Source organism: Cygnus olor, chromosome Z, assembly GCF_009769625.2.
Source record: "Cygnus olor isolate bCygOlo1 chromosome Z, bCygOlo1.pri.v2, whole genome shotgun sequence".
NCBI classification, from domain to species: domain Eukaryota; kingdom Metazoa; phylum Chordata; class Aves; order Anseriformes; family Anatidae; genus Cygnus; species Cygnus olor.
The window spans coordinates 76499802-76571890 of NC_049198.1; the positions used below are offsets into that span (position 1 = coordinate 76499802).

General features: G+C 39.6%; 2 long non-coding RNA genes across 2 annotated transcripts; both read right to left on the reverse strand.

The window, feature by feature from the left end:
• Positions 1-6057: 6057 nt before the first annotated feature.
• Positions 6058-13989, reverse strand: LOC121061879. Its single transcript, XR_005815312.1, has 4 exons — positions 12979-13989; positions 11365-11503; positions 8097-8177; positions 6058-7050 (listed from the first exon to the last, which is right to left on the reverse strand). It is a non-coding gene; the product is annotated as an uncharacterized LOC121061879 (long non-coding RNA).
• A 3355-nt stretch (positions 13990-17344) lies between these two features.
• On the reverse strand, positions 17345-25311 carry LOC121061852. Its single transcript, XR_005815303.1, has 3 exons — positions 25146-25311; positions 21573-21632; positions 17345-17625 (listed from the first exon to the last, which is right to left on the reverse strand). It is a non-coding gene; the product is annotated as an uncharacterized LOC121061852 (long non-coding RNA).
• Positions 25312-72089: the final 46778 nt, after the last annotated feature.

The window sequence follows — 72089 nt, forward strand, 5'->3', positions numbered from 1 at the left end:
TGATGGGGTTGTATAATTTAAAATTCATTCAGGTGCCATTTAGACTGGAGGGAAAAAATCGGTTTTTATTTATAATTAGAAATTTATGAGCTGGCTATAAACCCGACGCTTAAACTAGAGCATTTATGGAAACACTTTTCCTATGGTGTTTGCTCCCAAACCAGTTGGAACTGATGGTCACCTCTCCATCACCTGCCAGAGGTGGCCAGCTCTTTGCCTTAAAATCCCTGTTGGCAGCAAGCACCAGGACAGTCTGAGAGGGAGAAGATTGCCACGCTATAATCAGGCACACTGAAACCTGGAAGTAGCAAACCCTTAAAGCAGTAAGGTAGCATAAGGAAGACTGGCAGGAAGATACAGTGGAAATGATGCAGAAAACAAGAAAATCATGTTGTAAGAGAAATAATAATCGAAAGAGGCAGGAGGCATGGTGCAGCATCCTGGCAGGTCTAGATCTGTGTTGGCAGGAAGGTGTCAGCAGGCAAAACTGATGGAGGGATATCGCAAGAGTAGGGGCAGTGAAGGTGGTTATTGCCAATCAGCCCATGTAAAGTTTCCTTCCAGCATGTAGCTAAATTACAAACGTTCCTGGGGTTATAATGAAACAAAAACAAAACTCCGCAAGTTTGAGTTCCCAAATAACTCAAAACAATAAGGAAAACAAAAATGACAAAAACAAGATGTCAGAGCAGAGATTAAAGACTTTACATTTATCGCCTTTAAAACCAGAGTACACCCATGCGAGACACTTGGTCACGGGGTAGAAATATCTCCAAGTTAATAATGAAAAGGGGGAATATTTACCATCTCTGTTATCAGCTGAGCCTTGGAGCTGGCAGCGAGAAAAAAGCCTGGAGTTAAAGGCTTGTTGTTAGCTTGAGAAGCATGTTTCTGTCTGAAAACCTAGCCATTACTGTTGACCATGCTCTCCTTTTATGAAGTGATGCTTTTTGCAGCCCTGTAGCCCAGGAAATGCAGCACAGCTATTGCTAGCAACATAATAATAAATTACTGCACTTATGGTGTGTTCCTGTTTTGCCCATAACAAATATTATGAACACTGATAGTAGGGTAAAAGATATTTACTTACTTGAATTCTTTTTTTTTTTTTTTTTTTTTTTTTTTGATCTGAACATAGTAGTGATTACTGCATGAGAAAGTGGAAGTTCTTAAACTACGCTCAAGTAATAATTTGCATCACTTCAGTCGAACATCAGAGATTAGGGAGAAGCAGCAGCAATTGAGCCAAGAAGTTGAATACATGTACTCAGCATCTCATCTGGACTTAGAAATCACATAGATAAGACAGTAGAGGCAATGCTGCGGGGAATTGGCCCTAGTGGTGCTATGAAATGCGTAGGGGAACTGATTCTGGAAAGCAGGTCCTGAGCTGGGACAAATCAGCCCCAGACATGCCAGGATGCGCTTAGGGGAGCTTGGTCCCATCACAGCACTGCGGGTCCCACCTGGCAGCTTCGATGTGCTTCTGCTTCCACGTCCCTGTATGAAGCCGACGCTTGTCTGCAAACCCTGCAAGTCCCCAGAGAGGGTGGGACGTCTGGGCAGCCGAGCCGTGGGCAGCCCAGCTGTAATCACGCGTTCGCTGCGGATTTGCTGATTTGATCAATGCACTCTTTCTGCTCCGCTACCTGCTTTCCTAATCCAATTTCCTCAGCCCCAACCTGCTTGTTCCCAGTACAGAGAATGCATTTGTTTCAACGTGAAAAAACTGTCGTTCCTAAATCTGGAGCTGATTACACCGAGGCAGATCGTACGGGGCGTTTCAGGCAGCACCCATTTGCAAACCAGAGCAGTGATTCACGTCCTCGCGGATGGGGATGCCTGCTGCCCCTCTGCACACATCAGCACCCTGCTCCCAGGACCATCACCAGCAGGAGACCAGACCCTGGGCAGGGCTTACACCCTGTTGACACCACAGATTTTGACAGCAGATTTCCACGCTCTGCTTCCCAGCGGGTACTGCCACGCTGTTTTGGGTGGGGGGCTCCTGCCTGGGATTTCTGGCTCCTAAAGCCCCATCAGAGGATGTGCATAGACATCTTCCTCCTGCCTCAGAAAGGGAAGGAATCAGCAGGCAGGATTTCTGTGGATCTCAGTCTTATAGTCTAGCACAGAAAAATATCTAAACTGTTATGGATGGTGAGGGATATTGTATTGATAATGCGATGTAACCTATCAGGCAGGAGTGCAGGAAACCTGGTAAAATGGTCAGCACTAGAGACTGTGCAGCATAAACTACTCACTTAAAAAATTTCAATCCAGAAATGGCCAGGTGGGCTGTGGTGGGGTCATTGCATACGTTCAGCTTTGCAACGTTGCTGCTTCATTTGGATTCACTTGTGTGGTCCTTCACATTAAGTCCCCTCTTCCAATGAGGTGCTATCAGTGCAAGACAAGCACACGGCAGAAGTGTATGCAAGTCAGAAAGATTCATGGAAAGCTCTCTATCTGCTCACATCCTCCCCTTTATTTGTTATGTGATATTGCTGTTCATCTTCTGGTGCTGTACAGCTCTTCCTGCCTCACGGTGACTGATGTCCACCTTCCCGCGGAGTGATGCTGGCTGTCACACTCAGCCTGCTGTGTCCCTGCCTCTCCGAATTTCTTCTAACATCTCTGCTCTGCCACAACACCCTCTAATAAGCAAGTCACGTAGTGGGAAATGACTCAGTAGGAGAATGCACTCAGATGAAAGATAGACCTGAGTGAGGATCTCTGATGGATTGAGAAGGACTCCATTTCACACAGCACTGCTTGAGTTGCTCTCCTGCAGAGACAAGTAATTCATCCTGAACAGATGATCACTGCTCTCCTGTGAGATCTGAGAATCAAGGGAAAAACTAGATACCAGCTTTCCAGATACTTTAATCTACGTATGATGTTAATTTTCATAGTCTAGTGAAAATCTGAAGCTGACAGAGAAAAAAAATATTGAGCTTTAGGTCACAGTAGCAGCATTAAAATGACTTCAGAATGCAGATTTTGATTTTTGGTGGAGGCACGAAAAAATTAACATGACTTAAAAGATACAGAGAGCAGAAATGAAATGAATTTAGCAAATACACACTGAATGAGATACAGAACTAAAAGAAGACCTTGCAATGAATATTGGCATCACATCATGCCTAACTCATGTCCTAACTCATGTCCACTCTTCCTAGTTTGACGGCTCTCGCATTCCTGAATTGGCAGTGGCCAAACTTCAAAAGGATGCCATGCACAGGCTGTCACAGGCTGGTGGTTAAGGCTGCTACTGGCTACCCCAGGGCAGTCACCAGCTGAATGCATTTGCATGGATCTGTGTTGCCTATTCAGTCCTTAGACACAATTAGTATGAATTATTATTCATACTGCCTAAGAATACGCATTCAGTTTGTCTTTTTGCCCAGCCCCTTTATGGTTTTGCCCTGCTGGGCTAGATGCTATATTTTTTTAGGCGCTGTGAAACCTATGTGGAGCTGCAGAGTGTGCCCTTTTCACTTTGGCACAAAAGCGTAGGTTCCTTTAAAAATGCTATCTTTAGGACTTACAGTGTCCAACATATCCCAGCATCAATCACGTTAAAAATCTTTGTTCCTTTGCCTGTAGGTGTTGTCCTCTGTAGCTAGCACGAAATTCTTCTGTCAGTTCTCTCATTTATTTCAGCAAACTCTTTCTCTCTCTTCTGAACAGTTTTGTCATTTTGGCCTTATCTTTGGCTAGAGGTTAAGAAAACTCTTCTATCTGATGTTGATCGGTCAGCAGGGAATGCTTACAGTCTTGGCTAGCCAGCCTCTGCTCTACCTCCCAGGAAACAAAACAAGTAATTCTCCAAGCCAGCTTCCCACAGCCCGGAGGGCCTGGGATTTACAGCCTGTTTGAACTCTCCCAGATGGTAACGCACCAGGCTGCTGCAACACCACGCTTGGTGGCTAGTCCAAAGACACTTCCTCGCGCTGATTTATTTGTTCTCTCAGCTTCAACAAGATACTCGTCTGTGTTTCTCTCTGCTCTCTGGCATTTTCCCTCCACATCCAAAGACTAGACAAATCATGCCCTGTACCATTCTTGTCCACCTATCAAAACACATAAATCTGAAAAACAAAAAAATTCCTATGTGATCAAGTGGATCAGATCTATTTGATATTTCACACCTCTGAGTATAACCAGATCCAGTAAGAGCTTTCTCACAGCTCCCTGTGCTATTTTTTCTCTTGTGTTCTAGGTTGAAAGGAATAAGGAACAGGAAAGCAAGTGCAGAAAGCTTGTTCAAGGGACGTGGACCACCAGGTATGCCCCATAGACCAGCAGCTCTGTGAAAAATAAGGTGACTTCAACAGTTAAATGCATATATGTCTATGCCTGGGAACTCTGCAGTCTTTGCTTTTGTGGGTTTTATTCAAATACGATGTACGTAGTAGTCATAATAACTTTGGAGCAAAACCATTTGTGTCTTAATTATATGAAACATGCTGTTCAGAAAGAAGACAGCTTGTAGAGTTTGGAAAGCACTTCAGATATGCTTTGAGCTCATAGGATCAGTCTGGCATTAAAAACAAAGGAGGCAGTGTATGTGTGTGTATTTATATAAAAATAAATTATCATACAGCCCTTTCCTGCACAGTTCCTGATAATTCCCTCAGTTTTAATGTATTAGCAAAATAAAATGAGGAAGTGACTATCAAAGGGTGAAAGGATAAATGGCAATCCTTTCAACTCTATGAGGAGTCAGGAAACCCCACCATCTGCACAGTGTAGCTCTGCTTTGACAATCTCCTGGGAGGCTCTTGAAGACACTGTTAGGTTGATACCAGCCTTATCATATGGAACCAGGACAACAGTTTGGAAGGAACAGAAGCAAAGCCAGAATATACATTCATGAAGGAGGAAAATGGAATGAAATGAAGTAAAAACCTTAAAAAAAAATAAAAACTTTCAAAGAAGCCTTTTCAATTAAAACATAAAAATTAAAAATGTTCAATTACTCAAGGGCAAAAAGGGAGGCAGAAACATTGAACAGAATTTTTCCAGATGAATCATGCAAGATTTACAGTTATTAAAGGTTTTTGTTGTTGTCATTTATGAATGTTTCTAAAGGGAGTACTTTAATTTATATGCTTGTTAGAAATCTTTTTCCTTTTTCTTTTTCTTTTTTTTTTTTTTTCCAATATATGACCTAGTAACAATTCATCTATTTCCTATGCCAATCTACATAAACACTTATCCTTTCTTCTCTTTCATTCCTTCTGGTCCTTCGTTACCTAATTTAGACTAATTTAGATGCCTCTGCCTCTGAAACTCCACCTGTAAACACCAAAAGACTTGAAAGTAAACAACATTTTCAAATATAATTTTTCCCTCTAAAAGCCTCAGAAGATTTGTTAATCTACCACAGAATGAAATCTTCCTCATCTCTTTGCAGGAAATATCATGTTTTTTTTTTCAAGCAGAAATTAAGAAAGAGACAAAAAGTTGCTTTCCTTCACCAGGTCTGTGACTGAACTAGTGATGGAACCCAAAGCTTGTTACAACAAAATCTCTCACCTTCACATTTCCCTGATCTCTCCAGGACAAAGTCTTCCTCTGGCTTTTACTCAAAATGAAGAACTCTTGGTTCTTCTAATGAAAGCTCATATTGAATTCTTCTAATGAATCTCATGTTGTGACAGTATGGCAGAGGAAGAAGTGGTTGCCACCAGGTCACCACCCCATGTATCACATCGAGTGTCACCATGTGGGACAGCTAGCTGTTGTGGAGAATGTGCATGCACATGTACAATACCAGAAACCTGCTTCTTCCCTTGAGATTCTCAGATTCCTTTGATTGCTTGTTTTAATGTAAATTTCTGATGAAGTTTTCATGTAACAGGTGGTTATTAATTGATGTACTATATGTCATTTCTCTGCTACTTTTAAAACTTATTTTTGGTATTGCAATACAGTTTGTTTGTTTGCTCTTGCCATATGATCTGCCTAAAGCTATTTCTTCTTTATTGCTGTACATAAAGCCTTAAAAAGTTATTTTCTCAGCCAAAGAGCTCATTTAAAATCAATTGCACTTTTGCGTGAGAAAAAAATGCAGGGTATTGTCCCCGTGAACTTTGAGTATCTTTCAAATCTTAAGATTAAGAGCATTCCCCAGCACCTATAAATCTAGCTGCTATTCTGTTTTATTAAAAACTGCACTTTTCAAATTAAATTGCTACAGTGGGTAAGCTGTAGGATATTTTAGTTCCTGTATACCCGTGCATAGTCTTGACTCTGTAAATCTCACCTCCTATTTTCTTTCTTCAATAAGCTGGCAAGACATTTGTGAAGAATTTAAACTACATGTCCAACAGGAAATACTGGGATTTCCCAATTGGACCAAGCTCAGGACAATCAAGTCTGGCACTTAATCTCTGATAAATATTTTATCTTAGATAAATATTCTGCCCTCTATGAATTAAGTTTTTAGACTTGTGACATTTTATCACAGCATTCCAAGTGAAAAAGTGGTGATTTCCTCTTAACCACATTAAAGGACCCCATTGTTCTTCTGTTTTAAGACAGCAAAAAAAATATTGATCTGCTGTGGCCAAAATGTATTTTACTTACTTTTATTATCTGTATCTATACCCACATCTATATTTGTATCAATATGTCTATGCTACTTGCTTATTCTGTAACACTGTAAGTTAAGTTATTGCAACTGCAACACCCAAAGTAAATAAATGCATGTTTGAATGCCTAATCACGGTGATTTCAATCCTGTGCAATCAGTGACTGTACTTATAAACAAAATCCCATGATAAATTTAATTTCTTTTCAAGATACGGATTATCGTACCTTCTGTAAATGTTTTTCAAATAGAATCAGTGAACATATTTAAGGATTTTGATAGCTAAGTCTAAATCAGAAGCCTCAAAAACACACACTTCTTACTCCCCTCCTACTTCCTATACAAGCAGAGAGACTTGTAGTGAAGTCCAGGTGATGCACAGTTTAGATGCTGAAGGTCCTCTTGGTCAGAATGATGTGAGTCAGTTCTCACCACCTTGAATTTTGCCCCTGGATTTTGTATTACAGTTTTCAGTGTTTGGAATAAAAGTATTAATTAACAGATCAATTTATTAGATTAATATCTGCAGATTAAGATCTGCAGAAAAAAAAGTTATCAGACAATCTACAAAACACCATTGGACACAAGCACACACACACACAAATCCCTCAATATACGAACCCAGTTAAAATATCCCCCAAAGTTCTTTGAAATTAATCTACCACATATTGGTGGATATTGTCTGCGTATTACAGAAACGCTTCTGTTACCTTGGCTGGCTGCCTTACCAGGTATGCCTGTGGGCACCTCATAAAGAACATCATGCATTGTGGAGCTCTCTCCTTTGTATTTAGGGAGGCTGAGACTTTGGGGTGGTTCAATATCCTAGCTACAGCTCAGATAAATTCTGAAATGCTACACAGCAACTCTTCGTATTTTCTGTTCAAACAGCAAAAGAATTTCTTTCCAAGGATCACTTAAAATTTGTGATAATATTTCCAGAAACTCAACAGACTTTACAATTATGTTAGACATTGTGAAATAAAAGCATAATGAGAAGTAGAACGCTTCTGTGCGTGTTATTTCTATTGCATACCTTATGTGTCTGGAATAAACTGGGCATGTAAATCTTAGAAAGGCATTTGATTTTTCATCATAATGCACTGACAGCAGAGATGCTGTTTAAATCTTTAACTTAATGGGGGAATAAAAATATTCTTTTTGGCTTACTGTCTCTGTAACAGCCAGGAACAGGGTGAATAGTTTGTGGATGAATAGAGCCAGTGCCGTATGTTTTGCTTTAATCACAATGTCTTAATGGCAGAACCACTTACCTACAAGTTGATAGAGAACCAAGCAAAGGACAGGAGAAATGTGTGTGGCAGTGTTTTTTGCTTCTAGGCTGTGTTTAGGCCTTCTAGGCTGTTTTCCTACCTGCTAGTGTCTGCTTCTTTCCTTCCTTCAGACCTCTAATATTTTTCATCCTCTTTGGTGATGGGGGTGGAGAGCCAGCATACCAACTGCATAACACTGGTGAAATCCAGTCCTAACCTACCTCTGGCTTGTGATAGAGGAATCTCAGCACTTCAGGTCTTTGCTGATTTCCTTGTCATATAGGTTGTTCAGACTCAGAATACTTGGAAAAAAAGAAGAAAAAAAATCATGTGAGTATATCATTTATATTCAGTTCAGCATGAATCTGATGTGATAAACGGATCACAGAAGCCTACATCAAAATGTTCCTGCAGCCAGACACAGGAGAAATACACCCACCTCTGAGAAAATTTCTCTGAAATTGAAAGATGTTTTAATAACACAAATTTTTTTTTCTGGCATTCTGCATTGCATTAAGGAGGTGTTATTTCAAGATGTATTACATATTCAACCTGCTGTATCAAGTGTCCTGGCCAAAAAATAAAAGATTCAGAGCTCAGGGATATCTGTAGCACTGACACAAGTGTGAGAAGAAAGGTGCGGATGTGGAGCCAATGCAGTCACAAGCAGTAGTTATAACAGAGGAGGAAAAGAAGAGGTATAGTCCTTCTCAGCCTGCTTCCAAATCTGTGTCTGGACAGGATAGACTTAATATTTACTGCACGTCATTCACCCGTGCATCCAAAAGTAGGAAAGAAATAACATGTAAAAATTTTGTCATGCATCTAACAGACCAGAATGATCTTGTGCATATCATTCCAGCTAAATTTCATTCCAGTAGCACCTCATCTTGCAAACTGTAAATAGATATTTACTCACTGCCAGACTGGTACAAAACAAAGTTTGAGAAAAGCTACCCATAATTTGCATTTAATGGAGCAGACTGCAGCCACCTTTACCTTGCATTTAACCTTTACGAAGGTTAAATACCACATAGTTCATAACGTGGTCTAATGTAACAAATCTTCTCGCTTTTATTTAAATGAGCAGGTGCTTGTTCATATTCACGGAGTTGTGTTCACAGACCATCAGTAGAAGGGCAACACGGGGCCATACACCGAGATCCTCTTCCAACTTTTTCTGCCACCACTGCTGACAGAGCAACGTCTCACTGATGTGGTTTAACCCGCAGGCAGCTCAGCACCACACAGAGGGCTGGGGGGAACACCATTAGTGGGATGGGGGAGATAATCGGGAAAAAAATATAATAGAACTTGTGGATTGAGATTGACATTTTAACAGGAAAGAAAAGGGAAAGAAAAAGAGAGAGAGAGAGTAGTTCCAAAATACTGGAGGTGCCCACTGTCCTAGGCACTTGACCATACTATCCCATACATGCTGCCACTCATAACTATCATGCTAGGGGACAAATCTCTGTGTGGCATTCCTAAATAGTTTAACCTGAAACACATTCAGGAGACATACCAACAGGAATCCACCAGTTTGAGCATCCCAAGGATTTTCAGAATTCTCAAGTGTTATTGCAACTGGTCTGGAGAAGAGGAAGGGAAAGGGAAAGGTGAAAGAGAAGGGGAAGAAGAAGGGGAAGGTGTCCTCCAGAGATTAGCTTCTGAAGTATGAAGATGAGAGCAATGCTCAGTACAAATACCAGATGAAGCTCCCAGCTGGTGTAACATAAGAAACAGTTATGTACATAACATACAAACTGAGTAAACCAAAAGCAACCCTAAGCCAGCCATCAGATGTGATAAACAGTGGGAGAGGGGTTACATAAAACAACCTCGTGAGCAAATAAATAAACTTGGACAGTAAATAAATCAACTCTGTAATCAGCAGCTATTAAATGAATACAGTACTTATAAAAAATTATTAAAAAAATGTTGTAACACAGATCTTTTCTTTTTCTTCTTTTCCTTTTCCTTTTCCTTTTCCTTTTCCTTTTCCTTTTCCTTTTCACTTTTTCTTCTTGTTCTTTCTCTTGTTCTTTCTATTGTTCCCTTTCCCTTTTCCCTTTCCCTTTCCCTTTCCCTTTCCCTTTCCCTTTCCCTTTCCCTTTCCCTTTCCCTTTCCCTTTCCCTTTCCCTTTCCCTTTCCCTTTCCCTTTCCCTTTCCTTTTTTCTTTTCATTTTCCTTTTTTTTCCTTTTTTTTGAAACCTTCTGCACAACAACAATCAATTAATCATTTATTATTTATGTTCTTTTGGGCATTTTTGGCAGGAATAATTATATAGCTTTCTGTGGTTTCAGGAGAAAATCTTCACTGTAAACAAAATATTCAGCGTGGGAATAGATGGTTTTACCTCACTATAGGGAAAATGTTGCTTCTCATTTAGACCTCCCAGCTCAAATACTTAATCTTCTATTTCTAGAAAAAAAAAAAAATACAGCTATTCAAACTATGGGAGTGGCTGAATTTTTTTAATAGTTTTTTTTTTTTTTTTTAATTGAACCTGGCAAAGGATTTGACAATACAGATATTGGTGGGCAGGTAATATTGTGTCTATAGGGCTCACTAAAATGCTAGTAAATTTGAAGGGTATCAAGGCTCTTTGTCCAGGTAAATCATTAGATGCCTACTGAGACAAAATTCTGCCTGTTCTGTGCTGCTGGGCAGAGTATTTTCTCCTATAGGTCCAGGTCATCAATAAAATGAAAAATAAGAAAAATTTAAGGCTAAAAGAAAAAAAAAAAAGACATTGCCGTCTGTGCTGTGTTCTCTCTTGTCTAACATTGCATGGTCTTGAAAATAGAGTCAATATTCTGAGCTATTTTACTCTGAGATGCTTTTCTTTTCCCAATACAACCATTAGTGAAGCAGCTAGGACCACAAACACACCATGAGATTATCCAGATCATCCTCTTGGAAATGCAAGAAGATTGTTTTTTTTTCCTTCTAAGCATTCAGTTTCTCATAATTATATATCATTCCAGGAAATTAGAATTTCAGCATTTAAACCAACCCATTGCCGAAAGTGCATTTGTACTGTTGGGCCTATGTCATAAGAACTATAATTTTCCTGGTACTTTCACTCAGTTTTAACCCCTCCAGAAAACCAGTCATTTCCAATAAATTGATTTTATGCTGCAAGGAGGCCAGCTGCTTCACAGCCCTGTGGCCCCTGAACTCCTGCCGTGTCCCTTATGTGGCGAGATATCACAACATTGCAACAGACCACAGCAGGAGCAATAAGCATGTTGCCCACTCTTTGCAAGGAAGAAAGTAGGAGAAATCAGCAACGTCCATCTTACAGGGAGCAGAAACACAGCCGGAGATGCTCTAGCCATGCAGGGAAGACTCTGGAAATGCCACCAGCATTTAGCACCAGCTCTGCAAACAGCTGGGCTCCTCCAAGCGTTTTAACCCGCTTGAGCTAAACAGAACCATCTTTATCAGCAGTCTGGCTGCGTCTGGTCACAAAAACACTTACAGCAATTGCGGCGTTCGAGTCAACACAGGCTTCCTAAAACTGTTTTATGCTTTGGATTTAAAGCAGGCTGCGACGCCGAGGTTCAGTTTCTTCCTTAGGGCACAGTGGCATCTAGTGGTCCCACGCGGAGCGGATGGGGCTGATAAAAGGTATATAAAAACACAGATTTTCTGTGACCATATAACTTCACATGAAACTGATTTCACACAGCTGTGCAGAGATTATGAAAAAATTTTCAACGCCACTCAAGGCTTTGACCCAGTGAGGTATTTTTCAATGGGAATTAGATAAATATATATATTTCTGAAGCTGGCCTTGGGGAATTGAAGTGTACATGTAATTGAAAATAGACACTGAGATACAACAGACTGTCTATTCAAGGTTATAAGTATAAAAATTACATAGTTTTGTTTTTGTTTTTTACAATTAATTCCTGCAATCTTTGCATGGTTTTGTGAATATATTTATATTGCATTAAATGCTTTCTCCACTAGAGGTGTAGGTAGATGCTGCAGAAGAGAAGAGAAATTTGACTATTTATGCTGTTCAGTGACTTCAATTCCATTAAAATCATGCTAGGATGGGACTATTAGAGCTACACAGTTAACTGAGTTTTGGGTTTGGTTAATGCTGTCAATTTCTGTGTTTGGAGTACCTAGTAGTCATATATTTGAGAAATCCAATTATTAAACCAACCATTTATTATGATATCTTCAACTCGTTAGAATTTCAAACACCAAAATTCTTCCCATTTTTTTTTCAGTGATTTTTGCCAACATTTGTCATGATGATGAGTGGTAAAGAGCACTTTTATTATTGAAGCTTAGTAAGAGAGAGGACCAACGAATTATTTTGAGATTTTTACTGCAGGGATTTTATGCCAGTGAAATGGTCTGTGACTAAATGTCTCTAACCCTCTGAGAAGGGATTATACTCCAAAGTTATCTGTTTCATCTTAATGAGAGGATAAAATATATCTTTCCACACCTGTTTTTAAGCAGCTCGCATTACAGACCAATCCATCTGAAAAGCAAAATAGCTCAGTTTGATTTCCAAGTCAATGGTAGGTCTGTTCCCTAGTTAATACCTGGTTCCTTTTCACTATTGAATTTCAGATGCAAGGTAATGTCCATGAGCTTCTTTCTGGTTTTGACAGCCTGCTTGTTAGTGCACGGCAGAAAAATAAAAATGATTGGGGGGGGTGGGTCACAAAGCATACCTGGTAGCTTTAAAACAAATGTTATTGGTGACCAATAAGGGATCTATTTTCTCCTCAAAATGTGTTTGTAACTCCCATTAATGATAATGGGAGTTAAGTGAGCACAGCCATGGGAGAAAAGACATCCATGTGTGAAGCAGGAGAGGTTCTACCTTCTAACATTAAAAAAAAAAAAAAGGAGGAAAAAAAAAATCACAAGAAAGTAATATTGATACTTTCATGGCTCATGGAAGCAGTACCATGGGTCTCATCAGTTTCAGTCACTTTTTCACTCTCAGTGTATTTATATTATATTGTTATTATTACTATGTATACTCTATACATTATGCTACTAGAGAGGAGGAAAATAAACAAACAACAACCAAAAAAAAAAAAAACCAAGCAAATATACTCACTGTTGCAGGAAATACAATAAATACAGCATATCAGATTTGGAACCCAGCCTTGCAGAACTCTATGATGATTTTAGCTGTCAGATTAAGACATTTAAAATACACTTACTCAGGCAAAATAAAAGCTGGAGAAAAAAAGTTGTTATAGTGGTGGAGAAGAAATTATTTTACTTTAAACCCTCTTTCTTCCTCAAAACTACATATCTTGAATGTAGGTAAGGTGCATAACAGTAAACAGCTATATTCGTAAGAGATATTGCTGAAACAGTGCATTTTCCATGAGTTACAGTTACAGTCATAAAGTCCTGCCATTGATCTATTGCCAGAAACAAAAAGTGCCTAATGCCCCCTAGCTTCCTAATTTAGCTGGAGAATTATTCGACGTCGTTTCTGCAAAAGTTCCATTGTGCAATGGTCCATTCTTATGTGTGTGTGTGTCTGAAATAAAGAGTCTTTTCTTTAAGGTTTGCCAGTATAACAGAGAAGTCCTGAATCAACTCAGAAATGAAAAATGTTCATATATGACATCTTTTAAAAAATACGTATTGTACATTGTTACAATAACCTACAGGGAATGAGTCAGAGAGCAGAACTACTCTTTATTAGACCACATCACTAAAATAGCTACTCCAAAACTCCTTCCCAGGCTCTGACTCTGCTCAGGTGGGACAGGCAATTGCAGCAACTCCAGCAATATTAGTGTTGGATTTTAATCTAGTTTCTATAGTCAAGGAAGACACAACTGCATTAAGCATAGGTAAAGATGAATCCTTACATATTTCATTCATGATAAAGGTAGTTTTGCCATACCTTGTATACCACTGCTAAGAAAGTTAAATATTTAAAAGTGACAAAGAATGTCTTATCTAACACATAGATGTAGTTATGCAGTAGATAATTATTAGAACAATGCTCACCTTCAGCTAGATTTTTCCCTTTTTAAGGTTTTAAGTGAAGTGAAAGGAGTGCATGTAGGTATAGACACTTCTAGTTAATAAAAAAAAAAACAGCCTGGTTTTAAATTAAATTAGATATAACAAAAATGAAATCAATAAAACCCACTTCAGCAGAGAGATTTAGAAGAAGAGCAGGAAAACGCTAACCAAGTTTATTATAGGTTCCGCACAGTATTTTATTCTGACAGTCTATATTTGAGCAAGAAACTAAGATTCTTCTGAAAACATAATATATATTATTACATCCTAGTCTTATTACAGTATGCACAAGTGAAAGACTCAAGAAATCAGTCTTTAAATCCACTGGGAAAACTTCCATGAAAGTGGTTATTCAGCTTCAAACAAGACAGCTGAGTAGCACTCAAAACTTCATTCATGAGGCAGTTGTCCAGGTTTGCAAAGCTATGCCCAAACTCATGCAGATAGAGCAGGGCCTGAGCAGAGGACATTGTGTCACCATCAGACAACTTTCATAAATACCTAGAAATACTATACACAGCTAAGAAATAATACAAGGTAACAGATTTTTATGAAGAATTACATGGTAAACAAAAGAAACAAGCTCTTTCCTCTTCATCATATGGCTGAGACTATTTTCCAGTCTTCCAACCTTTAACCAGGTTGTTCGCTGCTCACAGAAAAATACATTCCTCATTTTACAACCTACTGATGTGGCACAGTTATGTGAAGACCTAATTAAAATAAACATTGCTCTCCAAGATCCTCGTCAGATCTAGCTGAAATGGATAAAGATGGTGTGTAACATTCAGAAATGTGATGAAATGAGAGCTAGGGCAAAGTGATTTTTGGATCACTGCAGGGCCATACACTGGAGAGACTGTTTCCCACTCTTGAAGGAGACCTCTCTGTGTTCACATAAAGCTTCTGTATGCTGCTGTATATTTGCACAGGGTTAAGAGGTGTTTTACATATGTGCATGCATTTTAACAGATTTGACATTTGTGTCTTCACAGCTTGTGGCTGAAACAAGTTGGGATTTTTGTTTGTTTTTGTTTTTATTTTGGCTTTCGTGTTTACCCCAGGTGGACTGTATGTGCCTTCTTATACAAAAATAAGCAAACACACATACAATAAACACTGTCTGCTCCAGTTCAGGAATGTCATTGTTCATTATCCTTTTTGCTCTCCTGGTGTTTATGCTACCTGATGGCAAGTCAACTACAGTCATCAAATCAATCTTCATGATCTGGTAGGACTCAGGTCACTAACTAACCTGATAACTTACAATATGTGGAAACTTCATAGAATAGTGTCACAAAATCATGGAATGGTTTGAGTTGGGCAAAGATAACCTTTCACTAGATCAGGTTGCTTGAAGCCTCATCCAAACTTTCTTTGAACACTTCCAGTGACGAGCCATCCACAATTTCTCTGGGCAACTTGTTAGAGTGTTTAGCCACCCTCATTGTGAAAAGTTTCATTTTTATATCCAATCTAAATCTACCCTCTTTCCATTTAAAACTGTTGCCCCTTGTCCTGTCACTGAAGACTCTGGTAAAAAAGTCTTTCTCCATCGCTCTTATAACAATACCCTTTTATATACTGAAAAGTCGCAACAAGGTCTCCTTTGAAACTTCTCCTCTCTGGGCCTATCTCAACCCTCTCAACCTGTCTTCATAGGAGAGGTGCTCCAGACCCTTCACCATCTTTGTGGCCCTCCTTTGGACTTGTTCTAACAGGTCCCTGTCCTCCTTGTGCTGGGGGCCTCAGAGCTGAGCGCAGGGCTCCAGGTGGGGTCTCACAAGAGCAGAGCAGAGGGGGACAATCCCCTCCCTCACCCTGCTGCCCACGCTGCTGTTGGTGCAGCCCAGGGTACGGGTGGCTTTCTGGGCTGCAAGCACACATTGCCGGCTCATGTTCAATTTTTCAGCTAGCAGTACACCCAAGTCCTCCTCCTCAGGGTTGCTCTCAGTCCACCCAACTCCACACCTGTACTCATATTTGGGGTTGCACCAACCCAGATGCAGGACCTTGCACTTGGTCTACTTGAACCACATGTTGTTCACACAGTGTATTTGTTTTACATGGCAAGGTTTTGGTAGTGGGGGGTTGCACAGGTGGCCTCTGTGAGCAGAGTGTATACACACACACATACACCCCAAACACACACACACCCCAAACACACACTGCTGAACTGACAGTAAGAGAGATTATTAACTGGGTTCAGAAAGGCTATATCTTTACATATAAAATTGGACTATATTGCAACTCCCGTTCTCCTAACCAACCAGAGACATCAACTGTTCAAATATTTTATACCTTCTGCCTGGCTTTTTCTCCCATGCAGATGGTAACTAGTGCACATCCAGATCTTCTCCCAGAGTTGGGCTGCATAACCAGCAGGATGGCTTGAGTGATGGCTCTCTCTCCCTCTTTCACAGTAACAAACTTGTATCTGGTTACCTGTAAGGTAGTTTCAAATCTGTGGTAATAAAGATTGCTCAAAAATATTGGAGCAGATTCTTCCACAAGCTTTCCTGTTAACCTTTTGCTCTTTTTTTTCTTCTTAAGATTTCTTCAAAGATGCTTTTTGTCAGTAGGCAGGCATATGTATTCTAAATAAACTCATATTAAAGTATGTCAAATGCAAACATATTTCTAGACACAATTAATAGGAAAAATAGAGAGGAAAAAATCATTATTCTCATTGCATCATAGATTTTCTCTCATCCAATAACCTGGACCATCTTGAGCTTTTACAGAGTTTGTTGTTAATCTCTAACCTTCAAATAAAACTGGTAATGAAAAATATCCAGTTGATAAGAGAAAGTTACCCAAACATGTTCCTAAATCATTTGCACCATTGATGTGTTTTTCTCCTAAGCGTAGCAGGGACTCATGTCCAAAGAAGTGCAAGGAAGCTGGTGAAGGCTCTAGAGAACAAGTTTTATGAAGAGTGGCCGAGGGAGCGGGGGTTGTATAGTGTGGAGAAAAGAAGGCTTGGGAGACCTTATCGTGTTCTACAATTACCTTAAAGGAGGTTATAGCAAGGTGGGGATCGCTCTCTTCTCCCAAGCACCAAGTGATAAGACAAGAGGAAATGGACCTAAGTTGTGCCACGGGAGGTTTAGGTTGGATATTAGGAAAAATGTCTTCACTGAAAGGGTTGTGAAGTATTGGAACAGGCTGCCCAGGGAAGTGTTCGAGTCACCATCCCTGGAGGTCTTCAAAAAAATGTGTAGATGTAGAGCTTAAGTGACACAGTTTAGTGGTGGACTTGGCAGTGTTAGGTTAAAGGTTGGACTTGATGATCTTGGAGGTCTTTTCCAACCTAATTGATTCTATGCATCTGTGAATCCCTGCTTTCCCAAAACTTACCTCTTCCATTTTTAAGAAGTTGAGAGGAAACAAACAGAAAATATAAATGTATTATGTGCTCATGAGTGATCCAACTTGGCAGGAGAAAAAAAAAAAAAAAAGGAAAAAAACAACTCACATGGGAAAACAGTCTACACTCCACAGTACCCCTCTATGATGCAATATACGGCTGAATGTTTTAAATAGTGTCTAGATAATTTGTAATTACTCACTGCAATAGCTGAATAATTTCAGGTGAAATTCAGGTTCCTGAGTAAGTTATTGCTTTCCAGGTCTTTCCAGAACCGGTCTTAGCTGTCCTTCTGTGACCATGAGTTCCTTTGCACTCCACAACAATAATCGGTCGTGACAGGCACTTTCATCAAAGAAATTAGATTAGACTGTACCTGAGATGAGGCTTGCACGCAGCAACAAGTGTGCTTTTCCAGCAGCTGGCAAGTACTACAATGAAATCTGAAGAACTGATAGTTCTTTTTCCTCTGTTCTTTTTACACTACTTTCCAAACTCCTCACCTGGCAAAACACATTGTTGTTCTCTTTGGATAGGAACTAACTTTCAGGGTAGATCTTTTGCCTAATTTAAGTTTATGCTATGCTAGGATACAAAATGCAGCAATTCCTGTATTCCACTGGAAAATATACCAAATTTGTAAAAATTTATCAGAAAGGAGAAAAAAATATGTTACATGATCGTCAGTACTCCATACACCAGTAATGTACTGGGAATTCATGAAGAAAGAAGACTTATGTACTTACGAGCAGAAGACAAATATTTCCATTGCTGATAATCTATATATACTGATAGCCAAATTCTTAATTACATTACAATTTATTATAATTTTCCTCACCAGTAAATGACCGTAATTTTAAAAATTGCTAGTATTATTGACTATCATTACAAATAAAACAGAAAGCAAAGTAAGAGTTATAGTTTCCTGAGAAAAGAACTGAAGAGGTACATACAGTCCATTATCTTTCTGGATATTTTATTAATGATATTGATTATTAATATCTGGGTACCACCTTAAAATAATATAGCTCACTAATCTGAAAGCAACACTAACAACATGACTACCTCCATTCTGCCACAACAAGCAGAGTTTCCAAGAGGAGCAGTACTTGAAGAAGAACAGGACTTTATGTGGGAAAAGCCAAAGCAGATGCATTGGCTCCCTGTTTTTCCGAAGACCCCAGCCACCCTTTTACTGCAGGCAAGGTACAGTGCTATGGGAAGTCAGATCAGTCCTCACAGAGACAAGGCACTGCAGTTTGATTTTGAAGAATCCAGACGTGGTTGAGCTAAATTATTTCAGCTATGTGGAATAAAAATCTGCCATGCTATGGCACCATGGGATTTACACTGAGATACTCAGTTCCACATAAAACCTGCCTTTCACTGGAGGCTTCAGCATTCATGTCACTACTTCCTTGCTGAAACATGTTAAAATAGAAGTGTTCATTCATCTACCTCAGTTAATGTTAACAGATGGATAAGCTCTTGAAAACCTCAAGATTTCTCAACTATGTGCTCTGGAATGTAATGTAATCTGCTGTTAAACTTTAAATCTACATTTTTTTCCTACATTCGTTGTTGTTCGTTGAATTCAAACCTCCTCTTTGTTTGATTGACAACAGAAAGGTAGAAAAGGATGTGACCCTCCTCTCTTTTAGTGTCTTTCATGTAACTGATCACAGATAAATGCTTTTCTTCCTTCAGCCTTCTCTTTTCTAGACTCACTGCTCTGATTTTTCCAATATTTTATTGAGAGGAAAAGGAAGTCAACCGATTAAGCTAGCTGAACAAATATATTTTGTTTCCTTACACAATACGTTGCATTTTTACAGGAGCACAGTTGTTTAAATACTTGGTGTGTAAATTAAAAATAAAGTATGACTTTCCTTTGAAAGGTGAAATTGAGAAGTACATTTGCTGCCTTTCAGAGCAACAGAGTTTCAGTTTTAGAGTTTCAGTTGAAGTAATTAATGTCTTGCATATTTTATACTGAGATTTTGAAAAGGTACTTTAAATATCAGTTGTGCCTCCTGGCTACGGAGACAAAAGAAAGAAATTATAATTATGCAAAATTATATTTTAAACTCTCAAAATTATATTTTCTCAGTTGGACCAAAAGACTGACATGATAAGCAAGTAATCCACATTACTCTTCCTACTTTGGATGCATTTTTGCAATCTGACTTTGACATAGAATGACTTATTTGGTGAATGGAGCCAAATCCAGTTGGAGGCCGGTTACTAGTGGAGTCCCCCAGGGCTCAGTGCTGGGGCCGGTCCTCTTTAATATCGATGACCTGGATGAGGGGATCGAGTGCACCCTCAGTAAGTTTGCAGATGACACCAAGTTAGGTGTGTGTGTCGATCTGCTCGAGGGAAAGAAGGCTCTGCAGGAAGATCTGGATAGGCTGGACCGATGGGCTGAGGTCAACTGCATGAAGTTCAACAAGGCCAAGTGCCGGGTCCTGCACCTGGGCGCAACAACCCCAAGCAGCGCTACAGGCTGGGAGATGAGTGGCTGGAAAGCTGCCTGGCGGAGAAGGACCTGGGAGTACTGGTTGATAGTCGGCTGAATATGAGCCAGCAGTGTGCTCAGGTGGCCAAGAAGGCCAACAGCATCCTGGCTTGTATAAGAAGCAGTGTGGCCAGCAGGTCTAAGGAGGTGATTGTCCCCCTGTACTCGGCTCTGGTGAGGCCACACCTTGAGTACTGTGTTCAGTTTTGGGCCCCTCGCTACAAGAAGGACATGGAGGTGCTCGAGAGAGTCCAGAGAAGGGCAACGAAACTGGTGAGGGGTCTGGAGAACAAGTCTTACGAGGACCGGCTGAGGGAGCTGGGGTTGTTTAGCCTGGAGAAGAGGAGGCTCAGGGGAGACCTCATCGCTCTCTATAGGTACCTTAAAGGAGGCTGTAGAGAGGTGGGGGTTGGTCTATTCTCCCATGTGCCTGGTGACAGGACGAGGGGGAATGGGCTAAAGTTGCACCAAGGGAGGTTTAGGTTGGATATTAGGAAGAACTTCTTTACCGAAAGGGTTGTTAGGCATTGGAATGGGCTGCCCAGGGAGGTGGTTGAGTCGCCATCCCTGGAGGTCTTTAAAAGACGTTTAGATGTAGCCCTTAGTGATATGCTTTAGTGGAGGACTTGTTAGTGTTAGGGCAGAGGCTGGACTAGATGATCTTGGAGGTCTCTTCCAACCTAGACGATTCTGTGATTCTGTGATTATTTCTTGGCCTTGCTAGGACAAGAGTTCTTTCATATCAATTGATCATTTCTTCTTTAGAAATTCTGAGTTTTGCTTCTTCAGTATTTGAAAAGGGCCTATCATATTGTGGGTGTTGCTGAAAAATAATTATAAATCCATCAAAACCATTTAGCTTGAATTAAATAAGTGCTAAAATGAAATTAGAGGTCATGTGTGAGGACTTTTTCCCTTTTTGATTTAGTGTCTCCTCTGCACTAAACTACACTAGCTTAACTTGACAAAAAATAGATATTTTTCACAAGGGTCAAAGGCCAGGGAGATCAATCTTTTATGTCTGAGAACCCACTTAAGGGTTGATTTTGCTGCCATTGTTGCTGCCACTCTGTTACTGACTTGAATAATAATCAAATATTAATTAATGAGACTATATACAGAGATGGTGACATAAATAGCTTATGATTAGGGCAGATCAAAACCTTTTCTTTTTAGTAATTTTTCAATTTCAGCTTCTGCAGAAACATGGAGTAGTACAGATAAGATGTGTTTATGTCCACTACTGCATTTGAAGGATGACTGTATCTCAGTCAGTAACCAGAATCCAAATTCTGATCAGCAGATAGAACTTCCCTGAAGGCCACAAACAATTTTCATCTGTGTAATTGCTGAATAATGCAGCATGGCCTTAAGGTTGTCTCTGCTCAGGAAGGTACACTGCATGACCTAACACTGGTATTTAGAATAATATGCTGCTGCTGACATCTTGTGGAAATATAAAATAAAACAAAAACTGGAAGATTTTATTTAGTATTTAACAGGAAGAATCTGAAAGAATTAGCAGGAAAAAGGATAATGTAACTCTGAACACTGCAAGGTACTCAGCTGTCCTTGAAGAAAAACTACAGCCTCCCTTTATTAAAGGAAATAAAAAGCGGTATATGAGAAAACAGGTGCATTCATTGTTTTAATTAAGAAATTAAACTATATTGTTGAGTTGAAAAGCAGGCAAGGGAAGAAGGTAAACAGCCGTTGTTTATGGTAAGAGATAAGAGAAACATGAAAAGTCCTGGGAAAACTATTACAAGCTTACCTTCCTTCCCTCTGCCCTTCTTAAGATCAGCATCATGGCATCTTGCTTCTACAGAGATAACTGTTATGGAGAAAGGAAATATATTTAGGTGGTTTTTTTGTTTGTTTGTTTTCTGACCAAGTTGTCACATCTGATTAAATATGCATTTCTTCTGTATAAATATATAGGTGTATATATATAGGTGTATATATATAGGTGTATATACACACAGTGTGTTCTTCTATTGTAAAGAACAATTCAGGAGTAGAGTTTTCATTTACATATCTCCATTATTGTTTCCTTCACCGTTTTAAATCATAGAATTGTAGAATGGCTCAGGTTGGAATGGACCTTAAAGATTATCTAGTTCCAACTAGATGCCATGGCCAGGGATGCTACCCACTAGATCAGGTTGCCCATGGCCTCGTCCAACCTGGCCTTGAACACCTCCAGGAACAGGGCATCCACAGCTTCTCTGGGCCACCTGGCCCAATGCCTCAACACCCTCTGAAGGAAGAATTTCCTCCTAACCTCTAATCTAAATCTCCCTTCTTTTAGTTTAAAACCAATCCCCCTTGTCCTGTCATTATTTGACCAAGCAAAAAGTTGCTCTCCATCTTTTTTATAACCCCAATTTAAATATTGAAAAGCTGCAATAAAAACACTCCAGAGCCTTCTCTTCTTCAGGCTGAACAGCCTCAGCTGTCCCAGCCTTTCTTCACAGGAGAGGTGCTCCAGCCCTCTTGATCAGCATCATGGCCCTCCTCCGGACCCGTCCTTACAGACCCATATCCTTCTTGTGCTGGGAGCACCAGGCCAGGATACAGCACTCCAAATGAGGCCTCCAGGAGCAGAGCAGAGGGGTGCAATCCCCTCCCTCGCCCTGCTGCCCACGCTTCCGTTGATGCAGCCCAGGACGCAGTTGGCCTGCTGGGCTGCAAGCGCGCACTGCTGGCTCATGTCAAGCTTTTTGTCCACCAGAACCCCTAAGTCCTTCTCTGCAGGGCTGCTCTCCATGAGTTCTTCTCCCAGTCTGTAAATCTGTCTGGGATTGCCCCAACCCAGGTGCAGCACCTTGCATTTATACTTGTTGACCCTTATTAGGTTCATGTGGGCCCACTTCTCCAGCCTGTACAGGTCTTTGGATGGCTTCCCTTCCTTCTATTGGATCACTCTTCAAAAGAGGAATGGCCAACAGGTTGAGGGAGGTGACTGTCCCCCCTACTCTGCCCTTGTGAGGGCGACTTGGAGTACTGCATCCAGGTTTGGAGCCCACAGCACAAGAATGATGTCGATCTCTTAGAACAGGTCCAGAGGAGGGCCAAAAAGATGATCAGAGGGCTGGAGCAACTCTCCTACAAAGAAAGGCTGAGACAGCTGAGGCTCCAGGGTGACCTCACTGTGGCTTTTCAGTACTTAGAGAGGACTTATAAAAAAGATGGAGAGTGACTTTTTGCTCAATCAGATAATGACAGGACAATGGGGAATAGCTTTAAACTAAAAGAGGGGAGATTTAGATTATCATTCGGAGAATCAAAATTTGTTTATTTGTTGAAGGTGAGCAGAGAATACAACTATTTGAGAGATTACCCAGTGCTACAGAGCTCACTGACTAATCTCATTGTCATCAGAAAAGATAATTGCAACCAGCCTGCAATACTGGGTGGATTCCTATCCAATATATTCTACACATAATCATTTGGTTTCACTTTTATGCCTTTTGCAGCATCTTCATTACAGCCAGTTTTCAAAAATGTGCATTATATTTCCTGTTGAGTGTATATGCTTCTGCCCTATTACATATTTAATTGCTTTATGTGCCAATATACTTGACTCTGTGCGTGCACGTGCATAATGCATTAAAAGTCTTTTTCTGATGAGCTCTTCATTGATTTTCACTTTAATTTCAAATTGCTTTAAGAGCTGAGAAGTCATTTATATTGTACATGAGGACTTTACAATGATGATACTGATAATGGATATGATTTTTCTGAGTTTTCTATTGTTAATATACATCTAAACTGTATTGAAATCACAACACAGTGACAAAGCTGATGCTATGACTTGTGTAAGAATTCATTACTGTCTAAGCATTTGTACGTCATGGCATTACATGGCTCCAAAATATGGCATAATCCCTCTAAAAATGTGAAATAACCAACAGAATATTGGTAACATTTATGGTTTAAGTTCAATGCAGTTTTATAGGCACTGTAACTCTAACAATGTTCAAGCTGCCAGAAGTATAGTCTCATACTGCATATTTGTACAACGCAAGTTTTAAAAACACTTTCAGACAGGCAGTGCAAATTAATTTCATTTTGCATGTGTCTTTCGTTTAGATGCATGGCAAACATTTCATTAAACCAAGGCAGACTACACTGAGACAGTCTTAAAGAGCAAGCTAAACATTTCAATAATGTTGGGCAATCATTACCAAAAAGAAAAAAATTTGTTAAATAAATTAAGCAATCCATTGTAGTGCACAAAATTAATCCACAGCATTTTAAATTCCAGTGCAAAGCATTTTCCATCTGGAAAAACACTTTATACTTTCTAGAACTGCCTCTTTAACCATTTATTATATTGTTTTTTTCAAGATATATTCAGGAATTTTTGTTCTGTGACCAACTTTACATCTTAAATGTACTTCTAGAATCATCCAGAAGCAGATATTAAAATTTCTACATGCATAATATAATTTCAGATGGAATCTAAGCCACGCACCAGTTTAAAAAGTTACCTTCCAAAAGAATGAGCTTATTTATTTAAAATGTTTGGAAAAAGAAGTCAGGTAGTAAGTATTAAGAGTTGGCAGTTTTACTGTCATGGAAGTGTTGCATAGATGAGGTGGGTTTTTTTACCAGCAGAATTCGTATACACTGTATTTATGCTACTTATTTTTGTCTATTGAAACCATGTGACTAATTAGCTGCCATGGAGCATCAGTAGATGGTGATCAAGAAAACCTATCACATCAGGTGTATTTTCTCCAAAATTTTCATGTATTTTCAAATTTTTTAAATCTCCACAATTTTTTCCCAGCTGTGTTACCCACGACCTGAGTAGCACACTGCTTTATGACCACCCTGCACAACCTTCCTCCGCACAAATCTCCCCTTGTCCAGACCCAACAATCAGTGTGCACTGCCTGGGCTAGATTTTGGCCTCAGTTACAACCACATGGTGACACCAATGATCTCTGTGGATTTACTCCTGACATATGCAGGTGTGACTAAGACAAGGATCTGAAATAATTTTGGTGGCATGCATTCTTAGAAATGAGCCAGTCATTTTCTTCCAGTGTAACTGAGGTGGGCTGATGCTGGCTGGCCACCAGGTGCTCACCAAGACAATCTCTCCCTCTCTCTCCTCAGAAAGACAGGGGTAGAAATTAACAACAACAAAAAAAAAACTGTGTATAGAGATAAGGACAGGGAAATCACATACCATTTACCAGCAGGAACAAAATAGACTCTACTTATGGAAAAACGGATTTAATTTATTGACACTTGAAGTATGTCTGGATAGTGAGAAACAAAGACAAAATCTACAACACATTCTCCCTATCCCCCCTTCTTTTTCCAGGCTCACCTTCATGCCTTCACACCTCCTCCACCTCCCTGAGTGGCACTGGGGAATGGGAGCTGTGGTCAGTCCATAACAGTTCGTATCTGCTACTCCTTCCTCATCATGATTTTCTTTCACTGCACTGTGGGCTCCTCTCCACAGGCTGCAGCTCCGGCCCGGGGCCTGCTCCTGCGGGGGCTCTCCATGGGCCACAGCCTCCCCCAGGCCACATCCACCTGCTCCACCAGGGGCTCCTCCACGGGCTGCAGCATGGAGATCTGCTCCATGTGGGACCCATGGGCTGCAGGGGGACAGCCTGCTCCACCAGGGGCCTCTCCACAGGCCACAGGGGAACTGCTGCTGCCTGACTGGAGCACCTCCTGCCTTCCTGCTGCACTCATCTCGGGGGCCGCAGGGCTGGTGCTCACTCCTCTCTCTCCCAGCTGCTGTTGAGCAGCAGTCTTTTTTTCCCTTTCTTAAATCTGCTCTCCCAGAAGCACGAACAACATCACTTATTGGCTTGGCTGTGGGCAACAGCAGGTCCCTTTGGAGCCGGCTCAAACTGGACATGGACAGCCAACACTCAGAAGGTCCTATTTCAAGCACTGGTATCTTTATCTAAAACAAAGAAAAGTCCATACAGGAACAAATGGTTCAGTTCCTACATAGAACTTCAAAGACCAAAAATAATTAATAGTTGGATTTGCTTTCATGCAGGTCTGTGTTTCCTTAATAACTAAGGACCAATTCCAAAGATGACTGCGTAAGGACTTTCTCATACAAATATTGATCACTGGTGTTTAAAATATCATCTCAATAATTTCAAAAAAGTGAGAGGAAACTTAATAATCTAGCTGCATAATGCAGTTCCATATGTTACAAGCTGATGAGCTACAAATTATAATATACAGTGTTTGAGTATCTTTGTGGATCTGAAAGCCAGTTTTTTACAATCATAGAATGGTTTGGGTTGGAAGGGAACTTAAAGATCATCTAGTTCAACCCCCCCTGCCATGGGCAGGGACACCTCCCACCAGACCAGGTTTCTCAAAGCTCCATCCAGCCTGGCCTTGGGCACTTCCAAGGATGGGGCATCCGGGCAGCCTGTGCCAGTGCCTCACCACCCTCAGAGAAAAGATTTTATTCCTTATAACTATTTTAAACCTACCCTCTTTTACTTCAAAGCTTTTTTACTGCTTGTCCTATCCCTGCACGCCCTGACACAGAGTCCCTCCCCAGCTTTCCTGCAGCACCCTTTAGGCACTGGCAGGCCGCTGTGTGGTCTCCCTGGTGCCTTCTCTTCTCCAGGCTGAACAACTCCAACTCCCTCAGCCTTCCGTTGCAGGAGAGGTGCTCCAGACCCTCGATCATCTTTGTGGCCTCCTCTGGACTCACTAATACTTCAGTGTCCTTCTGGTGCTGGGGCCCCAGAGCTGAGCGCAGCCTCCCAGTGGGGTCTCACGAGAGCAGAGCAGAGGGGGACAATCCCCTCCCCCACCCTGCTGCCCACGCTGCTGTTGGTGCAGCCCAGGGTACGGTTGGCTTTCTGGGCTGCCAGCACACATTGCTTGCTCATGTTGAGCTTCTCATCAAACACCACACCCAGGTCCTTCTCCTCAGGGCCACTCTCAATCCATTCTCTGCCTAGCCTATTTGTCCTTGGGATTGCAGCAGCCCAGGTGCAGGACCTTGCACTTGGAGGCTTGTAGCACTTTTAAAGTAAACTGGCTGACATAAAGGCTAAGTTTCTTTAACTTACAGACCAAGGAGCCAGAAGAATGTAGTACATCAAGAAAAACAATTAGAAGAAAGGAAACAAAGGTGGTTTCTAAACTACCCATCCACTTGAAGTTCATCATGAGATGGTTATGAGGTATTTATCTTAGTGCTATGACTGTATTACCCTTCTAGCATTTTCTGTAAAGGACAAGTCTGCAAGGGATCTGCATGCTTCTTTGTGTGTGTGAACAGTTTAGCAAAATTCCCAGTTTAATGTTTTTCTGGGTCCCATTAAAAAGTAGTAGTTATGGTAGTGGACAGATAAGAAAAACGAAATAAGGGATAATCATCCCATGAAGTTGGAACTGACAACTGTAATCTCAGTGGAGGAAAGAAGACACTGAATTATATTTAAATTTCTTGCATTTTGCCTGAAGGAAGGATGCAAAGTCAGAACAATTTTCTGCTTTGAGAACTGAAACTAGCAAAGTCTTGTCAACCCAGCAACTTATAAAAGTTGTGCCCTAAGTGTGTTTCTGGAGCAACTTCCTAGGGAGATCACAGCTTTGTTTAGGATGCCAGAAAACCCAGGACACATTGCCACTTTCAATTACAGCACTCAGCAGTTATACCAGCCTCAACCTGGTTTAACATGAATTCCTAAACCCTTGATTTACACCAAGAATTAAACCTGATCTTCTCAATCAAAGTGTGGGTTGATTATGCATTGACAGCAAGGAGAAAATATTCTGAGAGAGATACAGCCTGGCATAAGATAAAAGCAAAAATATTGTTACTATTTGTTGAAATTCTCTCTAGACTCCTTCACTGCAAATGAACACTCAAATAATGAGTATCAGAATGTAGAGAAAGAAAAAAAAAACTGTGATTTATTCAGTAAAAACATTTTTTTCTGTTCTTTGTTATAAATCTAACAAGGCAAAGGTTATGTGCTCTAGACTGCTTGAAGGGAAGGCAAAATGTCCTAAAAGATTGTGAGGCTTGAAGACAGTAGGCCTTTCTTCTCATAGTTAAAGTCTTGTGGTAAATAATACAAAGTTTGCGATGTCATGTTTTGTCAGGACTAGACAGTAAATACTATAGAACTGTAACACAAAATGTTATGTTAGTTATGGCTGCTGTAAACTGAACTTTTAATTATTATGACAGCAATGATTTCTACTGCGAACTAAGGCACTGAAGATTTTGCTAAGCATTTTATTTATACTTTGTTTTTATGCTCAGAATAATTCAGATCACTGAAACAGCATCTACTACAACAATAATCTAGCATGGTGAATTAAGACCATGTTCTTTATGTTTGTGTCATACAGCAGAAGTTCCTACTGAAAGCTAAATGGGACTAAAGACTAGTATGACATCTCACATCAGTGACAAAAAGGTAATTATTTATTTATTTATTTAAAAGAAATAATAAATACCAGAAGATACATTATGGATACATTCTTCCACTGACACTTCGTAAACTCTTAAAAATAATATTTTTTTACATGATTAAAACAATGCAAATAAGAAATGAGCCAGTTAATCTTGTCTGTCAAGGTTTCCCACCACTGAAATGACCAGTCAACTACACTTAGAGTAAGTGAGCAAAATGCAGTGCCACCTCATTATTAACTAACAGTGTAAGCCTGTTTTCTTATTGGTTGCCATGGCTTCTAATAACAATAAGCTCATTCTCAATTCCTGTTTGATCCCTGAAATATCACAATTTATATTTCTGACATTTAAAGTATTTCTGACAGTAAAAGTAAAGACTTTTTAATATTCTAGGTAAATCCTAGTGCAAAGAAATGCAGAAAAGATCATTCTGAACAGAAAACTCTAACTACAGCAAGTCTCTGTAGGGTAATTAGAAATAATAAAAAATCACTTTCTATTCAAGATTCCTGAGTAAGCAACAAGGTGAAAGTCTATGAGCTGCTTTCTTCTCCCCTGTATTAAAAGCTACTTAGGTATGCAGTGTTGTATTTCAAGAAGGGCTCAAGGGCTCTGTATTTCAAGGGTATGCACATGCAAAACTATAATTTTGCATGAGCATGTTTGCCTAATTCTTTTTCCACTGAGAGTGTTTTGCAGAAATCTAGTTCAGACCAGGTGCCACCTACTGGAAATCACTGGAAAGGAATTCTGCCATCACTTCTATGTGAAGGATAGGCATAACTCTGGGTGTTCAAATTCATGAACACAGGAGGCAAGCCTCCACTGTGGAGATGGGCATGAAGAACAAGTTCTCTGCACAGCCTGATCTGTCTGCCCGGGGGTGTGATGGCTGGCAAAGTTTCCCAGCAGATTCTCGCTCCTTTTTCAGACCTGCACTATGATAAACTCCAGCAAGTCTCTGTAGCAGGGATGGTTCCCTCTGGAGCTAACCTCTGCACCAGCTGCACAGATCAGACCATCAAAGAACATTGCCTGTAGTCCCCAGTGTAGACCACTTCTCAGTGTAATTTGCTTCTCTTTTCCTCTGTTCCAAGGAGTGGAACAACCCCCTACTCTTGTTGTGTCAGAATAGTTTAAGAAAGTATATTTTATCCCTCCCCACCCCCACCCCCCCCAAAAAAAAAAAATATTTTCTGTATTTGAACACAAAGTGTTTTGATAGCTGGCAGAATGCTGTTTAAAGGAGGATGGAGTTTTGGGCTCTGGGGGAGTAGGTCTTACTCACATGAAAGTAGGTTTAAACAGTAGTTTGGGTAAACATCCAGTTCTGCGGTGAGCTGGGAAGATGAAATTTCCTTCTGAGCTATCTCTTCCTCTCTACTGAAGTCAAGGGAACCATCCTCAATAGCCAAAGATAAAGTCTTTTCAAAATATTTCTCTCCTCCATAAAATGACGGGCCAAATGATTGCCTTACAAAATTAATATTTCTAAACACAGTTTATTCTTAAATATCTTCCAAAACCTTCTGCATTTCCCCAGACAGTGGTGTCTGAAACACCACATTAAAAGAGCAACTAAAATGTAATTAAAAACGACCAAACCAACCCACCCACCAACCAACCAATCAAACAAACAACAAAAACAAACAAACAAAACCAAAAAAAATGAACTTCTTAACTTTTGGCTTTAAATATTTTATAGATTTCACCATTGGATAGTATCCTATAGTATAAAGTCCTGTATTTCAGAACAAGTGGGATTTGATTATTTGTGAGTCAGCCTTCCCAAGCAATAAAACATTTATATATTCTTAATGATAAGTTATTTAATGATCAGTCCTGTTGAACTTTGATGAAACTGTAAAAATCTGACCTGCATATTAATTGTAGGGATAAACCAAATCTTCCATTCTCATTAGAAGATACTTGGCGTTAGTGACACAGACAGAGTAGAATTTTCAAATTCATTTTAGTCTGGAATCAGGAGATTTAAAATCATTGAGAATCTACCACACACTCAACACACTGTTTGGAATTCTAGTAGAACAATATAATGTCGTATTGCAGGCTCTGAACCAAGGAATACTCGTTAAGATTTTATGTACTGGTTTATGTCACTAACACTGTAGTGGTTCCAGACTGAAACAAGTTTCCATTAGTTATGTTTAGAAATTTATTTGTGACTTGAATTTTCTGTAAAAATATAACTAAGGCAAAAGTAAGTAAATACTCTGAATCCATGTAATTCATTATTCAAACAACTATCTGCAATTGTAGAAATGTTCATAAATCCTGAAAGTTTAGTCGCTTAGAATAATTGACATTGCTATGTATTTCTGGAAATAGTAACTTTATTTCCTCCTAATTAAATAAATTCAATACGGCTATCAAGGAAGAACCTGACTATACTGCCAGACAGATAACACAAAAAATAATTAAGCTATAACAACAAATAATTAATTGAATTAAAATTAATCTTCCAAAGATTTTTGCAGATGCCTGTGAAAATCAAATTCATTCTAATAAAACAAGATTAATTTGCAAATAGATGCAAACCAAGATTCTTGCTTTGCAAACAAGTTTTCTCAAACAGGAAGTCAGTGGACTGGACTATGTTTGTATAACAACTTTTTTAGGTTCAGTTCCTGAACTTGTTTCAGAAAGGACAGGTAGGACTACAAGAGCTATTCTGTTTTATTACTTGGCTTGAAAACCTTTTGGCCCATGATAAACAATGATTTTTCCAGCTGCAAACCATTTGCACAGTGCTAGTGACAGGTTGGAAGGATTCCCCTGCTGCAGTGTATGTGCTAATTACTTCTCTTGAAACTGACCTGATCACTTTCTCCAGCTGATGTTCCTCAATCACCACCAAAAAAATGTAAGTTTCACATTAGGTTGCAGACAGTCTCCCAGCTTGGATATAAAAAACATCTTGGGTTGGAAGGAGGTGTCACTACTCAAACTTACTGACTTTAATCCCTGTCAGCCAGGCTTCAGGATTTCATGCACAACAAATATGTTGACAACTAATCCCTCCCAGGTGTGCAGGGAAGGCTTCCATGGCAATGGCACATGACTGAAGACCTTAGAACTGTGGTGTGATGTTCTGGTCTGCTCTTCTTTGTTTCCAGTCCAGGAATAATACCAGTTAGCCAACACTGGTGACTGTGCTTGAGACTGAAGTGGAACAAGATTCAGTATCTCATCAAAAAACAGAGAAATTATACTCTTGTTAGAGTTGCTTTAATGACATGAAGTTGCTAAGCAAGTTATCTTCATAAGCTGTTTTTCCTTTTCACTGTCTAGCACGGGAGAAATAAACTGAAGTAATTCCAGAGTCTATCAAAGCAAACTGCTCCAGCCAAAGATCCCACAACACGAGAAGGATTGGATTTACATGTTAAAAACGGTAAGTACTTCTTTGTCTATTATATTTTGATTTCAACTATGAGCTTTCAAAAGCAACACAATTATTCTCTAATTGCTAGCTATTACAGTGCTATAGGCTGAAGAGAGAATTAAAGCTCTTAAACTTCATTTGAGCTGCTCTGGCACAGCAGCGATAGAGTCCTTATTACCAACTGCAGCTGAGCCAGTATTTCTAGAGAATAGCAGGGTACATTTCACAGACTGCAAATAAACATCTGCTATTCCAGCCACAGCTGTGTGCCAAACCCTTTTGCAAAGATGTTTGTCTGAGGCAGATGCAGCCTCTTTCACTAAAGGCATGTGCTTTGACTCGTTTCATACTGTTAGTTTTTGATAGAATCCTAGCAATAGCACTAAAAAGGCTCGGGAAAGAAAAGAAAAGAAAAACTGTCGGAACAAGGCAATTTCTGTACTTGTCAAAATGTCTGTGGCCAGTTCTCAGAAAGGGAGCCTGTACAAGTTACATAGCCAAACCAGCAGGTGTTGCAAATCTGATTGTTTTTGTACAGATCCCAACTTTGCAAATTACCCCTACTTTTCATAGAATCATAGAATCATTAAGGTTGGAAAAGACCTCCAAGATCATCTGGTCCAACCATCCCCCTAATACCAGTATCACCACCTAAGCCAGGACCGTAAGTAACGCATGCAGCCTTTCCTTAAGCATGCCCAGGGATGGTGACTCCACCATCTCTCTGGGCAACCCGTTCCAATGCCTGACTACTCTTTCTGAGAAGAAATGTCTCCTAATTTCCAACCTGAACCTCCCCTGGTGCAACGTGAGGCCATTCCATCTAGTCCTATCACTAGTTACCTGTGAAAAGAGGCCAACCCCCAGTTCCCCACACCTTCCTTTCAGGTAGTAGTAGAGAACAGCAAGGTCTCCCTTGAGCCTTCTCTTCTCTAGACTAAACACCCCTAGTGCCCTCAGCCGCTCCTCACAGGACTTGTGTTCCAGGCCCTTCACCAGCTTCGTAGCCCTTCTCTGGACATGCTTCAGGGCCTAGATGTCCTTCTTGTAGTGAGGGGCCCAAAACTGAACACAGCACTCAAGGTGCGGCCTCACCAAAGCTGAGTATGAGGGGACGATCACCTCCCTGCTCATGTTGGATACACTGTTCCTGATACAAGCCAGGATGTCATTGGCCTGTTTGGCCACCTGGGCACACTGCTGGCTCATGTTCAGGTGAGCATCAATCAGCACCCCCAGGCTAGATCCAACCTGTCCAGGTCCCTCTGTAGGGCCTTCCTACCCTCCGGCAGATCGACACTTCCCCCGAGCTTGGTGTCATCTGCACACTTACTGAGGGTGCACTCAATTCCCTTATCCAAATCATCAATAAAATATTAAAGAGGATGGATCCCAACACCGACCCCTGCGAAGGACCACTGGTGACTGGTCACCAGCTGGATTTCTCTCCATTCACCACCACTCTCTGGGCCTGACCCTCCAGTCAGTTGTTAACCCAGCAAAGAGTGTATGCAAAGAGTGTACCTGTGCAAGCTATGGGCTGCCAGCTTCTCTGGGAGAATACTGTGGGAGACCATGTCAAAGGCCTTGCTGAAGTCTAGATAGAAAACCTAGACTAGTCTTATGTGTAACTTCAGCCTATGCTTAGGTGTTTCATTGTTTTGAGGCTTTAGGTTTCATGATTTTGCTGCAAATCAGTTAGCTTAGAAACAAGATTTAGTGCATGACAAATTCTGTAAGTTCAGAATGTGTTCATACTAAGAGACCTCTTGAATGGTTACAAATTTATTTTAAAAATCATGATAATTTAAAAACTTCTCTGGTTGCTGCCTTTCCTAAAGTTTGACTGACTAAGTCAGTGCTAAGATGAGAATCCAGATCAGACACATTTATGAAAATTAAAAAAAAAAATAGAAAGCAGTATAACTGTGAGAGCAGTGGTCTTGAGGAGTGTATATGTGAAGCATTGAATTAATTGCAAACAATAGCAGCAGAACAAAAAACAAAGAAACGAACAAAAAGCAGAAAATGAGCGCAAAGACCAAAAGACTCTAAGCTTTAGATAATGACTGCTTACTGTAACATTCATGAAGAATGGCATTTCCATGGGTAACGTATACTGAAAGTGATGTAATGACATAGGAATGTATTTCAGAATTTATCTACTGACCAAAAGCAGTTTTGGGGGGCACTTTTTTTTTTGTTTGTTTTGTTTTGTTTTGGTAAGGGGGTAGGGGAGGTTGTTTTGTTTTGTTTTAAAGTAAAGCTTCATCTCAGTTAAAAACTAGAGCCTCAATTAAAATGGGAGTTTAATGAGAAAAACACGTACTTCAGACATTCTGAATAAAAATATATTTTTCAGATTTCTAGATGGATTCAAGCAAGTTTCCAGTTCAAGTAAAAACTTTTTTTTTTTTTTAAGAGTTTTTTAGTAGATACAAAAGGCACAAAACAAGCAGTGGAGAGCCACCTGCCCCAATGACTTTGCCTTCACCTCATCTGAAAGATGTTATTATTTCTCTCCAAAATTGTAAAGTAAGACAAACCATATTCCACTAACATCCTGACCACTGGGTCTTGTCTGTTAGAGTTGCATTATGTAGCATAAAAAATTATTTAATTGGAGAGAGGGCGAGTATGAATCTGCAAGGCCTTGTTACAGGCCTCCTACTCAAAGCCACTTTTCCCTTTCTGTAGGAAAAAAGTGGTAGAAAGTCAGCCCAGGATATTCTGTACCCTGTTAGCTCTATCACTTTGGTGGCAAATAGGCAATTTCAGCTTAAATCCTTTTGCATTTTAGACAAGTAATTACTGCATGCTCAGGGCACCACTTCAAAATTGGTAGCACTCTTGCTGTGTTAGTTCTGAGAAGGATGCCATTATCCCCCTGCTAATCTAGCCCAGTTATGCAGATAAAGTGTGCCAGGTTTCTGTATAACTGTGGATCTAGCAAAACTGCATTTTTCCAGTCAATGAGCTATGTCATGGTGCAAGATTATTCAACTCCTGCATTCACTGATCATCTCACTGAACTTCGGTGCACAGTTTCAGGTCTAGCTGAAAATTTGATGGCAGAGTAAGGGTAGAAAACATCTAACCACCAGGGATAGCTAAATGTCTTCTGTCCTTACAAGTTTACTTTGCCACCTCACATTGCTTATGTGTGCAGTATCGTGTTACAAGAGGCAAATCTAAACAATAATCAAGACGTACATGTTTTCAAGAAGGAAATCTGTTTTGAATCACAAGGATAGCTAGAGGTAGTTCGCAGCAGATATTTCCTAGTAAGTCCAGTTTTGGAGGATTTTTTTCCCCTCTTTCTTTTGAGCTATTCAGAATGGCAGAGTGAGTTGGAATTCAAGCTACAGACACTCAGAGACACAGTGCTTGATCTGGCTGAAAGAAACTCTTAAGAAAAGCCAGGACACAAATTGGAACCAGAAAATGAAATTAAACACAACAGTACAAGCATGAAAGAACAGAACAGCAGCACTCCAAAACTGAAAACTTTTACATATTGCTTTCCAGGTAATAAATATAAAATGTTCATCATACGCCTCAGTCGTTGTTTGTCCTAATAGCTCAAATAAAAAAGAGGGTTTGCTCAAAAAAAATGAAGATTTGTGGTCTGAATACAAAATAATAATACTAATAAACACAGAATTTCTAGACTCAACTCTCACATCCAGTAAACCACTCCAGTGTAAATGTGTAGAGAAGATGGTAAGGGTTTCTCTAATGATTGAAGAGCACAACAAAATAAGAGATTTCAACTTTTTAATCTACTTAGATGTTTATGATAATGCCTTTCTATTTTTCTTTCTATTCATTAATGTATGAAAATTCTTGGTGCAGATGATCGTTTTCAGTCTATGTTCAATGTTTCGAAAAACCCTTTAGTCTTACTTTAATGTATCACTATTTAAAATGATCTTGCTTTTAAGAATATGTGGAAGCATACTCAGAAAACCAAATAGAAGTACCTCCCCATAATCTTTGTCTGGAAATGTCTGAAATGGGTAGTCTTATTCCTCCTAGCAAGTTTCATATATAATGTCCTTATTATTTTTCTTTGTAAACAATTTTCTTATTCTTTTATGTTTTTAATCAAAAATATATAACGTAAATGATTTTACTTAGTCATTAAGGAGTCTGAGAAGTCGAATCACTAGAAGGTGGAGAATAGCAGGGAGGCTAATTATCAAATGAAGGACACGAAGATTTTATTTTGTTTTAATAAATGAAGGTTTCATCAAGAGCTCTTTACAGCACTGGCTTTAAGAGATGTTAACTGTCTGCATGGGATGTAGGGGAGAAGAGCTAAGCTGACACTTCTGTTCATAATAGTGCAGTGTAATCAAAAAACACATACATTTTGTGTCAGACTGGTACCAGCTACATCCTCATTCTGGAGATATTAATGTTTCTTTGAAAGAAAATGGATTTGATGATAGTTATCCAAGACATACTAAAATAAGTGTGAGACACTTCTTTCACTGGAAGTGCACTGAGTCAGATCTCCAGTATATCTTTCATGTCTGATTACTGTCATCCCATTATAGGAAGAAAGTAAAAATCTTCAGAAAACATATACATAATACCTACAATTATAATACATTCAGCCTGCTTGTAAGCCTGTGTTTTAATGTCTGACACCATTCATTATAAGTAAAGAGCATCTATAACATGTAGACTCTGTTCCAAAATGTCTGCAAGGCACAAAAAAGTCCTTGTGGGGATGGTTTATCACAGTGGGGGCAGCCCATGTGGAGTATTTCAAGAGGTATGCAAGGAGAAGCCTTGTCAAAGGTCACCGTTAGGTACCACAGTTAGAATAGGTGAATTGTCATTTGGTCCAAAAAGCTGGAGGTAGTAGGATGCTGGCTTACATGGCTACATCGGGAAAGTCACTTAGCTTCTCCTCTTCCCATATAAAAACCCCAAAGTCTTACTTAACTCAGAGGGAAATGTGGATGAAAAGCAGAACATGACTGAAAACCAGATGCTATCAAGCTTCACTGGATATACAGCATTGCAAGCTAATAATACACAACTTACAAGGCAGGTGTTTTGTATAATCATTCCCAAGTAAGCCTAGCAATATAGTCAGAGATAACTCTAGGATACTGTTTAGCCTTAATATCTGATTTAAACTGTTATGCTTTGTTCAGTGTCATGGTGAGGCTGTTTATGAACATATACATTAGTACCAGTGATTAGAATTGCATCTACATTAACAAAAATATCCTGTTCTCAAAGGACCAGATGTTGCTTTCTGAAGAGATTTATTTAGTACTGATTTATTTAGGTTACCCCTTGAAGCAGTTTATTTGGTTATTAAAATACATTCAAACAGGAAATGTATTAAGAGAAGTCATATGCCTTGTCTCAAAGTAGAACATCTCAGACAGCCATAATAATAAACATTGTTTTTGAACTCAACTCTATAAGCATGTTATACTCAAACATTATAAAATAAATCAGTACGTAAAGTTTTAAAATATGTCATAAAATCCTAACAGTCTGCTGACATTATTATTTCCAGTTTGTGCTGTAGTTGATTTCTATGGAAAGCAAACACATATGGAATGGATATCATTAAGCACTGACAAGCTTTTGAAGCCACTATAAACTTGGTCATGCCTCTCCACTCGCACTGGGATGAGTAACTCTATGGAAACCAATCAAAATATGTCAGCATAACTCCATTAAACCTGTGAGTGGAATGAAGCTCAAAACAGCTCTAGCTCATCTTCTCCAAGGACAGGCCACAAGAACGTGTGAAATAAGCAACTCTTTAATACTGCTCCCTGAAGCAAAACTACATGCAGCTGAGGTGCACAGCTTCCTGGGGGTTTCTGCTGCAAACCACCATGTCAACTCTACTGAGATCAAGGGCTTCCAGCCTCATGTCATTGGGGTATAAAATAAAGAAAACTGGGGTATGGTTGAATGCTGAGCGTGCTGAGGACACTGCAGTCCTCCTGCCGTTTGCTCTAGGGCAGCCACTCTGATGGGTCTGTCCCCTACTGGGACCTTGGACTTCTGCTCTCCTAGATCTGCACTGAATATGGAAACATTACAGAATTTCCCTGAGGATAGCACTTAAATGTGTCTAGCATAAGTCACTGCTTTTGTAAAGCAAATAAACTTGCTTTTGGGCACACATAACAGCTTTTTCTCAGGCTGTTGTTCACATCTTAGTAAAGATCATGCAGTACATCATGATGTTTTACAGATATGGTCTGCAGTGGAGACTTTTATAATTACCTATCAATTTTGCAAGAGTAACATCAACTGAAAATGTTAACAATTAACTTAAAATGTCCCCATCAGCAATTTAATATATTTTTTAAAAGCAAATGGGTATCAAGGCCAGATACAGCTCAGTATAATCAGCAGAAAGGTACCCAGTGATTTTCACTGTACACTATTACAAGCCTTCCAAACCCTTTTAGCTACAAGAAAGCAAGAAATAAGAAGAAAGAGGTATAAGAAAAACACATTAGTGCATACATTTGTTAATACATGTATCTTGATATTTAAAACAGAACTTTAATTTAAAAAGACTGTTCTTGTACTAACAAAGGTGAATTTTATTTATTTATTTGGTAGGAAAACGGATAGGAATCTTTCTTCAACAACTTAGTAGCATTGTTTGCTTGCAGATTGTTTTCCACCATTGATTCCTGATGTTGAGAAAAGGGGTCAGGAAAACAAAAGACATAAATCTCCACCTTGCTATTTACCTTTCTGTGTCTCCATATGTGTGCTTTCAGTGAGGCTGAGATCTAAGCAGTAAAATGCCCTGGGAGGAACGTTTGCCTTATTGTAAAGATGGACAACCTGGAAAATACAGTTCTCATCAATTCCATTCTCTTGGAAGCTACCTGTGAAAAGCAATCTAAATGTGGTTAAGTTTTTGAATACACTTCTCCTCTCTCCCTCCCTCCCTCCCTCCTTCCTTCCTTCCTTCCTTCCTTCCTTCCTTTCTTCCTTCCTTCCTTCCTTCTTTCATTCCTTGTTTTCCTTCCTTCTTTCATTATTTTTTTCCTGTGACTCGAAGGTAATTTACAAATTAACTACAGATTACCTACAGATAATGCACACATTTTCCACCATGTTGGGAAATAAAGAGAGGTCGAGATGAAATCAAGAAGTAAAGAAGTTAATAGCAATTTTCAATGTTTGTTCATTTCTCTTCCTTACTTTATCAGTTAACATTTCAGCAAAATCTTTAATAAATACTTACTCTGCCCAAATACTTCACCCATATTTACCCCACCCAGCAACAAGTCATGGCAGTAAAGTTTTCTTTTTGCTCTTCTGACAGTTCATGAACAGCACCACAACAACTGAGAACTTGTAAGGAGGGTGTGCTCTGCTCTGAGCTGCAAGAGAGCAGTATATTAGATCATTTACTGCATTCCAGAAGCAGTTCAGTCACAGAGGTTAGGACTGTTACCAGAGTAATTAGAAGAGCTAATGCTGTGGCTTGATTAAGAGTCAGTTTTGCTTTAGTGCTAAATGAGCAGCTACCAAAGGGAAATCAAAACACTGCCAAGTGCAATGAACAGATATCACTGATTTTGACAGCTTTAGGGTTCTGACCTCTTGCCCTGGATGATGTTCTGGGAATTTGGGGAATTAGGGTGTTCACATACAATTACAATAATAAATTGATTGTACAAGAAAAAGGGATCAGTCTTTACAGATTTGCACTTACGGATGTAAGTACCTTGATTTCTAACCATGCCAGTAATCTGACTTAATCCAAAATACTCAGCATTTGTTAAATTAATGTAAATAATTTACTAGTAGAAAATTTGCATTCCCAGCTCTACTTCTTACATACCTGCACTTAGGTTTCAGTAAGTATCTTGTTAAAAATATGATATGATTTGAAAAGATATCTAGAGAAATATACACATTTATTTACATTTGAAAAAAAAATCACAAAATTTAGAAAACTTGGATGAAAGCTCCATGTAAATCCAATTCATTAACATCAGCAGCAAGAGTCAACTTTGCTTCTGCTCCTAAAGTATTTTACTTTTAACTTTCTCATTTTAAAAAGTGTATTAACTTTGGAAAACACTCTTTTCAAACTGTTGTGATTATAGGTGTTTTTCCCACTATTGCTACTTCTGCTTATGCCTTTTATTTTAGCTTCCTGCTGAGCTAATAGTGATGAGGAGTATCAGTAAAAAAAATAAACAATCTTGCTAGATACATCCCATAAAAGAGAACCCTTCCATACTATGCATATGGGATTTTTTAATAATTGCACTGAGTGGACTCTCTCTTCTTCTTTTATTACATTTTTTCTGGTTCATGTGTATTGCCCTATTGAATGTAGGAATGGGAGAAAACAGATGAAGGTGGAATAGAGAAAGAAAACCTTTTCTTCCAGTAACACTGAAAAATCCCCTCAAACACACGGCTGAAAGACAGGTTTCTATCCAGCTTTCACAAAGATGTACAGCACACCACAGATGCACAAGCTGAAATAACTCCTTCTGTGTTTCAACAGTGATAGTGGTAACAACTCAGTGGGTCAGCAGTTCTGACCTACCAAGCCACTCGAGCAGAATGGTAAAACCATTCAGCTACGTATTGGGTACATCCCAAGGAAAACCCTGGGTGCTGTTTTGTGTCCTACTCTCCCGAGATCCTTGGCAATATTACCACACTAATTCTTTCTGCACAGGGAGAGATGAGAGGGGAGATTCCTGGGGAATGATGCATTAAAATATGCAGCCTGAACTCTGGTAACTTTCTCAAATAAGTTCTCCCAGGCTAGAGAGAATTCTTTCCAGTCCTTCCCAGCGCTCTCTTTTTCTTCTCACTCCATCCCTTCCTATTCACAGTGAGGTTCTGTGTATGTTTTCACTACTTGGTCCCTTTCACAGAGTATCAGATTTGCATGCAGGGTAGTCTGGCACCACATTCATGGTGTGTTAGGAAGCACAGAAGGCTTTAAGCACTGCTGTGAACAGGAAGGGAAGACAATGTCTTGCCTGGTATTCATAAAGACATGCAAAGACACAGAGAGATGGCTTCATGCTTCTGGTTTGTGACCCAGGAGAAACTAAATCAGGTGTGCTGTCAGTCATATGTGTCTGCATCACACTGCTGTGTGCTGTAGGCATTTGCCCGTAAATATTCTGTTCACAGCCAGCTGGATCAGCTAAACTGGGGATAAGTGAGCTGTAGGCCTGGGGATGGCTACAAGAGGAACAAAATATCACTGCAATCAGTAGGTGCCAGTGGTAGGATGCTTGGAGGAAAACTGAGTTCTTTTGCTGTAGAAGAGCAGTCTTTAACAAAACCGCAGGGCCTTGTCAGCACCTGAAACAAAGGAAATGCCTATGCAAATATTTTGCTGGGATGTGTTTGGAAATACAGTGTGCTTTCATCTTGGAAAGAAGAATAAACACTACAGAAACAGCACACACACACACATAAGCACAGACAAAAGCAAAACTGGATTACACCTAAAAAGGCAGAAGAGCATCAGCCTGAAGGCAGAGATTTTTAGCCAACTATTGGATAAAAATGGCTTGGGACTGTGAGCAAGGGGATTGGCTCCTGTCATTCTATTTTTCTCCTCTTAGGAAAAAAAAAAAAAAGGAGATTTACTATAGCCTTTGCAAATAAACATCACTGCATCGCAGTCGCCTCAATCCACCACCAATCTATAATACTAACAAGCCTTCAGGATCTGTAGCTTAGAACTGAAGAGACAATAAAACTAATCAGTTCCGTATTTGGATCCAGCCTCTCTGTTTCTGCACTCAATTCTCTAATATTTTAGTTGTTTGTCTGGGTACCTCCTGCATCTCACTGGGTTTAGAGAAGGGAGTCACAAGGTCACAGTGAATGGGGGTAGGTTCTTGGGCACAACTTTCCTAGGCACCTTCCCAGGGCTCAGAGCACCACACCCCATCCCATGCCTTGTTTTGTTCTGGTAGAGCACAAAGCAAAGGAGGCTAACAAGGTTTTGGGAAGGCATGGAAACATGTTGACGAAAGATCCTTTAACTTCATTGAGCCTGATGCAGGAAAATCAGGTTCTGAGAGGGCCTTTGGTTTCACCAAGACACCAAAACACAGTTGTTTTCAGAAATTTTAAGAGGTCTCTGAGTTCAGCATGTCACTGTGACCCTCAGAGCTGGTTCTGTGACCTGCCATGCAACCTGTGAGCAATTGCTCTCAGGCTTTCTAACGGTGATCCAAACCAAGCCAAAAGCTCAATGGAAAACCAATATTAATTAGAAGCCTACAGCAAGCAGAGATGATGACCAAACCTGTGGGGCAGGAAGGAGTGATGTTTTTAAGTCTTTTCATTGTTTTGGGGACTTAATTTCTTGCAACCTCAAGAAATGGCTTTCAGCAGCCTTTCATTACCATCTTCCCATGACAGGTGTGATGTGTAATGCTCTAAGTTTGACCAGGTCAGGCTGTTCCCAGAACTGCAATTTGACAGACAAGTTACTGGGAACGAAGTTTTCTGTAAAGGTCCTGGTTGTTACTGGATTAGGATGAACCCAGTTGGTCAGAAAAGTAATAGAAGTCACGAACTTCATTAATTGCCATAGAATAAAACATTTACCCATTCAAATGGGCAAAAGTCTATAATTAAAATTATCAGAAAGAAATGTAGACGTTAGCAATCAAATGCAAAGGTAGATGAAGAATAAAATAGAAAGACTTACACAGGCAGATTAAGAAAATAATGCACTCAGTTATGTGTTGTTGTTGTTTTGGTTTGGTTTGGTTTGTTTTTTTGTGGAAAACATTTTGATTTCTATAAAGTAGAATGTATTTCAGATGATGATGACATTAGAAGGAGTCAGAAGGTGATGAGAAAGCGATCTCATCGTGCCACCTTTGGTGCTATGATCAAAGGGCTGTCACACAGAAGGGAAATCTGACCACATCCACCATGATGGCTGGCAGTGACTTTTGGTTTTAAATCGTTCAAATCCTGACTCAAGCATAGAGGGGCAGGCTCTGTGTGCAGTAATACTGAATTTCTAAACCAGAAGTGCTGGGAGGCTTATTATTAAAGCAGTGCTATTCTGACTGGATACAAATGACATTTAGTCACTTATAGTACCCATTGGCCTGGGTTCTCAGTGGACAAAAATTGACTAAAACAACTACTAAAACAGTTTACTAGCAACGACATTTTCTCATTTTTCCCTTTCTTATAGTGCTGTCTACAGAAGAACTTCTTTTGCCTGAAAGGTGCAGATTCTGCCCCAGTCCACATCAATTAGCCTGCTATGGAGGCACAAACAACTATTTTTATTTTTTATTTTTTAAGTTTGTCAAGAATAGAGTGCTTCTGTTTAATGTCTCATGTAATTTCCTACTTTATTAGATATTGTCTCTAATTTTAATATACTTCTGTTATTTCTTCCTAGATCAGTAAAAGTTTGAAAGAATTAAAAATATTTTGCATTGTAGGTTTGCCTTATAGTGCGAGAACTGACATTTTCAGTAATCTTTATTAAAATAGCTTTTAAGATAAAACATAAAGGAACAAAATATTCTGCAATATAAATTCCTCTCTTATAAATGAAATGTAAGTAAATTATTTTGGATTTTTACCTTAAAAAATTAAACTGAATGCAGAAGCAAATGACAATGGAAGTAAAGAAAAATATAAAAAGTGAATTGTATAAACCACAGGGAAACAAAGCTATGCAATCCTACACTTCACTACATTTTCATTTTCACAACGTAACAAATTTGAGTCTTCCCACTCATGCACTCATCTTCCTGCTCATCACTCTTCTAAAAGGCGAAGGTGGCACGTAAGGATTTTTTTTTCCTCTTCTATATATTTTATCTTGTTTCACTTTATTCTGTTTGGCAGATAAGCACTGAAACCACGTGCTGAAAACTATATTGAACTTATTCCACTTGCATTTATTTTTACAGTTTTTACAATAGTAAGAATATTTCTGGGTATCAGTCATCAGTATCTTGTCTTGCACAATAAGCTGAGGAGATGCATCAAATTCATTTTTAGGGACATAGAAACATTCCTTGCTACTTTGAAAGATGCAGTCACGTTGAGTGAGAGTGGAGATGCGGAGAAGTATAGGGTTGGAGAAGATGGATGAGGGGGCAGAAGGAAAGGGAAAGACAGCGCCTGCTTCTGCCAGCAGGCCCTCAAAGCCTCACATCGTTACCAAAACTGGCCAATGGATCACTTCTAGCAGACCTCATCCTGAAAATCTACAAAGAGTACCTGGACCCTCACACACTTTACATCCCCTAGTTCCTCCCACCCAGTCCTCTACTCTTCCTAATGCCTACTCAGCTCTCCTGGCACCTTCCCACTGAGCCTTCTCTACAACTACTGCAAACATAATATTCTTCTATTCTTCCTGTGCTGCCTTCAGAAAGCATCTATAAAATGCTTTCCCCCACAGATAAACAGTGACTGATAATCAATATTGTGTTTAGAAGGTCAGTGATCTTTTAAAAATAGAAATCAGATTATACTGAACAGTGATCTTAGTTTGTCTGTTGCTACAGTGCAAGGCAAGAAATATTGATCGATGGTTTTTTACATGGGCAATAGAGGAAGTGCTATGGTCGTGGAAACCTTGAGTGATACTTTAAAAATTGATTTTTTATCAAAACAGATAAATTTTATCAAATATGAAGGGTTTGTCTTAACAATATCAGTGGGATCAATATTAGGCTTGTTCTGTTTTGTTATCCAGTGTTCTGGCAGCAGGGAAAAGGAGGGTTTTTTTTGAAGGGAAGGGAAGGGAAGGGAAGGGAAGGGAAGGGAAGGGAAGGGAAGGGAAGGGAAGAGAAGGGAAGGGAAGGGAAGGGAAGGGAAGGGAAGGGAAGGGAAGGGAAGGGAAGGGAAGGGAAGGGAAGGGAAGGGAAGGGAAGGGAAGGGAAGGGAAGGGAAGGGAAGGGAAGGGAAGGGAAGGGAAGGGAAGGGAAGGGAAGGGAAGGGAAGGGAAGGGAAGGGAAGGGAAGGGAAGGGAAGGGAAGGGAAGGGGAGGCAAGGGGAGGGAAGGGGAGGGAAGGGGAGGGAAGGGGAGGGAAGGGGGAGGGAAGGGGAGGAAGGGGAGGGGAGGGGAGGGGAGGGGAGGGGGACGAGAGGGGCGGGAAGGTGAGGGGAGGGGAGGGGAGGGGAGGGGAAGGGAAGGGAAGGGAAGGGAAGGGAAGGGAAGGGAAGGGAAGGGAAGGGAAGGGAAGGGAAGGGAAGGGAAGGGAAGGGAAGGGAAGGGAAGGGAAGGGAAGGGAAGGGAAGGGAAGGGAAGGGAAGGGAAGGGAAGGGAAGGGAAGGGAAGGGAAGGGAAGGGAAGGGAAGGGAAGGGAAGGGAAGGGACAGGTGGGAAGGGAAGGGAGAGGCGGAGAAGGGATGGGAGGGGAGGGGAAGGGGAAGGGGAAGGGGAAGGGGAAGGGGAAGGGGAAGGGGAAGGGGAAGGGGAAGGGGAAGGGGAAGGGGAAGGGGAAGGGGAAGGGGAAGGGGAAGGGGAAGGGGAAGGGGAAGGGGAAAGTTCGACTGGAAGGGACCTTCAAAGATCATCCAGTCCATCTCCTAACCAGAAGTTAAAGCACAGTACTGAGGGCACTGTACAAATGCCTCTTGGACACCGACAGGCTCGGGGCACCCAGCACCTCGCTAGGAAGCCTGTTGCGGTGTCTGGCCATCCTCAGGGTAAAGAAATGCTTCCCGATGCCCAGCCGGGCCCTCCCCTTGCACAGCTCTGTGCCAGTCCTCTGTGTCCTGTCATTGTTTACCCAGGAGAAGAGAACAGCATTTCCCATTCTACTTCCACTCCTTAGGATGTTGTAGAGAGAATTTTCTCAACTGAAATTTATCCAGACCTGAAAAATAAAGTGTGTTATCTGGTTTAAAATAACCAGAATAAAACAGAGGGTTTTTGTTTTGTTTTGTTTTGTTTTTGTGTGTGTGTGTGGTTTTTTTTAATACATTCCTATGTATTAAGATTATTATTATTACTGCCTTTAAAATTGAAGAGCAGAGGAAGCATATGGGAGGCCTGCAAAGATGAAAGTAAAAAACGATGATTTATCAGCTTTGAACTGGTTTAAGTCTTGCATGCAGCAACAGATAGATACTGCCAATCAGAAAAAAAGCAAACAGCAGATTTCACTGTTTCTATCCCTGTAGGCAATCAAGCAACATCAGGAATAAATTATGGCCCTATATGAAAGAGGAGGCACAGCATGAGAAGCCAAGAGAACACCTGAGGATATTTTAAGATGCTTCTTCTCTGCTTTGCAAGTATGCAGCCAATGGGAAACTCAGAAACATCCTAAAGGTCAACTAAAAATTTCATAGTTAATGTTATGGAAACCAAGATAAACACATAAAAATATAGATAGAAAATAAACGCACTATATGAATATTGAAATAAAGTATTTTTTAGTTTTCTGAATTGTTATGGAGTAAAGGATTAGCATGACAAATAGATGATCCTACCGGTAGTGTAGTACCTTGTCATATATATTCTCAGAAAATGTCCTATTACCAAGAATTTGGGACAATAATGTGAGTGGAGTAGGCCAGATCCTTCCTCCAGACCAGGAACTTCCTTTTAATTGCCAACGTTATGGTCTTCAGTTGTAGTTCTACCCACAAGTTCTTCTGCCAACATTGGCATATGGTTTAAATAGCTTTGTTTTCTGCTGTGATGTTTATTGTCCTGAAATAGTGTAGAGAACAACACATATCCTCTCAGCCTTTCTTGTGCTAGACGAAACAAGCAGAGCTAGTTCTGTGTTCTCTGACATGCTGGGAACAGTCAAGGTAGTAGTGACTTCTCTTCCTAGACTCAGCTCATTAGTAAGACTGTGTTCTGTCTTTAAAAATGCAGAACACATGCTAATCTTTGTTTGTTTTCTCCCTGACATAAATATACATATATATACATATATACAATATACGTATACTTCCCAGTCTTTACCGATACTGCTTGTGCATTTTTCTCTAAACAGGTAGTATCTTTTGTACAGTTATACCACTAACTTTATTAATATTGCCAACATTTCTAATATTACTTCTCTGTCTGGTAAAGGTACTATAAAACATTCACAGAAAGCTCAGACAGCACAGCCCAGAGAACACGCTTTGTCTTTGTTGTGTCTTTGAAACTTATGTCTAATAGCCACATACTCAAAATGCTGATGCAAACACAGGCCAAACTCAAAACTGTGTTGAACTAGAAATCATTATTTTCCTGTTTGGTGCTCTGCACACAAGGTTTGTTTTCCAGCAAGGGTCTGCCAGAAGATTACAAGTCAAACTTGGATGTCAGACCAAACCAATATCATGCAGTGTCATCCTTTAGCTCATCAAACCACAAGAAAATTAACACTATAAATTCCTGTCTAGCAACTCAAGTTACATCTTCTTATGGAAGAAGCTGCTATTGTCCACATAGAAGTACAAACCTTCATTCTTGAATAATGGTGACCAGAGAAAGGAATAAAAGCTTTTTATGGGGTCAAACCAATGGAGAGAGAAATAGCATATTTAATTTAAAGGTTTCCACCTGTTCTCATCCTGAAACATTCCCTCTTCATCTGTTAGGTGTAAATACTGGTCTTGTAATACATCAAAGTTATTGGAGATTTTCTGTTTGGTTGTGGATTTTTTTTGCTTGTTTGTTTCTTTATTTGTTTGTTTGTTTTGTGGGTGTTTTTTTCATCTGTTTAGTTACATAAACTCCTGAAGCTTCTTTTGTTTTATATTATTTTATGTATTGTTCTATAGTATTTAATATAGTCTTTTATTCTCTCATAGAAAGAACAAAAACGTAGGTGTTATAAAGAACTTGCAGATCTCTGCCAGGATCCTTAATTTTTCTACTGTGTGGAAAAAAATGGATAGAGATCAGAAAATCATAAATTAATGTTAGCTCTCTGTGGTGTGAGACATTCATGCCATATGGTACAAAAAAATACATTCTCACATTGACTTCAAAGTGTCTTGTTCGTAGACATGAAGCCTTCTACTACATAGAACTGGGTAGTAAATTGTGAAGTATTAAACTCTGAAGTGAAATCATACACTTTACACCTTCTAGGGATTTTAGCACTAAGGATTTTGAAATGTAAGTATGTTGTGTAACTTTTTTAAGGAAAAGCACACAAAAGAGTCAAGGGCTTACTGGAAATGGTTTTACAGTATTTTGACAAAAGCAAGAGCAGAAAATACTCTGAGGAGTTTACAAAACTGTCAGAAGCAAACAAAGTGTTGTAAGATTCAAGAATAGAGGTTTATCTGTGGAACACTGAGCATCTGCTTTGATGGTATGTTTGGTCATCTTGACCAAACTTGGTCATCTTGAGTTGATCATCTTTGACCATCATTTTGATCATGTTGGAAAATCAGAGTTAGTTTAGTCCTTATTCCAAAAAAAAAAAAAAAAAAAAGGCATTTAATCACACTAATGTCATGCCTAAAATTTAACAGGATCAAGCCTTCATTTTTTTGTAGATACATGTGTCTATTATTTTAGATTTAAAGGGTTTTTTTTGACACAAAGTACTCTTGTTTTCCTGTTGTCACAAATTTCTAGGGAATGAATTTTATAGATTGTCTTGTTTTTACTTCACATATTATGTAATGATTTAATTACTTAATTGACATTTATACATTATTTTGTATCCTGGGAAAGTAACCTTTTAAAGGATACTAAAATGAAATTCCCTTTTCGAGTAGCTGTTAACTTTTCAAGTTTTCTTCCACAAGTAAAAGAAAATAAAAATCATGATGCTCTCCAAATTTTCACAGATACGGTTCAAAACTTTATGTGGCTGGGTTAAACAAGGCTATATAAACATAAAACTAAAACACTATGTTTTCCTTTGTACCAAGAAATCTTCTAAAATGGCTTCACCAGAATCAACATAAATTTCAAAGCAGAACTACTAAATCTGAGGTGTTCTATTGCCAAGCTACAGAACTTATATTTTTAAAGTTGTAAACAAGACCTTTGAAATAATTGTTTAATATCCTTTATTGGCACAGTGGTGAAAATATTGACTTTTTATTGTATTTGACAAACCGCATCAATTTCATCAGAGTAGTTAACATGTAGCCAGGTAGAAGAAATATTATGCTATCAGTTTTCTGCTACTTCAAATGGTGATTGCTTAGCTTAATAAAAAACTTATTATATGTGTCTCACTATTGACTACTGTTGTGGGTTTACGTGGCAAGGTTTTGGTAGTGGGGGCTGCAGGGGTGGCTTCTGTTCTGCTGTCCCAAGTTAGATAAGGGCCAGTTCCTGCCGGCTCCAAAGGACCCACTGTTGCCCACAGCCAATAAGTGATGTTGTTTGCACCTCTCTGAGAGCAGATTTAAGAACGGGGAAAAATAACTGCTGGTCAACAGCAGCTGGGAGGGAGGGGTGAGAAGCAGCCCTGCAGCCCCTGAGGTGAGCAAAGCAGGAGGGCAGGAGGTGCTCCAGGAAGGCAGCAGCAGTTCCCCTGTGGCCTGTGGAGAGGCCCCTGGTGGAGCAGGCTGTCCCCCTGCAGCCCAGGGGTCCCACACGGAGCAGATCTCCACGCTGCAGCCCATGGAGGAGCCCCCGGTGGAGCAAGTGGATGTGGCCTGGAGGAGGTTGCGGTCCATGGAGAGCCCCCGCAGGAGCAGGCCCTGGGCTGGCACTCCAGAGTTCCCTGAGCAGTGCAGGGGAATGAGGAATGGGGGCTGCAGTCAGTCCCTGACGCTTTGTCTCCACTGCTCCTTCACAGTCCCTCTCTGCCCTTGCTCCACGTGGGGTCCCTCCCACGGCATGCCGTCCTTCCCAAACTGAGCCTGCGGGGGCTGCCCACAGGCAGCAGCTGTTCAAGAACTGCTCCCACATGGCTCCATACCACGGGGTCCATCCATCCCCCAGGAGCAAACTGCTCCAGCACGGGTCCCCCACGGGTGGGTGGCAGCGCCCCCCAGACCCCCTGCTCCTGCGTGGGCTCCTCTCTACAGGCTGCAGCTCCGGCCCGGGGCCTGCTCCTGTGGGGGCTCTCCTTGGGCTCAGCTTTGGCCAGCAGTGGGCTCGTTTTGGAGCTGCCAAATGGGACATGTGGCAGTTCCTGGTCTCTTTTCATAAAGGCCAACCCTGCAGCACCCCCAATACCTCAAACCTTGCCTCAAAACATGAACATGTTCCTATATGTAAACTATGTGTTCAGTGAAAGGTTCAGAAATTTAAAAAGAAGGTGTTGAATCCAACACTAATGTTCAAGTACAGAAAAATATCTGTGTGAAATCACTATGGTTTCATTTCAAATGTAGTCAAAAGCAGTTTTCAGCACCTCTGTAAGATCTAAAATGGCAACTCAGATGTCAGGTATACCAACTTTTGATGGTAGCGTCAGTCGTTGAATCAACTTCCTTTTGCCCTGTACATGCTCATAGATCTGTTATTTTCTTCACGTTTTGAAGCAGTTGCTTAAGTTTCAGTCTGTGCCATCACTTTGTGCAAGTAACTTGAATATTTGTAGAAAGTGAAAAGAATTATGTCTAAGACATTTATGTGCAGAACTGGAGAGTGTTCTGATGAAAAGACTCATTAGAAAACTGCAATTTCTGTCAGAACTCGGCACTATTATGTCCTGGTGGCTTCCTCCCACCTCATCTGGAAGGCTGATATTGACATGTGATTTCTGGATTCATCCCCAAACATCTGCACTGCTTCTGGTCAAAAATCCTGTGCCTCCCACAATCCCTTTTGGAGCTCCATGAGGCTGGAGACCTTGGTAGCCCAAGTTCTTGGACTTCTCATTGCTCTGCTCTTCAGTGGAGCTCTGGGGGAGGTCCTTACAGATTCCAAAGTTCTGTGGTAACCCCCAGAATGCTCCCACTGACCCAGCGACATTTCAAGGTCATTATCAAACATTAGGACAGTATGAAAAGTTCCTGGAAGCTGGGTCAGAAAAACAGAAGAAAATGTTTGATCCCATTTCTTCCTAAAACTACCGTTAAAATTTCTTCTGAAAGTAAAAAAACATTAGTTGGAAGCAAAGACCTGTTTTGACAAACTACTCTTAGATGGTGTCCTTTAAGGAGACCTCTCCCTCGGTGTCTCCCTTATCTGGCCTGTAGCTTATTATTTTGCATGTGTAATTAGTATTCTAACATATCTGTGAGATAGGAGCCTTTTAGAATATCAGTTTTGCCTGCAGGACTGGAGTAGTAGTATCATTGCAATGCAATGGAGAGCACTGCAGTGATCTCTAAGCTCCGTCTGGTACATCTACACAGCTCAGTGCTGACCACACATCTGTAAACCATGGCATTTTATCTTCTGGTGCCATGGTTACCTGAGCCAAGTAGACTAAGGTTAGAACTGGCATATTAAATCCCACCGCAATCAGTTCTCCTGATTGGTCTGTGACTGCAGCCTCAAGTTCTTATGAAAATTATGTGGTAGAACAGGGAAAGCTGGACTTTCAGATGAGTACATTAAAATAGTCCTATCCTTCTGACAGATTCATTTAAATATTTGAATTATAATAATGGAAATATTTTTTGTAATTTTCACTCACCAATATGTTTACAATTGCTATGTCTGTGTATTTGCAAGTAATAATCAATGTTCCAAGATCCTTCAAAATACCAAATCTCCATTGACTTCTGGAGGAATCTGGAACGCAAAAGGAATAAGAGGTCAGACAGTACAGCTTCCACAGCTTATTTTCTTAGAGCAATTTTATGATTTTCTGCTCTTATTTTTTTTATGCTGTGTGCTAGCATATTTGAAAGTATTAGCAATTAATTGCATTTTTGATTATAAAGTCTCATACCTGAAAAGTGCAATTATGAATCCATTTTTTAAGGTCTCTGATTGATGTTCTCAACATAAAAGGTCAACATCTGCCGAAGAAAACAAAGTAGTCACATTTCCACACACAGGAGGGGCAGATCTACCTCGCTAGACCCTAAGGTAATTCTCTACATGAGAAGTCACTGTCTCTGCTGCACTCACCACAATAGAAGCAGCCTCTGTGTACTTGGCTCAGTAATTCTCATTCAGTATTCAGAGTCACTCTTCCCCTTGCAAACCCCCGATACTCAGTGTAACATGAAAGACAGAACCTTTCATTTAGGCATCATCTTAAATTCACTTCCTTTACAGGAGTTGAAGCTCTCTCTAATGCAAGAAATCGAGGTGTCCCAGAGTTGAGGAAAAGCCTTATTCTTTCCTTTTAGGAAATACAATTTCTTAGCGACAAATAGTATAAAGAGAAGCAATACTGACCTCAGCACAGCACTCCATGGGGAAGAAATGGGCTTGTTAGAAGGAAGCTGTGCTCTATGCCAGGTAGTTTTTCTTATCCCTTTCCTCTAGGTGCTGAGTGCTAGGGGAAAAAGTGCTGAATAGCAAGAAATAAAGTTTGGAATATACTCACATCCCTCACTATGTGTCACATATATTGTTTTCTCCCCAAGTCATAAGCATGTATATTACAGTTAATCCTTTTTTTTTTTTTTTTTTTTTTTAATTTTCAGAATTTTAAAATCATAGAATAACTTAGTTTGGAAAAGACCTCCAAGATCATCAAATCCAACTGTTAACATAGCACTTCCAAGTCCACCACTAAACCATGCTACTAAGTTGTACATCTACACATTTCCTGAAGACCTCCAGAGACTCAACCAGTTCCCTGGGCAGGCTGTTCCAATACTTCACAACCCTTTCAGTGAAGACATTTTTCCTAATATCCAACTCAAACCTCCCCTGGAGCAACTTGAGGCCATTTTCCTTCATCTTATCACTTGGTCCTTGGGAGAAGAGCCTGACCCCCACCTCACTACAACCTCCTTTAAGGTAATTGTACAGTGCAATAAGGTCTCCCCTGAGCCTTCTTTTCTCCAAGCTAAACAACCCCAGCTCCCTCAGCTGCTCCTCATAGGACGTGTTCTCCAGACCCTTCACTAGCTTCGTAGCCCTTCTCTGGACACACTCCAGGGCCTGGATGTCCTTCTTGTAGTGAGGGGCCCAAAACTGAACACAGTATTTGAGGTGCAATCTCACCAGAGCAGGGGTACAGAAGGAATTAAACAGCTTGAATTCCTAATTTTTACGCATATTCTACCGAGTAACATTGTTCTAGAGGTCAGGCTTCAGTGACATGTAATGAAATCACGCTTTAAATGGTTCAATAATACAACCCTGGAAAAGCTTTTCTTTGCCTGAAAAGCAATAGTGTGTCATGGCAGAAAGATGCTGGCTGCACCACCACTGTCATTCTCCATGGGCATGTAACGCCTCATGAGACTCTGTCCTCTCTCATGTTGCTCCCAGGACACCTCTCCACTCAGACACAGTCTGGGCTGTGACCAGGGGGGTGCCCCAGGACCCTGCTAACACCATCAGATGCCCTTAGGAGTCATGTAAAAGGATCATGTGCAAGTTCAAGCCTAGGACTGAGTGGTGAGGGTTTTGATCCAAGCTTTTCATCAAAAAAAAGCCCAACCAGGGAGCACACGTTACCTGAGAAGTGAACTTCTCTCTTTTATCCTCACAGTTAACTACTGACAAATCCTTCCTAAGCTCTTTTTACAAGCAGAAGACTTCAAGAATATTTGTACACATGCAAAGCGCTTGGAGACATGCAGCAAACTCCTTTTATTTACAAGCTGCTCCATCCCTTTTCTCTGAGACACAGCATGGCTGACCCTGTTCTGGAACCCTTCCACCGTAGAGCAGCACAGCAGGGGATGCTCATGCCCAGTTCCCAACGTTCCCCACTGCATGTCTGTCCCCATACACCCGTGTGCATTGTGCCACCTCACTGGTACTTCCCCTGTTGGCTTGGAGCTGCTGGAGGTCAAGCACTGGCACAGGTTTTGACAAAGTTGTGTGTGGACATAAAATAGAGCAAGGCAGCCCTGGGGCCTGGAAAGCATGCAAAACACAGCAGACCATGAGGCTGGCACACTGCTTAGAAACAGAAGAAGCTGTTTCTAAGCTTCTCTCTGAGGAGAGAAGAACAGAAATCTGTGTTCTGCAGTGATTTAATGGATTAAACGCTAGCTCCTCTGTGAAAGGAGTGTGAGAAGGCTCAGCACAAAAAAAGAGCTTGAGTAGCCACCACCGAGTTCCAGAGTAGAAAGTACATTTCCAAAACCCCAAGGTCCACATCAGAGGACTGTAGTAAGATGTTCCTGGAATTTGTGTTGTTAGGAACCTTGCGTCTCTGTTCTTTAACAGGTAGGAGAAATAGCTCTTCCAGATAAATAAGCAAGAAAAGCAATGAGAATCCGGTCTCTGCAGAGAAGAGGTGAGAATAATAATGAACAGCTTATTCCTTGCAGTAGTAGGGAATCTTTTTTCTTCCCAGAAGACCAAAAGGATATAAATGAAATCAAAGGTTCATTAACATGACTAATTAATTTTGTCTTTTATTCTTCATTTCACAATTGTAGCCTACCGACATTCATAATTAGGTTGACAGTACTTCACTTTTTAATGGAATGGAAAAATATGAGGAAGAACTCATTCTGATTAGACATAGCCATTATTTCTAATATGTAATATATCAACTTCTCAGCTAATTATACTATGGGAATTATCATGCTTCTTGCTATTGAATTTAAGAATTCATTTGATAACTCCTCTTTTCATAGGTTATTGAGGTTTCAGGACATTTGTTTCTCTTAATGAGGCTATTTAAGTACCAGACAAGATTTGCTGGCAGAATACAAAAATCCTTTTGGCTCTAAAAGAAATAATTGTACTTTAACTATTATTTTAACTTTTAAACAGTTTTAGGGTCCAAAGACACATATAACAATTATATGCCAACAATTCCCTTCATCTGAGTTGCCTTTAATACTGCCTTAAGGAGGTTTAATTCCTACCATTATCTCTTCTCAAAGCCCATTTTAGCAAGGCTAAAATTCTGCCCTAGTTAACAATGGTGTTTAAATAGATTTTCTTCAATCTGTGAACTCCGATGCTGAGGTTAGACTTTCCATTTGTAGGTTATTCTGTGAATAAAGCCAAGGGCATGACACCAGAAATGGACACTGAGGTTCCAAAGAAACCTGTTCTAGCACAAAACAAGACCAGAAATTTTAAATCTAAACTCTTTTCAGGCAGGGCAGCTTTCCACATGCTGCTGTCTGGACACTTTTGACAGTAAGCAAACCAAGAGGGACTTCTGGATTCTTCCACGGCAAGATACATGTTTTTGTTATCAGTAAGGAAGAGTCATTGTACATGTAAATTGCCAAATACTTCTGAAAGGGATGTAAAATGAACTAGTCTGTTGATGCTCCAGAGTAAGTCTTGCATGGGTAGAGCATAGATAAATTAGTAAATATTTCTTCAATTAAATGAATAGACAGTGCTGCTATAAGACCTAATGGTTCTCAAAACATTTCTCAAAGTATCATATGTTGTCATGCTGGTAATAGTTAAAATTTTGAACATGAGCATCAATCAAATCCCTGTTCCCAGCTCCAGGTCTTATCGTAGATAAGTTCAAAATATGAAGTAAAATATTGGTGTCTAACAGTAAAATGTCCAGGTGCCTTTCTGATCTAGTCGATTATTCAGACAGTCACAAGCTGTCCATATTGGAACTCCATATCTGTAACTTACTGGTCATTCTATTTGACTGTGGCCCACCATTGCTCTTTTCTGTTATTTTCTTAAGATTATTTTCCATCTGTGAACTTGAAGGGACCAGGAAATTGAATGTTCTGATTTCCTTTTTCATTTATCGTCTTATTTATCCAGGATATGCACAAGACATTTTCAACAACACCTCAAAGACATCAGTTTCCTTTCCAGCCTTCTTACATGTGAGCCACAATGGTAGAAAAATTATCTAATTTTCAGTGGTGAAAACTACATTACTTTTCAAGATTCCACACTTTTTCTCTCATTTTCACTGAAGGACATCCTTACTTTTCACCTAGTTTCCATAGAACTGTCTCCTTGGTTGGTGCTGTATGCTTCTGGGTGGCTTAGTTAACCTAGTTCATTTATGATTTGTCTGTTAAACTGTTTTCCAGGAAAATGTTCTCCTGCATATTATTTTTATTAAGCAAATAAAAATACTTGCATTTCTTCTGTTGTACATCCAAAGCCAAACCAAAACCATGTTTCTAACTTATTTCTATACTGAATCTATAGTTCAATTCTTTGCAGCAGTTGCCATAGAAAAAAAAGTAATATCAGTGTATGAGAAAATGTCTTGTATTAAATGTATTCATGAAAAAATATTATATATAATTTTGAAGTATAAATTAAATTATAAAAAATAATAAATAATAACAATTAATTACTTAAATTATATGTATTATTTTGAATATATTATATTGATGTGATATATAGATAGATAGATAGATAGATGTTACAGCAGTTATTAATAAGGTAACAGAAGTGTTATACCAGTTCCCCTAAAATATTTATAGTTTGAGGAACTTTCCTGACATTCAAGGACTGAATTTAGTCAATTTTAGCACATTTTCCTGTCAGTACTTCTCCAACGCTCAGGTTGAGGGGCTTCTTTATACAATGCCAGAATTTCAGATTTCTAAGATAAGAAATATTCATTTTTATGATTTATGGAGTGAGGCCTTGCACGTGTTTATATCAGAGGAAGGATCAGCTTTCATAAGTTTAGATGAGGTGTTGCCCAGCGTAGTAGACAAGTAGGCTCTGTGTCCAAAAAGCTCTCTCCCAGCCTCAACGCCGGTGACTGCAGATGCCCAATTTCAGACATTTCTGCCCTGAATTTCTCACACACTCACAATTCTGCTTAGTAGAAAGTAATGAGATGTAAGGTGATGATGGCGCTGTATCGAAAAAAAAAAAAAAAAAAAAATTAGGTAAACTCATCACCTTGGAAACCTTCCCTTTGTTCACCTGCTTTCTAATGACAACAACCACAAGAGGGGCCTTTCATTAATTTTCGTTTTGCTCTGAATCTTTTACCATTGATTTCAAAGGTAAGATACAGTGGCCACTAATCAGTGTCATCTTAGAATTAGTGTTTTGATTGCAAATATCTCAGAAATTAATACTCTTTAAAATGCCAGAAAGACACTCGCTGAATTATTTCCAGTCTCAGATGTTGTTCGGCAGGACTGACTCTGTGCTCCCTGTCTTAAAAGCCCACAGCTATAACTTGATTGGGCTAAGAAAATTGAAGTAGACTTTATAAAATGGTTAAAATTCATCCACTGTTTCATTTCTTTAAACTGTGCACCTCAGGATGCATTGAAGCAAAATAAATCAGCCATTTCAGTTAAAGAAAAATCCAAACATGCCTTTGTTTTCTTGGCAATGTGTATGAGCATTCACTGAGTTCTGTACAACACAGTTAAGCTGCCTCTGCCTTTTAAAGTCAGCTTTTTTATTACCAAACGGCATTGCAATCTTACTAACCTGACTGTTGTTTTTGGATGTTTTCAGATAGATCAAGGGCATGAATTTTCAAAATTGGAGATAATTGGAGGGGTGAGGTTGCCCTCAAATAGTGAGTGCAGCTTTTACTGTGTAATTCGCCCTGTTGATGAGAAGACTGTGTGTCCACCAGCAGTGTTGGTGCCTGTGGCATCTATGTGTACACCCTGCTGTGTCAGGTCTGCTGCCATGGGATTAAGCACGACAAAAACTGTTCAGGCTTAGGTACGTCCATGCAGAGGAGCACGCCTTCCTCTCCTCCTCACCACTTACCAAGCAGTCTTAATCTGTCTCAATTCAGTCTCCAGCGTGCCTCTTGATTGCTTAAAGATGTGTGACACAGCTGTAGATAACCAGAGTATTTCTTTTTTTTTCTTCTTTTTTTTTTTTTTGGTAGGCAGAAATCTGTATGCAATTGATGACGCCAAAGTATTCTGAAAGCCCTTCCCAACAGTAACATAGAAGGGTGTGTTGGAATGCTGACCAGAAGAAAAGAAGCTGTCTGATAGCCGTCCAAGCTATATCCAAACCTCCCAAGCATATCACAGACCTCTATAAAAATGAAACTATTCTAAATTATATTAAAGCTTGTACAGTTCAAGAATTGGTTTCCATATCCTGTACAACTGTATCCTGGGGCAACAAGGAACATGGGCCCAATCACTGGAATAATACCATTGGAAAGCAGTTGGGTTAGTCTTTCTGTAATAAGGTTGTGAATTTCTGTGGATACTAAAAGCCTGACTTCTCTGTAATTTTGTGCATCTTATCTATTAAAATACTTTGAATGCCTAGAATGCAATTGAATTTATATTTGCTAGAATACGGTTATAACACTAGGGTTTTTGTAGACATGCACATAAGTCAGAATTTATGAGTCTAAGTCATCTACTTGAGACTTTTAGTTAATTTTTCACCGGAGTTTGAAAGCATTCTTCCCACCATGATTCCAGATTAATCTATTGCAAAAGAACTCTATTTTTATTTTCTTATTTTACATTTGGTATGCAAGCTTCTCACTATGCAATAGAATGTGAAAGACAAAGCTCAGATTCATAGAAAAGACTTTTTTGATGAGGTTTTCAGTGCTACGTGGCATAAATATCTTTCCAAAGAAACCTGCTTCATTTTCACAGACATCATTTTACTCAACAACTAAGAGGAAGTAATATGAGCAAAGAGGAAAACGTATTTGGCACGTAAAACTACCTCATTTCTTTGCTCCACTAAAATATTATGATTAAAATATAATTTTTATCATCTGTGAAAATAACAGGAAGTCTTCATATTGAAACTAATCACACAGTCAACATGCATTTTATGCTCTTTTGAGGCAAAAACTCAGTAAAGCAATTGTAGTTAAATCAGGGCTGTATTTAAAGTTTTTTGAAAAGTATGATGCCATGTACTTGAGGCATTCATATACCACAAAACGTTTTAACATACCAAAACAAAAGTATGTGTTACAAGTACACATGTTCTATGTGTAGGTCCCCACTTATGCCAGTGTTGATTAATATTTCTAAGTTGTTGGTACATTTTTCCTGTAGAGCTTGATTTTCATGGGACAAAAGCTGATGCAGTTTCATTGGTTTTAGTGAAGGCAGACCGACTTGCACCAGATGAGTTAAAAAAAGAAGTCCAGCCAGATTTACCAAGAATGATTAAATACGCATTTGCCTTCTGCATCACACAACTTCCAGTACTTCAGTCAGGATATAAACAGGCAGAAAAACTTTGGCATGCCATGGCCAAAAAACCAACAGCCTAATTCCTTGGAAAAAAAAAAAAAAAATAATAATAATAATAATAATAATATTAATAATAACAACATATGCAAATGAGCAAAGTTAAAAGTCAAGAAGAAATCTCCACAAATGCTTCAACACACACTTGAAGAGTTTGGCCATGACATTTATGTCATATGAGAATAGTATTTCCTAAAATTAGGAAGTAAAAAATCCAAAACATCCAGCTAGGCCTATACCAAACCACACAATAGTCAAAGAGGATTATGTAGTAGGAAATGTCTTGTGTGGGTGAAAATGGAACAGAGAAATATGTTGTTTTTCCATTAGACCAGAAAACAATAAAATCACAAAGCAAATTTAAAAGCTATACTTGTTACAGGCACGCATGTCAGCATTGTTTCTCATTAAACTTAACAAAACCACCTCTTTTCAGTTCCTTGTGACACAACAGCAATTCTGTCACAAGCTAAAACTCTACATGCAAGCTCAGTGCCTCAGGCTCACTTTCTGAAAACAACAAGAAAACAGTCAAAACAGATCTGCCACAAACAAGAAAGCAAAATGAAAATGTATTTTTATGCCCATATGAAAAACCTCTGGCAACCTTTTCTTTGATGTTGCACAACTTCAAATGTGTTGGTATAGAAAAGATAGAAAGGAGCACATGAAGCACTTTGGTGCTCACCAAAAGCATGCAGGACAGCAGCAATACCAGGCTGGTTGGCCAGGGGACAAAGCCTGGAGAGCAGATCATCCAGGGCTTGGCCAATCTTGTGTTCCCTCAGTGCAGTGACATCTCAATGTCCTTTTCTCCCAAGCCCAGAAGGCTCAAATTTTAAGAGGGACAAATTGTTTTCATGTGGACACACAACATTTGAAAGTAGTCCTTGATATCTGGGGTGTGACAGACTTCATCCTCCTCTGATTGCTCCCAGCTGCCTGAGGATGGGTTGTGGATGGTCTTTGGAAACGATGGGAAGAGGGAAAAAAAGGACTTAAGAGGAGGCTGTCTGACTTCACACTGAGGAAGCAGGCAGGACAGATCCAGGATGAACAAGGGAAGGGACATGTGCTTGGGTGCAGAGAAGAGAGAGCAGTATGAGGAAATACTAACAAAATTATTTCCTTCCTTTATCACGTTTCTCTGGGATAATCTATGGCCAATAAAAAGACCTTATTTTACTTTTTTTTTTTTTTTTAATCCTCTTTCACCTCCTTTTTAAAGCTAGTGTAGTCTTTCTTCAGTATACATTAGCAGTTGGCAGCATAGCTGCAGACCTCGATAGCCCCCATCTATATCGACACTGCGCAGAAAGGTGTTGGGGTGCTTCCCCTGTTCCCATCAACATTGAAATCGGGCTGAGTAGCATTCAAAAGAAAAGCACAGTAAAACAAATAGTTTCACATTTAAATATATATATATATTTGTGATTTTGACTGTCCAGAGCTGCACCTCATATATCTCTGTAAGCATGTGCTGGTCACGATGACCTCATAATCCTTGGGCATTAAATCTGACACTGCTGGGAGACTGAGGTGAAACCTGAAGGGCTTTTAGGGGACAATTATTATTATTTGAAACTATTTTTTTACCTTCATGTTTTTATGTGTCCCATGTTGGCTTGCACCTGAAGCCAGCCTGAAGTAATCTCACATGCTACACATTACAGGAACAGCACGGCGTGCTCTTTCTTTGTAGCCTTGTTGTCCTGGTGCTGCTCCTGCCTCACCTGTGGTCTCCAACACATGCAGGAGCAGCATCCCACGCTGCTGCTGAGCATCCCAGTGCCACCACAGCCCAGGTGTACTGGCAGGAGACTGTCAGGTAGCCCACCTCTCTGTTCCCATAACCATTCCTCGAGAAGTGCTCTCGACCGTGAGAAAACGCTTCCCACGGGATGGGTTAGTCCCTATCTAGACTAACAAGTGGAAATCTTTGCTCCATTCAGAGGAAAACGAGCCTCCTTGCTGCTACCCTAAATTATTCATGAGGAGATGAGGTTGAGCGTCCATATATATATATATATTTTTTTTTTTTCTGTTTTTAGCGATGAGTGTAATAAATAGCTTTACCCACCAAACTCGATTCTGTTCAGCAGCCAAAAGAGATGCGGGGGGGAAAAAAAAAAAAGAGGAAAAAGAACCAAACCAACCTGTCAGCCGAACAAACAAAGCAAACACCACCTCAGTGCGGGGATGCCTTGTCGCACAGTGCCGCCCCGTGGCGCGGCCGCAGGCGCTGCTGCGGGTTGGGATGGAGACGTCCCGCAAATTCCTCAGGTCCCGAGCAATTGATAAAGGCTCTTAGGAATTTTCCTGAGAAGAGCGTTGTGGCTCGGTGCCCGGCTGCGACTATTAAAAGCTTCACGAGGTACTGGACAGCTAAGGGGAATAAATCAACGCCAGCATTCATTGGAAACACACACTTGTATTACATAATTGCAATTAACTATTGCTATACAGACCACAACTAAGCTAAATGTACATACAAGATTGTTGTGCTTCTTTGTGTGCATCAATATACGGTGTGAAATGTTCTATTATAAGAAAATGGCATCAGTTTTACCGTGACAGATCACAGTTTTGTCCTGTTCAGTATCAGTAATAAAATCAGCAATAATTGCCTCAGCGTGCTCTGATGTGCACTATTCTATAACATATTCCTCCAGCAATTTGCAGTTCATGAACATCCCAAGCTTGTGTTCTCCAGAGCTATAAGAAATTTCTGCTCTGAACTTTTCCAATCATTTTTTGACCCAAAACAATATTTTAACATCCATAGCATATTGCAACAAAGAATTTCACCATTTAAGTTTACTGTGAGAAGCAGCATATCCTTTCTCTCTTCTTCTCTTTCTCCATACATGCAAATATATACATTTCATATATGTATGTATAAGAAAATTATCAACTTATTGTTGGCTTGTCTGCTCTCTTCATTACCATTTTGGAACTTGCCACCTTCCTTGGTACCTTCGTTTTTTATGAGAAATGGTAAAAAATGGTCTGTCCATCTGCCTTCCCTGTGTGACTCACGGCATTATAGATTTCCCTCCCTCCTCTTCTATCCTGTCATTTCTTTTCCAGACTGCAAAGTCCGGCTTTAAACAGTTCTTGATACAGCAGCTCTTTCTCAATTGTCTTCAGGGGCACCCTGTTGCCTTTTTCTGTGTGTCTTTACTTCTATTGCATCATTTAAAACAAAATACAGGACTAAGAGTTGCACATTGCAGCTTTTAAATGTAGATGTTTCCTTCCCTTATGTCTCTGTTTTCTTTAATGATTTTTAAGTATCTTTGTAAAAGTCAGATGAGTGAAGGTTTAACTGTTTACTTTTACATGTAATTTACAGGCCTAGTTGTTGTTTTTTTTAAGACAAGCAATTTCTTCAGATTTTTCTCTGGCAGGAAAATTATTTCTGTCTCATCTTGTTCAGATCCCAGGCAATATTCCTACATTAGGTATAATTTCTTTCCTGTCTTTTGTCTGCTCTGTGGCTGCACTTTCAAGTTACCTGAATTCTTGATTTAACCTTATGAAAACATCTGAGTGTCAAAAATGTTATGATCTGAAACTGGAATTAAATAGGAATGTCATGAAGCGTGAAACTGTACTGCTATAGTCAAGGGAATATTACAACCAGCTAGTACTCTTCAAACAAATTATTGAGGCTGAAACCTAAGTAGTAAACAGAAAATTACAAGTAAAATATCAATATTTGTTCAATATTTAGCATGTTAGCTCTTAAATAAACTCAGAAGGATTTATTCTGAGATATACAAATTAACTACTACATACAACACGCAACAAAAGGCTTTATCTTCCAAACTCCCTTATTCATAATATTTCTAAGAACAGATTTTTCAGCCATGATCTTTATTTCCCATAAATTCAGATACTCTTTGAAAACAGATCAGAATGTCAGGTCTAAACTTCTGAGGTCAATGTGACTTACACTTCTTTTTTTATGTCCCCCAAAAAAATAAACTATTGGTTATTTTCTTTAGTAAGAAGCAGATTCTTCTCTCGGGCAGAAATCACCTTTTTAAGTGACCTCTGCCTGTGATAGCCTTAGTGAAAGAGTTACAAACACAATTGGATTATTTTTTCATGTCTAGCTTCAGACCTTTTGTGACACTAGAAAGCAATTTCCACCAGAGGGCTCATCTTGGGGAAGATTATGGTTCATAAAGATCTGGGGCCCAAACTGTCAGCAGTAGGTTGTTTTTGAAATGCAAACTTCTTGAAAATGAAACAAAAAACAGGGGACCTCTGTCCTCCAGCTGAAGTGATGACAGATCACCAGGCCATCTTCCTTTTGCTTGATAATGTGAAAAGATCATGAGATAGGTGCGAAGGAAGAAGTGTGAGAAGTGGGGGTGTTGGCAACATTTGCTTCCAGATTAATTTCCAGAGAAACAGATTTTTTTCTGATCTAACCTTCTTCACATCAAGCATGTGTTTTCCCAGGTCTGTGTACAACAAGGGGATGATCTGAAGGAAAAGAGTCATTGGAACGATACAGGTTGTCCCCCTTTTGGTAAGGCTGTGGAATTCCTTTTTCTGCAAATGCCCCTGTCTGGTTGGGGAATGCACCCTGTGCACATCTCAGTTTGTACTGATACCCAAAGCAAATTTGTCAGAACAGCATCAGTGGAACTAGGGAAATACCTTCACCTATTTCCACGTCAACTGCATTTTATTATAAAATACTCTCAGACTGAGAGAAAGTCATTTGTTTTTTGATGTTTTCACTTCAGATTTTATCTACCAAATATCTATGCTTTTGGGGAATTTGACTAGTATGAAAAGTAATCTTGGCAAAAAAAATAAAACACCTTAGGGTATAAGCAATCAGAACTCTTGAGAGAAAATTGAGATGTAGAAAATACATCTCTGAAGTGTGAAAACATTTTTAAAGTGAGTTGCTGAAAACATCACAGAAGTTAAACTCAGAAAACATCCAGTTTCTTTTTCAATTTAAAGTATTTATTTATATTCCCCGCTTCTTTCGTATTATTATTCAAAGTCAGTATAAGTATATTGGCATGTCTCTACTATATATTCAAGTAGAATAGACTTGGAGAATATATTCATTTTATGAGTCTTGGGTCAAATGTGTGAACTCTTTTTCCTTCTCCTTATGCATGTAAATATATGTGTGTATATATATATATAATCAAGTTACCAACTCTGTGTTGAACATAAATCTTTTCTGCTTCCTCTATTATTTTCTTACACTGCTTTGGACATGAATACACGCCATGGTCATGGCACAACCTATATTCTGGCATCTTCTGCTCAAGTGATACTTGATTTTACGTGCTACAGATAAAAAATTGGTTGATAGAAGAAGCACTGTGAGGATAAGGGCTAATACCTCTAGAGGGCGAGGTCATCCATGAGTTACCCAGCTAAGCAATCTAAGCATTTTAATAGAAAAATTTCTCAGGACATTTCTTTTTTTCCCTCGTGTTTGGAAATGAAAGAACTACACACACCGTCTGGAGGAAGGAAAAGAAAACAAAGAGATAAAAATGAGACAGATTCACCGATATTTGTTTTCAAAATGAAAAGCCAGCAAAGGGAGAAAAAGGGAGAAAAAGAATCTCAGATTCCTTATAAGATTTTCAGCAATCTAAAACCAAGGAAAACATGGCAGGTAAACAATACTACATATTTTATTAAGGTCTGCGTACTCACTTGCTGTCGTGCACCTCGCCCTCCAGGTGTCACCTTCTCCTGCGCTGCTCCCCAGGACAGATACTGCTCCTCACTGCCTCCACAACCGGGACGCAGAGGGAGCTCTGATCAGTGGGGAACCCTTCTAACCCTCCCGCCATCAGGCCGACACCGAAAACACCAATCTCAACCATTTTGCCTAGGATGGTAAACTGGACCATCTCCACAGCTGCAGCTGTAGGGTGGGATGCACTGAGATGTTTGTGGGGGTCAGCATTGTGCCTGTAGTGCCTCCTTCAGCTGAGCCATGAAACTCCCTGTCTGTGCGGCCCTGAAAGTCAGTCTGTCCTCACAGACCAAAGAAGAGACTTTGAAGTGAAGCTCGGGATCCCAGCGTGCCCAAGTGACTATCCAGCAGAGGGAGATTTGTGGCATCATAGGCAATGGTCCGGGCAGCATCTCCAGATTCTGCCCTAGGTCTGAGATCTTTCTCTCTCTGCTTCCTCAGAGGCTGACACAAGAGCTTTAGCAGAATAAGAGCTTTGGCAGATATAAGTCTGTGTCTGCGTTTGCATTTAAGGAAAGTAATCTACTGTGGAAAGGGTAAATTGGAGAAATGAGCTTTGCAGATAACTCTGATCGCAGTGAGGGTAGCTGTTATTCCATCTGTTTCTGCTTTAGCTGTTGCACATCTGCATCTATTTTCTTTTCAGCCCCCTGTCACATACCAGTGTATTTGCTGCAGTGGGCTTCCTCTAACAAGAGACAAGACGAGCAAGAACAAAGTCATGAAAACTTAGGTGTGAAGACAAGTTTGAAAGACTGAGACAGATATGTTTTTGTTTGTTTTGTGTTTTTTTTTGTTTTGTTTTGTTTTTCATGGAACAATAAAACAAACCAGAACAAAACAAAACAGAAATGACCATGCGCTGACAGCTTTATTTTCTGTTCTGCTCCAGAAACCCCTTGAGACTGCCTAAACAAGAAACACAGCAAAGCATGATGCAAATATATAGACTCCTATAAGATTCAATCTTCAAGAGTGTGTGTGTGTGACAAGACCTTGAGATACTTTCACAGGAAACTTCTACTTACCATTCCTGGTCTTTGGTGAAACCAGCATGAATCTCTGACTGAGTCAAGCTGAATTTTTTGTAGATATTAATTGTTTTATCTATAAATACCATATGTAATCTGTACCTTAGTAATGCCTTTATTCTAAGATGAAGAAATATTTTGGGTGTGCTTTTATAAATGCCTTTTCTTGCCTCTTGCAGATGAGAATTTCTGTGATGTAAGAGTTATTTGGGAGTCCATGGCAGTGAATAGTTCATATAAGAGAAAAAAGTTCAAGGCCTTTCTTTATGGATATGTCTTATTCAAATAAAAACACTTGTAATTTAATGCATTCCAATTCATTGCTGTTGTAAAAGCTACCTGATGATGATTCGATAAAAAGAGGAAGGCTGTTTACCAACTTCCACAATGGTTTCAGATCTTGAGGAAATGGCATACAGTCTGGGACAATGACATATGGATGACACAGCATCATAAACCCAATCAACAGCAGAAAGAATCTATTCCTTACAGGATCCCATGTAAACAGTCATTCTCTACAGATATAAAACAGTCCCAATTCCAAATACATGTAGACATCTCTATAAGAAAGTTGGTTACAGCTTTTCATCTTTGAAACTATTTTTTTTTCTGTCTGATGGAATATTTTGACATATCCCCTCCTCCTCATTTCAATATTGAGGTTTTTTTTTTTTTTTTTTTGCCTTGTGCAAAAACCTTCAAAAATTAAAATAAGAGCTGGGGAACTGCTAAAAATTGTAATGGTTTACTTTCTGTGGGATTTAAGTAGGTGTTGAATTCTATTTCTTTGAAGTGTCCAGGTCCAAGAAATTGCCCAGTAAAAAGATCCTGGATAGTTGTATCTCCTCATGGCTTTATTTTATTTCTTTAGGCTTTATAAGCTCATTCTACATCTGCTCTCCTCTCTTCTAATTTTCTTTTAATTCTCCTGGATACATGAAAGCTAGACATTTTTTCTTGTAGCACAGGGAAAAAAAGAAAAAAAAAAAAAAAAAAAGGTTGTTTAAGTTTATCAGATCTAAACAATTGCATTGTTTCACTGACTTATTAAGTCATAAGTACAGTTTCAGGTTTGATCCTGTCTACATGGAACCCAATATAAAACTTTCCATTTTCCGATTAAACAGATATGGCTGAACATAGAGCTGTAGTCCTTGAAGTTTAGTTATGAAAAAGATTTCTAACTGAATTCAGCCTTCCAGATTTTGCTTTTAAACTGAGTTCCCTGCCAGTTAGAAACTTCTGTTAGACTTTAGTTCCTTCACAACTGTACCTTGCTTTGTCAGAAATTATTTTTAAGATCTTACCTTGTACTGAATCACTATCAATGCAGCTGACCTTTTTTTTTTTTTTTTTTTTTCTGCCAGTGAAAACTTTGGAGAAGAGAGTGAAATCCTTATGTCATTATTCATTAATCTCAGACTAAAATCATAAATATTCTGAAGTCTGCTGGTCTTCCCTTAGAATTATCCTGAATGAATTTTCAGTGAACAAAATCCTAGCATTATATAATAATAAGGAAGGAAGTTATCCCCAAGAAATTACAGCAGAGCTGGCGTGACCAGCTCTCCAACATGATGCTTTCCAATGTGATGCAAATTGCAAATAATAGATAAAAATTATAGTTGACATTTTATTTTTACAAATATGGTCTTTTTTGAATGCTGCTATTTTTGAAGGTCAGTGTAAAAAGGTAGAAATAACTACCTTCTGAAAATACAGTTAGATATTAAGCTTATTAACTACTATTACTTTTATTGCTTTTATTTCAGAAGTTCCTAGAAGACATTTTGAACAGAAAACAGGAGGCATATTAAATACATAATGCTTAAATTTTAAGCAAGTCACGCAAAGGGAATTGCATTTGGGAAAATTATACTTCATAACCATGAAAGCAAGTTGATGCACAGTTCCAGAGGCCTTGCTATTTTTGCGTATTTTTCATCTTTGCCATCTGAGATTCTCCTGCTTTGGCTCTATTTCTCTGGAGCTACAGTTTTAGCCCTGATTTTTATTTTTATTTTTATTTTTATTTTTATGTTTATGTTTATGTTTATGTTTATTTATTTCTGTTTCTATTGCTTCCATTCTTCTCTTGAATGGTATATCTCAGAGATATATCATCGATGAAATCCCCCTGAGCCTCCCCTTCACCAGGCCCAGCAGTCCCAGCTCTCTCAGCCTCTCCTCAGGAGACCATCATGTCTCATGTTTAATTTGGTGTCCACCAGGACCACAGGGCCTTTTCTGCAGAGCTGCCCACCATCTGGGCCCCCAGCATGTCCCGGTACCTGGGGTTTCTCCCCTCCAGGTGTAGAACTTAGTGCTTCTCCTTGTTGAGCTTCATGAGGCTCCCGTAGGCCTGTTTCACAGGCCTGTCAGATGTCAACACGGCTCTCTGTTGTCTCTGCCACTCTTTTGTGTCATCAGCAGGCTTGCTGACCCCCATCCCGACCATTAACAAAGATGTTGAGCAGGCCTACACCCAGCATTGACCCCTGGGTTACACCACTCGCCTCCAGCCAGACTCTGGGCCCAGCTGTTTTTCTGTCCTTGCTCATCCAGCCCATACTTCAGCAGCTTCTCCATGAGACAAGCTTTAAATCTATCTGATCTCACCAAGACAGATTAAGAACCAATACTTCTTATAGCCCAACATAAAAGTTACCTGAACAGTGTTTATGTACGAGCTGTTTAAATGCCACTTATGAGACACCATGCTATTACGGGAAATTACATGGATTACACGATGTAAGAGGAGCATTTGTAGCAGGTTTGCTCTTTTTGCTGTTGCAGCTGCAGGTGCTGGCACAAACTCTATTTCAGTTCAGCTGTTTCTAGCTGCCCAACAATACAGCTAACAACAAAGAAATATTTTAAAGGGTTGCAATGCAGACAAGGATTCAGGATTAGTCACTCAGGCTAAAGGAGAGGCATTTAGTGGTATATTGCGTTTCACTCTCAGACAGAACTAAATGAGACTGAAAAAAGAGTTTGAGAGTGAGAGATCCGAAAAACAACTGAGACAAAACTAGCCTGATGTCTGGCCACAGCAATGCTGCTCCTCAGTATAATATAGGGCAGTATAATACTGCGCTAATTCTGAAGTAAATTTGATAATCCTGAAATCTCTTGTATTTGTAACATCTGGCCCTTTTTTCTTTCTTCCTTCTCAGATTTCTTTCACTCAGATGCAATGGTCAGTTTTAAATATTCTTTTTGACATTAAATTTGGCAAAAATGATAAATCTATATTTCTAAATTGAAGAATATGGTATTTGCAGCATTTTTAACCAATACAACATTGGCTACTTCTGTTGCAATGTTTTCCTTTAGAAATAAAAATGAAAATTAGCTGCAAGGTCAGACATGGCTAGAGCAAGAACTGACACCCAGACAGAGGAGATTTGGTAAACCTCAGCTTGTTCTTGCTGCTCTGCTTGTAGAAAATAATGTAGGGCTACAAACAGAAATAAATTTCCCTGACTCTCTTACTTTTACTGGGTAATTTCACAGTAGCTATAAAGTCAGCATCTGCCACATTTATTCAGAGTTGGCTATTTGTCAGACGGTGGGATAAAGAGATTTGTTTACAATTATTTCTAAGTAAAATCCTGTTGAAGCTGTCAGTCGTTTATCTCCATTTTCCTCCTCAAGAGGAATTCATGTGACATTTTGCTCTCAAGGAACACCAGCCCCAGCGCCTATCCCTGTTTTCTGATGTGCTGTATTGCAGACACACATTGATTTCCTGCCCCTGGAGGCAGGCAGCATAGCACAGTTCACATCCATTTGTCTGGGTTCCTTTTTCCCAGCCCCAGTCCCGGAGCAGTCCTGGGCAGTGTCTGGGAGAACGCTACCTGGCATGGTCCAAATGCCACAAAATTTGCTACCAAAATTTTGGTAGCACGAAATTTTGTATATCCCTACAGTGTGTGACCCAGCACAAGGGTATTTTCACAGGTAGAGTTTGGCCACAGAGATGGCAACACCAGAGTGCAGCTACCAGGGCAAAGCACAGTGGCCAAACAATGTGAAGGGAGAGCCTGGTGTTCTCCAGTGGGCATTGTAGACATTGTAGACATCTCTGTTGTATACAGTGGAGATGGTGGGGATGATGAAAGACAGAACTGTCATCTGTCCAGGAGCTCCTGCAGGAGGAGCATCTCACTGCCACATGCTTCTAGATGACAAGCATCACAATAAAACTAGACTTTTTCTATATTTTTCTTTTTATATATTTTTCTTTTTATATATATATCCCTATTTTTATTCACTGTTAGAAAGTGGATAGAAAATGACACATCTATTTCTATCTCTGTTCAAGTGTTTTATCAGGATGGTGGGCATATTAATGCTTTGCCTTTTCTCCCATGAAGTCCCATCTCTTTTTTGCATGTGTCAGCCAACAAATAACTGCCTTACGCTTTCAAGCTCTATATACATATTTTTTTGCAGAGTCTTCTTCCTCACAACTAAAAGTATTTGTGCAAAGTGACCCAAAGAGGAAGTGTTAATCATACCATGAGATTTTTGTCCTTTAACACAAAATCCAAAACTCTTCAGAGCTGATGAACTCAAATCTTTATGCTGCAAGGAAGATGATATTTCCAGTGAGCTGAAAAGAGTCAGATGAAGTAAATCCACAGATGTGGGTAATGGAGATATGTAGGTTCCTTGCTATAGAGTTTACCAGGAGTGATGCGAACAAAACATTATGTCTACAAATAGTAAAACCAACATCTCTCAGGACAGGACTGTTAACGGGAGAATCAGGGGAGAAATATTTTTCTGGCTGGTGTTCAGAGCTTTAAATACTAGGATTGATCTTACTTCCCTTATCTACAGCTAAAGGAGATATTATCAGTGAGGCTTTTCTTTCTTTCTAAATTTCAGGCATTAACCTGAGATATACTTCTATGCAAAAAAATAAATTCTTAACTTCAACCAACTCCATACATATTTATTATCTGTCATACATTGGCTGTATTAGCTATTTCTAACTTACATATTTTTGATTACTCAAATACCCATTGCATTTCTCAGCAGTTTGCCAACTTTGTTAGCTGAAGCTCAACTCTTACCTCATAAATCTGTCTTTATAATGTTCTCATCGCTTTGTCTTTCTTTCTTTCTTTCTTTCTTTCTTTCTTTCTTTCTTTCTTTCTTTTCTTTCTTTCTTCCTTTCTTCCTTTCTTCCTTTCTTCCTTTCTTCCTTTCTTCCTTTTTCTCTTTTCCTTCTTTCTTTCTTTCTTTCTTTCTTTCTTTCTTTCTTTCTTTCTTTCTTTCTTTCTTTCTTTCTTTTTCCTTTTCCTTCCTCCCTTCCTCCCTTCCTCCCTTCCTCCCTTCCTCCCTTCCTTCCTCCCTTCCTTCCTTCCTTCCTTCCCTCCTTCCTTCCTTCCCTCCTTCCTTCCTTCCTTTTCTCTGGAATTTCTCCATTTTTATTGTTTATTCTAATAATGTAATAATCAGCATTGAGCAGAAGGTTCAGTTCCAGACATTATCAAGAAAGTTCTGAACACCAGCTGTCCAAAATGGTTCAGTGATTAGACAAATTCATGAAAGAAAGGTTAAGGAAAACTTTCAAGTAAAATGCCATGTATGAAAGTAATCCCACCAGCCCTAGTGCCTATCTTCTGGAGATGCCTAAATGGTAAACTGCCAGATGCTGGAAGACCATACAACAGAAGTGTCCAAACATATTGCTCTCTGTTTTGTGCCTATGCAATGTCAGGTGACTGTGATTACAAGTATTAGGAAATATTCTTGGGAATAAATAGTTTTTTCTCTGAAAACTCATATCTTGTTTATGCCTCCTAGTTGAAGTCATGTTTTGCAGCTTCTTTTCCTCTTAGGTTTTCATCCGTCATGTTTCAGACTCCTTAAAATGTAATATTTCTGATTTTTTCAGGTTGAAACCACCAACATTTCTTTTGAGGTTTGTACTCCTTCTAGGTTCCTTTGTGGTATTTCTCTTTTTTTTAAAAAGCTCACAGCTTCTCCTGGCTTAGAAAAATCTGCACATTTCCTCAATGTGTTTCTTGTTCCCCTTTCTAGAACATAAATGAAGTAATTAAATAAGATCATACTTTTTGCCATTGACAGGTGTCCCATAGTTTGCCTATCCACAGAAGTTAGTGTGTTGTAAACAAAGGTTTGGACTAACATCATAATAAATATTTTACATCCTTTTGTAGACAGGTGCTCCTAACGCACAATAATGCTGATTTCTAAGTAAGGGGCTGGCTGTTATTGTGAACAAACCTGAGGTATCCTTCCCTAGCTACACCATAGCTTGTACTTCACCACATTGTCTTCAGCTTATTTTTCCAAGACATTTTCAGGTGTTAATCAGATATTCTTACAGTGGCCTTACATTATGTTTTATAGAAGTTTATTGCATAAACCTAGAGGGAGCAGAATAAGAGGAAGGCTCAGAAGAAACAATTGAGAGCTATAGGGTTGTTTCA